Source organism: Plectropomus leopardus, chromosome 8, assembly GCF_008729295.1.
Source record: "Plectropomus leopardus isolate mb chromosome 8, YSFRI_Pleo_2.0, whole genome shotgun sequence".
Lineage (NCBI taxonomy): Eukaryota > Metazoa > Chordata > Actinopteri > Perciformes > Serranidae > Plectropomus > Plectropomus leopardus.
The window spans coordinates 1461793-1531515 of NC_056470.1; the positions used below are offsets into that span (position 1 = coordinate 1461793).

The 69723-nt window shown below is 38.1% G+C and overlaps 3 protein-coding genes across 4 annotated transcripts in view; 1 reads left to right on the forward strand and 2 right to left on the reverse strand.

Annotated features, from left to right (window-relative positions):
* The first annotated feature begins 27622 nt into the window (after positions 1–27622).
* plagl2 (pleiomorphic adenoma gene-like 2) lies at positions 27623–32364 on the forward strand. The gene is made up of 3 exons (XM_042491811.1): positions 27623–27771; positions 27866–28366; positions 29989–32364. The coding sequence occupies exons 2-3, from the start codon at positions 28026–28028 to the stop codon at positions 31472–31474; spliced, it is 1827 nt and encodes a 608-aa protein (XP_042347745.1). The 5' UTR covers positions 27623–27771; positions 27866–28025; the 3' UTR covers positions 31475–32364.
* Positions 32365–44100: 11736 nt separating this feature from the next.
* Positions 44101–55547, reverse strand: LOC121946835 (protein-L-isoaspartate O-methyltransferase domain-containing protein 2). Its single transcript, XM_042491618.1, has 7 exons — positions 55444–55547; positions 51256–51416; positions 50940–51090; positions 48063–48165; positions 47794–47965; positions 47397–47520; positions 44101–47007 (listed from the first exon to the last, which is right to left on the reverse strand). The coding sequence occupies exons 2-7, from the start codon at positions 51409–51411 to the stop codon at positions 46451–46453; spliced, it is 1263 nt and encodes a 420-aa protein (XP_042347552.1). The 5' UTR covers positions 51412–51416; positions 55444–55547; the 3' UTR covers positions 44101–46450.
* Positions 55548–64291: 8744 nt separating this feature from the next.
* The window catches only part of myt1b (myelin transcription factor 1b), a 148883-nt gene continuing 143451 nt past the window's right edge, over positions 64292–69723 (reverse strand). For both annotated transcript variants that reach the window (XM_042492164.1, XM_042492166.1), the window contains 5 exons: positions 68904–69125; positions 67086–67177; positions 66719–66822; positions 65386–65529; positions 64292–65203 (listed from right to left, as the gene is read on the reverse strand). In XM_042492164.1, coding sequence (XP_042348098.1) covers positions 65060–65203; positions 65386–65529; positions 66719–66822; positions 67086–67177; positions 68904–69125 — 706 coding nt within the window. In that variant the 3' untranslated portion in view covers positions 64292–65059. The remainder of the gene's footprint in view (positions 65204–65385; positions 65530–66718; positions 66823–67085; positions 67178–68903; positions 69126–69723) is intronic.

Genomic DNA, 69723 nt, shown 5'->3' on the forward strand with positions numbered 1-69723 from the left:
GTGCGCGCGCGTTAGTGTGTGTACAGATCGCAATATCGCCCAAAATTTCAACATCCCGCCTTTGTACAAGTATGACTTATGAGCAGATTAATGCCTTTAAATCTTAGCAAATTGGAATGAATTTTTAATTTTATTTTTTTCAAAAACAATTGAGAGAAAGGAACAAGCAGCTTAACGAGACATGGCCCAAAAATAAGCAAAAATTTGTAAAGAAATAAAAAAAAAAAAAAATAAAATAATAATAATAATAATAATAATAATAATAATAATAATAAAAAAAGGAAAATTACCTGAAAACTAAGTTTTCAAAAAGGCTAAAAACCATGAGTATAACCTACAAAAAGTGCTACAAAATAAGTATTTATTTTATTTTTCATTTTTTATGTAACATAATTTTAAATATTAAATTATTTTCATTATATCATTTTTTAAAAAAAATTTCCAAATATTTGGGATTTTTAATAATTTGTAGGTAATTTTCTTCATCGTCTTCATCTTTCTCTATTTTCTTGCAATTTGTGGGACATATCTAGCTTGTAAAAGATGTCATGGTATTGATAATCTAGAAGGAAAGTTAAACTTTTGTCTAACCCTCCCCACCCTACCCTGGCTGGCTTAGAAGCTGTCATGTTTAATTTAATTTAAAAAATAAAATACAATAAAATAGATAATAATAATAATAATAATAATAATAATACTAATGATGATAATAATAATAATAATAATAATAATAATAATAATGAATTGAAACAATAATAATAATAATAAATAATAATAGTGATGATGTTGATAACAATAATAATAATAATAAATAATAATAGTATGATAATAATAATAATAATAATAATAATAATAATAACAATAATAATAATAATAATGATGATGATGATGATGATGATGATGATGATAATGGTAATAATTAAAAAATACCAAAATAAGTAAGACAAATAGATGAACTATTACAAAAAAATCCTCGTCATCTTACCCAGATAATAAATGCACTACTTGTACACATATACTGTATATGTGTATACACATACATACACATACTATACCTACACATATCCATGTAAACAAGCAGATACATCAGTACATGTATGCATGTATCACTCCTACCGCCAATGGAAAAAAAAAACAACAACTCAGAAACAACTTAGTATAGTGAATCAAAGAATAATGACCCACCTTCATTAAGATACATTTCACCTGACCTTTTCCACTGACATAGCCAAAGTTTATTCCTTATTCCTTGCTTGGTTATGAATCTCTGTTTTACATTCACATTAACTTCAACCAAAGTTCTATTCCCACTGGACTAGTATTATGTGGTGACCTCCGGTAATTTGTAATAATTGTGAAGGATGTTTGTAGTTTTAATATTCATTATTTGTAAAGTAAAAATTCCAGGAAAAAAAATTACCTATCATATTTCAACAAACACAGGGACCGTGAGCTGATATTCGTGCCTTGTGAATTGGCATTTCTTTTATTTACTGGTGATTTTTTTTTTCCTATTTTTCCTGTGGGCCTTTTTATCTGGGGAATAATGTAAATTTGAGTAAAATACAAACATCACTTATCCCGTGTGAATGCGCTTCAAGAAAAACAGATGTGGGGGTCAATTTCTAAATGACATGATGTCGTCAGGTAATACTAGTCCATGTGAATGGAACTTAAGATGATTTAAGTGGATTTATTGTTTGAGTCCTTATTTTTACCTGTTCAGATGCTGAATATTTACACATTAATGCCAGTTTCATAGAAACCCTTTTTTATTAACCATATTTGGCACCTGGACTGCACAGATTAACAAGGCAAGAATGTTAAGTAGATGATTATAATTCAGTTGGGTAGTGCTGCTGTGAAGTTGATCACCTGCTGTTATGAAGATGGCCGCTTGATCTCCCTTCACTCTCAGCTAGATGGCAGCATGGCCACCAAGAACCCAATCAATAACTTTTACTGATTTATCAATTGTTCTGCTGAAATGGTTCTCCTGTGGTTTTTGGGGGAATCCTGAGGGGCTGAGTTTTGTCCAGAGCAGGTCGGACAGGGAGTGGTGTTAGTCGGCACGAAGGGGGCCGAGGATGGGTGTGCGAGGAGTAAGGAGCTGCGGTGCGGATGCTGGGCAATCTGTTAACTATTTTACCCTCCGACTGAAACCTAAACCTTTCTCAGAGAGAGACAGAGCCTCTAACAGAGCTCCTCACATTCCCCCCACACTCACACACACACACACACACACACACACACACACACACACGCTCATGCACACACTGTCACGACGTAGGCACAGTTAAAGTGTTGGAGAGGTAGTGAGGTGGAAGACCACCCTCTGGCATCCCAGTCATTCAAATGGGTGTGTGTTTTTATCTCTGGGGGCTGGAAGAAAGGAGGAGGAAAGTGCTGTGTTAAAATGTGTTAATGAATAACTCCTGAGCTCAACACTCGCTCTGCACAGACTCCTCGTCAAGTCTTCCTTTACTCCCTACGAACAAAACGCCACTCTTTCTTTCTTTCTTTCTTTCTTTCTTCAGATGTGTTACACCTTTCTCATAGCTTGTATTGTACCTGCATATTGACCTTTAGAAAACTGTAGATCAGACTGATAATATTGGAGAATATAAAGTGTCTTTCTATGTTAGTGGTACTAGTTGTTATTATTATTATTATTTACCAACTTGTAACTGGATAAAAATGTGGATTTTACTCCTCTGCAGTTTCACTGGATGATTCTTTTCCTTAATAATCCCTTTGGAAAATGGAAGGTAACTCCATCATAGTATCAAGGTAATGCCACTTGATGGCCTGAAAGCATCACCATCCAGTGCCGGACCTAGTACAATAGTGCCCTAGGCTGGCTGCCCCTGCTTATGTCCCCCCCCACACACCCAAAAAAAAAAAAATCAATACTTTTGTCATTATTATTTATACTTTGATTTTTGCCATCCATGTCAGGTTCAGCTGTGCTGGAATAGTAGCACTTTTCATAAATAGTCAAATCAAATTGTAAGGGATCAAACAGTTATCAGAAGCTTTTATAGTCATCATGTTCATTATTTTAGGATTTTGCTGTCAAAGACTGGCAGAAGTCAACAGACCTTAGACATCAGCATTCACTTTGCAACCATTTTTTTGCCTTTGTGTTGAACTGTATGTATCTGCGCTTTCATCTTTCTATCATTGTGGTATCAGCTGATCTTTGTCTCATCCGAAGTCTGCGGGTTGATATGTGTACTTTTTGAGGCACATCACACTGCAGATTTGCTTATGGTGGTGAAACCTGATTTCACTGGTCTTCCATGTTCTGGTTGTTCAGTCATTTTTTTAACATTGTATAAAGCAGTTCAGTTTGACTTCAACATGTCTAGTTTATGCAACAACCTTTAGTCTCCTAAAATTACGGAAGTATGTATAAATTGTAGTATAGGGCTGGCCAAATTCCATAACAACAGATTTACCCTATCAAGTATTGTGTGTGTATCCAAAGTCAGATATATGTTCCAGCTCTCCATAGAGCTCAATTGTGAAAACCACTGCACTACTGTGCCACAAAACACAAGATCAGATATTTACAAGAGTTTCTTAACTCAAAATCTGATGTTGACAAAAATGGTGTGATTTAGCTGAAACTAGATTCTGCTATTCCATCGCTTTAACTGCGAGTGGCTTTCAATACAAATTCCTGAGTGTTCTCTTTTCCCCAAATTTCAAATCACACTGTCTGGAACTCATTGGGATCATTTTTCATGTAAGGTAACATGAGGCCAGTTCTGCTGTGGCAGCCCGCTGAGAAGTCCTGAACGTAGCAGGAGGCGGAAACACAGGATTCTTTGACATAGAAAGTGGATTTAATGTGTATCCAACCTGATAAGGTCAGTGTCGAGGTGAATCGGATCCGTGCAGCCTTAGTTTAAACAAGCTGTTTATCTATGATTTGACTGAAAATGAAACTGCAACTAATTGTGCAACATTTCAGTCTTTTTTAACACTTAGGGACTGTTCAACGCATTTTACATGCCTTTCATTTTTCATTTTTTGATAATTTTGGCTGTGTTCATGCATGTCACATACATTTTGGCAAGACTGTGTATTTTTGTTTAATCTTGGAATTTCCAGCTCAGCTCCCACAATAAGTCTAAAATACACCGGGGAAGCAAAATTGTTACATTTATACTGCTCAGTGCAAAAGCAAATGTGCCATTGAAACACATCCAAACTGCAGTTTTTGATCCCACAGCCATCAAAGCATAAAAACATGCATTGTATTATTTCTGGCTGTCATTCTGGGCTTTTGCCTTGGAATTTGTAATTTTTACCATTTTCCACCTGATGATGTCGATTTTACTATATTTTGTATATGGAGAAAATACATACTATTTCCACAAGGTGCACTGTAACAGTCAGTGTTGCTGCAAATCACTGACATACCCCACACTGTGATCATCAAAGAAAATCTACTTTGCATGTACTATAGTGAAAATAAATCGTTTGAAATAAATAAATTGTTTAAATGTTTAAATTAATTGTTTAAATAAATTGGGTTTTTTTTCTTCTTTCATGTAAAAACATAGAGACATCATGACAAAAACCTGGCATTTCAAGGGTTAAAATTCTAAATAATTAGTGAATATTTGATATTTATGATTAGGACTGATGTTGGTTAAAGAATAAACTGAAAGTAGAAAATAATATTCATGTATGATATTTTTAAAGCTTCATTTTGCAAAGTGCATTTTGTGCAGAGATGATACGAGTGTGTATTAAAGCGGGCCCTAAGGGTTAAACAAAAATGCCAAACTTGTGTGGATTTGCTGCATTACTTTGTCATAAACAGTGTTGGGCTCATTACTCAAAAAATATAATTCATATTTTATTACTTGTTACCAATTTCAAAAGCAGTATTATTACTTTACTTCCTGTCAACTGTAATTTATATGTATTACTTTGCTGTTACACCCCATAAAATTAATTATGGCATCCTTTTTCCTCAAAATTCACACTTGGCAGAGCTAAGGCTAAGGCTAAATTACTTGATTTCTTTTTTTTTTTAATTTTTTTTACCATGGGGGTTGTCTGTTGCATGTGCAAATGTGGTTGTTTAGCCAGTGCAGAGCCATCCTCCACAGTCGAGGGGCTCACTTTTGGTGGGGTGTATTTCCAAGAGCTTTACGTTGTTGTGCACGGTCGTATGGGTATTTCAAGAGATAGTGTTTTTTGCAGTAGAAAGAGTCTCGTACCTCTTTTCCACCAAAAGTAGCGCAAGTATGCAGGTTTTCTAAATGTGGGAACATCCAGTAAAAATAAGCTGTATATTCTGTTGCCATTGCCATTAGGCCAGAGCCGTGTAGTCTGCAGCAGATGAGTTTGCCTTTCTGTTTTTGTATTTTTGACAGGTGTGTTACATTTGGTCAGTAAACAGTAAAGCAGCAGGGAGACCAGTGAAAATTTGACAGTCATTATTTCTGTATCTCTTACTTATTTAAAGTGTTTTTTAAACTCAATGCAGATTAATTTGAAAGGATTGTTGAGCACTGCTTGGGTGGAGACTGACGGTATTTTGTGGTGGCGCGCAATTGCGTCTTGCTAGTAAAGGGGCTTAAATTAGGGGGTTCACCCAGTGTTGTATTTCTGTCACTGCAGACCGGAGCTTTTTGGAGTCACAGCAGATAAATATCCATGACGATTGAGGAGTGATTTAACCAGGGAGTGAATGCTGATTGTGATATCTTACGAGCTAGGATAAAAATGTGTTAGAGGGTGATCACGCCAAGACACATAGCTAAAAAACATTGCCAGCAAAAATATTATTTCCCTATGGTCCAGCACGCCTGTCATGTGCTCCTCTGTTGCTGCTGTGCGCCGCATTTTTCTGGCAGTTTTGGGGCGTTAAATTTCAAAAATGTATTTTAAAACAGTTAAAATATTTTCAACTTTTCAGCTCGTCAGTGTCACTCTTGGTCATGTGCAAGCAGTATGCGAACGCAACCCTGCTCCAGGTGCTCAGAGCTGTTTTTCCAGATGCACTTCCAAGGTGTTTTTGGAGAGGTGGCGCCTGGCGTGATGCGTTTTGGTGTGATTTCCCCTTTAGTTGTTCAGACAAGACAAGCAATTTTAATTTGTAACCCTCTTATGTGGGAAATTGCTGGATCTAAACTATTTTCTGCCATTTCATAGCAGAAACGATTAATCTAGAAAATAATTGACGGATTATTTGATAATGAAAACTTCACCAATTTTGTATTGTGCACCTACTGTTGGCCAAACTGTAGTTTTGTGACTTCCCCCTCCAGTGTGTCCCAGACTGGGCGGCCCACCTCTGATCTGTTACCCAATAGGTTCTGTTCTGCCTCAACACAAAGACTCATCTGTGAGCTCTGACACTGGAGAGAGGAGACTCGCTCCATGCCATTACAGAGCAATAACAGCTTAAGCTGATATGGATGAAGCTTGTTTTAATATGACTGAGTCACGCGTTGGTGTGTAAAGTCTTTTTTTTTTTTTTTTTTTGCAGTAAATGGGAAGTTTGTGTCAGTCACACTGCTGCTCTGAACTGAAATACCCCCACATGTACATGAGTGGCTGCTGTTTTGAACATCTGTGCTATCTGACTCTCTTTCTCTCTGTCCTGGTCAGCTGCTTGCTTTCTCTTCTCTTTTCATCTCCTTCTTGTTATGTTGTTATGTTCTCTCCCTCTCTCTCTCTCCTTCCCTCCTGCTTGCTTGTCACACGGCTGTCATCTGCCTGACGGTGCCTGCAGCCTCCGATTCTCAGAACGTGATCAAGTTTCAAAAAAATTCAAGGAATGCAAGCTGCCCACTGCCCATTTTTCAAGGCCCTGTTTATGCAAGAATGTTATTTTTACAAGTCTCTACCTTTAACCCCCCCCCCCCCCCCCTTCCTGCTAACCCACACACACACTACTTTCCTCCTTTTCCCTTCCATTACCCTGAACATTGTTTAAAAATACACACGGAGAACGGATAAAGAGGGAGCGGGGCTTGGGTGTGGGGGCATACGGCAAACAAGAAACAAAACAGAGGAAAATTAGCAGCAGAAATGTGAGGGCTAAGGAGAGAAAAAAAATGTGGAAAAGGCTGTGGGATCTATTGAAACCTGTAGATTTCTGTAAACAAAAGCCCGTTTAACAATGCCTGTTGTTTTAAGCTGAGCTGACGTTGCCAAACTTAGAGATTGTTTGTTGCTGACCCCATCTGAATCAGAGAGAGCCAGTGGCAGCCCAGGGAAACAAAAGTGTCAGAGTCCCAGCGGCTGGATGGACTGGCTCAGACCACAGGCTGCATGGGTTTCAATCAGAGCAACGAAATCATCATTCTGTGTGTGTGCGTGTGTGTGTGTGTGTGTGTGTGTGTGTGTGTGTGTGTGTGTGTGTGCGTGTGCATCAGTCTTTCATAGAGATTTATTGTCTTTATAAATGGGAAACAATAAGCAAGTATCGCATAGCCCTGTCCCATAGAAATATGTGAAATGGACATGAAGTCTCAGACATGATCAGACGCAATCACAAGATATTTAACCCTTTGAAACATCAGCAATTATTGTTTTTTTTATTTTTTTCAAAGACATAGGGAAAAAGGCAATGAAGACCTTTAAAAGAAATGTCCTTCAAATTAGGAGAAATTACTAAAAAAAAAAAAAAAAGACAACAAAATACCTGAAAATTTGTTTCTAAAAAAATTATTTGTATATATTATATAATTATTACAAGTATATATTTAAATTAATGTAACAGAAAAAATATACATATATATTGTTAGCACTTTTATGGGGCAGTTTCTTGTATGTTTTTAACTTTTCTTTTTTGCTAATTTTTGGGGCACATTTTGTTTACTTGCTCACCGCCTCCTTCTCATGTTTTTGAAAGAAATCAAACCAATTTGCTCAGGTTTTAAAGGGTTTACACAATGTGTGGTGGTGGGAAAGAATCTGTTCAAATGATTTGTTGGCATTGCAAAAAAAGCTAATGTAATGTCAATGAGGGTCTTTTGTCATTATGGTCACATAAATTAAGAAAAAAGAAAAATTCTGTGCATGATGGATGGAAGGTGAGGTGGACAGGTCAAACAAACATGGACTTTCAACTTGGAAACTGCTGTTTGTGTCCCATGTGAACCCAAATTTCAGTGTAGTTACGTGACTTTACAAACTTTATGTAACTATGCAAAGTACTTTACATAACAACACAAAGTATGCAAGTTTACATCCTTTACATCCCTTATATATTTATTTTTTAGGCTTTTCTCATGCAGTGTTCACACGCTTTATGTAAGCAACACACAAAAATTTGCACTCATCCTACATAATTATGAGCAAGTAATTTGTGTTTAATCCAAGTCATTGGGAAGACTGAAATAGCGTGAATGATGCACTGATGGGAGTGAAAAAAGGAAGCTGTGTTGTAGAGGTTGAGATTGGGGTGGTGGATAGATCACAACATGAATTTCTTTATCACTTTTCCCTAGAAGATTGGTGTTAAGAACCATGTGAACTCTGAGTGAGTTTTGAGTCATATCAAGGTAGCCTATGTCCTCACCGTGTTTCTTTTCCGAAACCTAACCTTTGTGACTTTACTTTAAGTACATAACTTTGCATTAAGTATGTTAAGTCGTGGGACGCTAATTTTGGGTATATCATACAAACCATTGTGTGTGCATTTACAAAGGATATCATACTAATTCTTGCAAGAGGATACGTAGTTTCTTTTAACCAAAACTATGACCTTTTTACTAAACCTAACTAAGTGATTTTTTTTCTAAACCTTACCAAACTAGGACCATTCATAACTGTGTATTGGCATTGCTTTCGTGTTGCCAGCACAGAATTTTAACACATTTCGTGCTCACCACCACATAATGCATTGCTAAGAGGTCATGCCCATTTCAGGTATTTCTGTGAGACTTTTCATGTTGCACATACTAGACTTGAGTAGTCATAAGGACATTTGGTTAGCATTCAGTACTCTTAATTGTTTTTGGAAACTATACAACTGCTGTCTTAATCTGAAGACCATTTTAGACATCCACTTCATTGTGTAAACCTTAATAAACACCCTGTCGTGGTTGAGACCAAAACACAGAGCTAAAAGAGAGGAAATGTTGGGCTTACGCTCTCTCTACTCCAAATTAATGTTAATGTCGCTCTGTGTGTGCTTCAGATGAAAAAAAATAGCCACTTTTTGCGAACATCTTAGCTGAATCAATAAATAAAGGTGTTAATGTCATTTTGTGATGTAATAAACCCTATAAAACCTAAGCAAATTGGCTGTATTTCTTAAAAAAAAAAAACGTGGGAAGAAGGCAATGAGCAACAAAAGCAAAGATTACCAAAAAGATAGCAAGAAAAAAAATATATATAAAAATACTTCCAGGAAAGACAAAAAAAAAAGAAAATTACCTGGAAAAATGCTTAGAAAATCTGTAACATAATTTTAAATGTGCAATTATGACAACTCTAACTATAGTTTTTCAATAGCTTTTTTCTTTGTTCCCTAGACATTTTCCCTGGCTTTTGAACAATAATTTTCTAAATCTAGTAATTTCTTGCAATTTGTAGAACACTTTTCACCAAGTTGCTTATTGCCTTTTTTGTTGTTGGAAGAAATCGCACCAATTTGTTCAGGGTTCAACAATTTAAATACATGTGAAAGGTGTCTGAAAGCAGCACAAGAAAAGTGATGTTGCTGCAGGTTTCAAAGGTTTAAGTTGATATACTCATATGTGCACATACACAGTATATACTACATTCACTTACAGTATATACCATACTATTATATAGTGTAGTATTAAAGTGTTAATGTGACACATGTAATTGTGCTGTCAGTTGTCTGGTGAGTAGATAAATCAGATGTTCTTAAGAACAGGTATTCTGACATTGCATATTAGTACAGTAAATATCATATGATTATGTAAGAGAGGAGGCCAGCGGTTGTAAAAGTAAGTGTTTGTTGTGTCCGCAAACGCTCTGCTCTTTAAACATGTCGGAGAGAGAGAGAGAGAGAGAGAGAGACAGAGAGGGGGGGGAGGGCGATTGGCGTGACGCCCACTGGCACAGTGCCCACATCTCCGGCTGCTGTGGAGCTCTGTGTCACAGCCAGGACTCCCTGCCAGAAGGGCTTTCCCCAGAATCACCTCTGCACACACACATACACACAGACTTCTTCATGCACGCACACACACAAAAAGCACATGCACACACATGCCTCACACTCAGTCATGCTGCCCATGTGTTTAGTGTCAACATTTTGATAAAGCTCTGCCAGGCAAATAGTATATCCTGCTAATGGTCTGACTTGGCAGGTTTTTTTTACTGCTTACCAATAAAGAGAATCAAGTGTGATTTAACCGGTGTTAATGTAAACATCATAAATATCCCCTGTTGTTTACATGGAGAGGCTGAAGGCTTATAGATTTTCTGAAGTACATTTACTTAATTTTGCACTTAAGCACATTTTTGAGGTACTTGTAGGTATTTATAATTTATTTTTACACACTTTTTACACATCCACATTCATCTGACAGTAACACAAATTTACAGATTCAGACTTTGCATAGTAAATATATATGATCAGTTCATAAAGTATAATGACCTGTTATAGTTTAAATGAGCAACTTAAATTGCAATAAATTAGTGGATTTACAAAATACTAGGCTAAAGAAAAAAAAAAAAAAAGACAAAAGCTACAGAAAAACTGTAATTTTAATTATCAAAATTGCATATGTGAAATGATGTTACAGAATTATTGTTATTTTTAATGCGCTCTTTCTGAATCTTGCTTGCTTTGTTTTTTTTTTTTTCTTTCTTTTTGTCCCCTTTTTTTCAATTTTTCTTCATTTTTGTTCTTCCTTCTAATTTTCAGACTATTTTTTTATTTTATTTTACGAATTGCTTGTAAATTTTGGGGTGATTTTATCTTTCACTGCTCTTTTCCTCCTTCTAATGTTTTTTTAAAAAATCAAGCAGATTTTTTCAGTTTTCAAAGGGTTTAACACAAAAATTAAAAGGACCTCAACCTCAGACAGCTTCTAATTTTTGTGGTAGGCATCTCAACATAAAGAATCTTAGGACTACCCCTTAATGTTAACCCTAAAAAAATAATAGTATACATAGAAACACTTCACATATGATGTGATTTGTATCTTGATGATAAAGTTATTCAGAAAATGTGATTTTAAAAACTGTAATGCTGGAGGGGAAAATGCGTTTGGTTGTGTGCGTGAGTGTGTTTATCTGTCTGTCTGCAGCTTTCTTGCAAACTAGTGGACCAATCAACCTAATACTTTGGATGCACAATCCTGATTGTATGGGCAAGGTTCCCTCGTGGTTGAGGTGATGCACAATCATTGAAAATCTTTTTTTGTTTGTTTGTTTGTTTGTTTTTTTACTGTTTTGTACCATCATTGAGAGCTGACTCTTCACTCCTCTTAATCGGCTGGCAAGGGGTCACAAGTGATCAGCAGAATTACGTGGCAATAGCAAAGAAAAAAAGACCATTTTGGCAATTAGCAGGGCTAAAAACAAGATGTACCTCATCTGTCTCAGGCCATATTTTGGCCTTCATCAGGCTCTCAAAAACTAACATCCATAAAAAGGTTTGATCTTTTTTGGACTGTGCTGCATATGCATATGTTTTGCTATTTTAATTGCATTCTTGACTGTACAGGAGCCAGGAGGGACAATTCAACCAAGCACAGTGGCTCCTTGTGCATTTTCTAGAATGTCTATGTCAGTGCAGCCACACGGCAGATCTGCACTCTATACTGAGTACACTTTTTTCATACCACTTTCTTCACTCTCCTCCTGTGAAAAAGGTATCCTTTAGTTTATTTTTCACATGTGAAAACTCTGTCCAGTAGCTGTGAGCCTTATTTAGGTTACTGATTTGTGTTCTATAGAACGCTAAATTCACACACTATGTGATACACTGAAAAAGGAAAAATGTCAAGACAATAGTCTTGGGCGGCATGTAATATTCATACCTTCATACCTTTAGGAAATTTCACCATGGGATATGTTATATGACGGCATCTGCGAGTGCGCTACTTACTGGCAGCTTTTCAGGCAAGAAAAGCAATGCACGCACACCTATTTTCCTTATTAAACAGAAATACAACTGTGTACCTTTTGAATTCAACTTTCTCTCAGTCACAGAAGACTGGCAATGCTCAATTGCCTCCTTAATTCATCATAAAACACACTTAATTCAAACTTGACAGAAACAAAATAAAACTCACTAACTGTCGCGGTTACTCTTGCTAGTAATCATGTTAGTAAGTCCACTGTTCCAACAATCACCAGCTTCAGTTTGCTCAAAACTTAGATGTGCTGTTGTTTGGCGCCAGCTGTTTACAGTCATATAATTTCTCCCCTCCACTACTAGGTGTTGCAATGTCTTTCAGCTCTGCTGTCTGTTCCACCAGTAGAGACCAGAGACTGGTGGTCCGTGCTGTGCACTGCATACAGTGAGTTTTTTGAATAATATACCTTCGGGATTTCTAAATAGCGTAGTATACCAGGATATCGAACAAGCCTAAAAGACAAGGTCATTTTTTTAATTTGTCCTGAAAATGTTGCAAGTGATTATACAAAATATAGATCTATGTTCATATATTTTAGGAGAACCACACCTGCAAAGAAGTTCATCGTACCTATCATTTTTCAGAGCATGCCCAGGCCTACGTGTTGATGATAGGAGGTTGGTTAGAGAGATTCTTCTAAGTACAACCGACTTCAGCTGTTTTCTTTGCAAATTAGTGTGGAGAGAAAGAGAGAGATGCCTTGTTGGTCTTTGTTTGTGGAGCCAGTTAATTTGCTAATTAGGCTCCACCAAACCCAATCATCGTTAAAGCTGGGATGTGTGCTACCCAGATGTCTCCTGTTGGTACCAGCCTGGGCTTGGTGAGAGAGACCAACAGAAAGAAAATGAGAACTAGAGAGCGAGGATGATATCGAGGATAATAAAGAGTCGTGGCGGTGATGATGATGATACTATTTAGCGTCTCTACTAACATGACATTACACTTTGATGTGGTGCATGTTTGTGGCCGATGTCTTGCAGGGTGTGCCAGCTTTTACATGCACATATACACGCTGAAAGACTTGAAACCAGACTGCTTATTTTGATAGGTGCCTCCCAAACGCGTGCCGTCTGTGGTGACCACAGCAGGGGCGGAGGGAGGGGAAACAACGAGAGAAAGAGAAGATGAGGCTCCTAATGAACGCAGGCTGATTTCTGGGTGTTTAAATTGGCATGTTGGGCAGACAGAAGTGAAAGAGTGAGGTATGGAGGGTGGAAGAGATGAAGGAGGTGCAAAAGCACTGGCAGGTAGGAGGAGTATGATGGGAGGAATAAACGAAGAGGAGGTCTCGACAAATGCGAGATGAAAGGGGAGAATGAAAAGCAATAGGATGTTTGTGCATGTACTTGAAGATAGTTGTCCCTTTGTAGTATTATTTTGATGTATTTTGGGCTTTTTATCAACAGCAGGAATCTGTGCTTGTAACTTTTTGTTTTTCCTCTCAGAAGAGGTTCTCCTCACTGAAAGTCACAGTGAAATTTTAATTCTCGGTGATGCTGCAGCAAATTGTTCCATTTTATAAAAGAGGGTAAAGTTGGACATATCTCTGGCAACAGCGTCTAAGATAAAAGGAATCGGCGGATTACAATGGGCCCCTAGCTAGTTGCTAGTGGACCTTCTTCCAACTGACCCATTCAGCCACATAGCAAACAAGTTAGCAAGTGGAAAACAGGTTGCATGTCAAATGGTACCATCATGGATAACTTTTCATCGTCATACATTTTGCACGCACTCCGCGCTTTCCTTGGTACTTTCGTCTTGTTTTGTTTTCTTCCCCTCCTCTTCTTCTTCTTTTGTTTTTCCCAGCTGTGGCTCAGAGGTTGAAGGTTGTTCTTAAATCATAGTGCTGACGGTTTGATTCCCGGGCTATCCTCAGGCAAGATACTGAACCCCAAATTGCTCCTTATGGCTGTTCCACCAGTGTATGAATGTGTATGTGAATGTGGCAAATGTGAATCATTTTCCAATATTGATAAATCTTTATGTAAAATATGTAATGCAGGCAGGATATTTTACAGTTGAACAGCTTTTATTATCAAAAATGACATAAGTGCACTGATTCTCAGTTACTCTAAATATATTTTTCTGCATTATGTTCTGTTAAAAACAAGCTTTTCATATGGTTCTTATTGAACATCTTATGAGCCGGTACTAAAGTATGGCCCAATAGTGGCCGATAAAATCAACTTACTGATATATTGGTTGGGCTGTACTCTACGGCTGATATCTTTAAAACTCAGCAACTAGCATCAAAACAATCTACATTAATGAATAGGGTTACAGCTTAGAGAGAAAATATGCATTTTTGATTTTAGTGTGAACTGTCTGTTTAAAGCTTCTGGAAGGGGAGTTTCCCTTGTAGTAGGTGACTGACATTTAAGAGTTAAATGTCAAGCTAGGTAGCTTCTTTAAGTCATTTCAATCTCTCATTGAGCGTGTTTTTCATCTGTCTTTCTGAGAAAATGATTTGTGTTACATTTTCTAACACAAATTGGGATCCAGCAATTGCAACTCAACTTGAAATCTTTATGATTTCAGCAAAGTTAAATGATTTATTTATAAGCATTTAAAAAACTACAGTTCCCATGAATTAGATTCATGAACATTCTCTTCATCTTCTGTGCATAAATGTTTGGTTCGACTGAGATTTGCTGGCCTGTGCATTCATCTGGAAAGTATGAACAAGGACTTGTTCATGCATCTGTGTGTGTGTGTGTGTGTGTGTGTGTGTGTGTGTGTGTGTGTGTGTGTGTGTGTGTGTGTGTGTGTGTGTCTGAGAGTGTGTGGCCCACGGCCTCACTAACAAACACATTCCCAGTGTCAAACAGGCAGCGTGGACTCAGTGTCACCCCCGACAACCTGGCTGACCCCTGCATCCTCCTCACCAGCTCAACACACATGCACACACACACGCACGCACACACACACACGCACACACACACACACACACACACACACACACACACACACACACACAGTTGTTCCATAGGTAATGCTAGTTGATGCTTCTCTAACATACCTGTAGTGTCACTTGTTCTGCTGCCGTCACCTGCTTTTGTATTGTCCTCTGTTTTGTGTCTCACACAAACAAGTGTGTCGGAGACGGTCTCACAGTATTAACTAGTGATACCATGGCCTTTGGTTACATTATCAATGTGTCCCTGTGTTGTGGTGCAGATGGATGATTGATGCTTATTGGCTGTGACGATACAATCTCAGGAGATTATCTGTTCAGATAAGAAGCGATTTCAGTTTGCCCTGCGGCATTTAGTTTATGTCCTTCATTCTTTTAATCTTAAAGGCACAAGGTGTAGTATTTAGTGGAATTATAATGGCAGAAATAGTATAAAATTGAAAACTGTGTTTTCTGTGATGTGTTTATGTGTGTGACTCACTTGGAGATTTAAAAAGCAGGTTTTTGTATAGTGGCTTATACAAACAAGAACAGCGGATGTAAATGTCCACAAAGACAGTAAAGAGAGAGAGACGTTAAATAATAATAAAAATAATTGAAATTGAGATATCATGCCTTTGTCATTGTTTAGAATGTACTGCCAATGCATATATCCAGCTAGCAGGGAACGTTCCCACAACATTGGCTAATGTTACCTACAAGTTGCAATAATGTTTTAAAGTAAATGTTTTAAGGATGTTTATCATTTCAAAGGATGATCTGATAGGGCTAAATGCTAACCAAGACGCAACGTTTTACCTACAACATTCTGAGGATGTTTTAGTGATGCTGTAAGGTGACAGATCATGGAATGTTCTTTATAAAACATTCCCACAATGTTACTTGATATCAAAGGAAGAATGTTTTCAAATTACCATATAGAACATGTTAGTGAGGATTGAGATTACAGACCATTTTTTTCTGAAAATGTAATGTGATATGTCAACAACAAGAAAAAAAAACATTTTCTGATGTTTATAGAGAATGTTAAATGAACTTTAAGAAGAAGAACACTTTGGAAATTAAAAGAAAACCTGCCACTGAAAACGTTACCAAACATTGCATTGGTTATATTGTTTCATTCTCCGAATGTTTTTAGAACCAAATATTGCCAGCTGGGTATTATATGTCAAACTAGAGGTGGACGCTCATGTGTTAAACGTCATGACTCTTTTGATGGCAGTATGCAGCGATGCAGTGTATAATCACACACTGGAGCGGAATGATGCCGCTGCCGGTTGGTTCTGTGTAAAAACACAGGGGCGATGTAAAGGGGGGACTTCGTTGCGGCCCTATAGTGCCACCTCTGTGCATAAGTGGCTTTTGGTTAAGTGTTCACTGAGTTGTGAGGTTCCTGCACTTTCTATTACGGAATACTGCTGAGTGCTTTTCATTGGATTTTCTGTTACTTGCTTTTTGTCAATGACGTCTTTTTTGTTATATAATATTGCAAATTCAGCTGCTGTTTCTGCTCACGTCAATGTTAGTCGTGTGTTAGTTGTGTACTGGACATACAAGTGCCCAGCCCACATGCAATTTGTCAGGCTTCCCAAAAATACTTTGTGTAGTAAAACATTTGTCAGAAGAGAACATAATTGCTTACACAAAAAAAGTTTGTTTCAAACAGGACATAAGTGACGTCACTCTTAGAATGGCAATATTGGTTGGTTGGTTTAGTCAGTTAAGGAATCAAATACCGACAAAGGCCTGCTTTGTTTTTTTTGTTGTTGTTTTTTCAGTTATTATTACTAAATAACTGATATGCATTAATTCAAACTAGTAGAATTAATATTTTGAGTTTCACAACAACCCCTGTTTTAATGTGTTTATCTGTACATATTAGGCAATTCATTGTTCTTTTAAACAGGCTGGTTGTCCTTTATATACAGCTTCATTTGAAGAGGTGCATTTATAAGAAGGAACAAAACATTTAAGCCTCCCAAGGTTAAAAACACCCCACAGAGGCCAGTTATTTTTATGCTACCATGCTGACGATACCATCTCTTTTTTTTTTTTTTTACCCGATATCCCAAGAATGCTTTGAGGGAATTTCTTCAAATTTAGCACAAACGTTCAAGTGTAATGAACTGTGTAACAGTTTACATGTTCACAAAGAGCCCTCGTATTCTTTTTATTATTTTTTTTTAAACACGAAATATACATTACATTTAACTCTTCGAAACCTGAAAAAATTGTCTTGATTTCTTTTAGAAATATGGAAAGAAGGCAATGAGCAATGAAAGAAGGAATTACCCAAAAATGAGCAAGAAATTAGTAAAAAGCACAAAAATACCTGAAATCTAGTTTTTAAAAAACAAACAAAATAAACAATACTTAGAAAATGTGCTTAAAAAATCATAAGAATTCGATTCCATAATTTTGAATGTGTCATTATAATAATTATAGATAAAGTTTTACCTTAGTTTTTTCTTTTTTCTCCTCATTTTCTCCAGGTTTTTAGTAAAAAAAAAAAATAATTTTCTAAATCTCCAAATTTTATACAATATGTGAAGCATCTATTATTTAGTTGCCTTTTTTTCCCAGTGTTTCTGGAAGAAATCAAAGCAATATGCTCAGGTTGACATGCGTGTGAAAGGCACCAGAAAGTAGCACAGGGAAAGTGATGTGGCTCCATGTTTCATTTAAGGGTTAAATGAGTGCAAAACAAGTTAGTTGGGTCAGTTGAGGAAAACGTACGTATCTTTTCACGGCCGCATAACAGCAGGGTGAAGTCAGGAGAAGCAGGCAGTTCAGCAGTGAAGGTGTTCCTCGGTGACAGTTAGATGAGCCCTGCCTTCTTCCCCCCAGCCAGACCACAGCCTGGGCTATCTTTAGCTGGGACACCAGGGCACTGTGTGGGGGTTTATGGCCACATCCCGGCTCAGTGTGGCCGGGACTAACTGTCGGGATGGGTGAGGGTTTGGCAGATCTGGTGCGGGGGGGTTGACTCTTCCTCTTGACCTCCACCCCTCTGTTTCTTCTTCCTCCATGTGTAGAACTTCAGCATGGCTGACAAGCACGAGAGGAACTGAAACCTCGGGGAGGAGGAGGGGAGGAGGGATGAGAGAGAGAGTGAACGCTGTTGAAATAGTGTTTTATGAGATATAGAAAACTCTGCCTTCTTGTCTGCTGCCACTCCAGGTTTACTGACAATTGTAAATGCAAAGAAGCAAAATAACAAGCTTCTGAAGCAGTTCTACCTTTCCATATTTTGACGTGACTCATAACAACATGTTAGGACATGTTAATTCGAGTATGCATGCATGTATTATGCATGAATGTAGTGTGTTGTGCATATTTGTGGAATGCATGGTTTCATGTCCATTAATCATGTCAACAGCTTGTTAGGAATATTTTCTTTTTTGGAATAAGGCTAAAAGCTGGACACTTTGTGCATGTAAACCTATTTATTGTCTTTGTACTGGCATTGTTTTCGTGTTGACAGCATGTCATTTTTACTCATTTTGTGCCTACCACCATGTAATACCTTGCTAGGAGTTTGTGTATCTATTTCACACATCATCAGCTGTCAGTCTGTAAAATTAAACTATGGTATAAAAGTGTAAGTGAAAAGCCTTTTGAAGCTAGAAACAGAATATTTGACATGTTTGGTTGATATCTAAACAAAAAGATAAATCACTTTTTTTCATCACATCATAATTTTTCCTTAATAATTGTCCTCTTGTTTTAGCCTTTTTTTCTAAATGCTTTGCATCCAACACAAACAGACCTAATTTCTTGTCTTTAATATTCATACTGCGTTAGGCTGAGTAGTTGTGTTATCTTCATTCACATGTTCTCTGTGCTGCCACAATGCAGTCTGCCCCCGATTTGATTAATGCGCCAAAAAAGGTGTCTTTTTAAAGTAGAGTTTTTAAGATTAGCCAGAAATGTTTTCTGACATCACTGAGGTGAGCTGATGTCGGCCATGCTGCCTTCATCCTCTCTGGCTTCCAGTCCTGGTCAAAGTGGTTAGTAAAGCATGACCTGCCCCCCCTCCATCCCCCCCGGCCCCTCCACCACCACCACCCCCTCATCGCTCTCTGCAGTCACTTGACTGCTGCAAAGACCCCTGACTCCGACGTTGCAAGTGACTCCAGTTTTTCCCTCCCTTTTCTGTCATCCTTTATCCCTCTCTCGTTCACCTCGCTTTCTGCCCCCACCTCACTCTGCCCCCCGTCCCTCTCAGCCCAACTCTGCCGGCTCTTTATCTGTGACTTGGTTTGCCGAAGCTTTCTCCCACACTCTCAATCTTAGCGAGCTGCTTCTATCACATCGTAATTTCCTTTTGAAAACTCCATTCTTTGGCACACTCCCTCCGCAGGTTCGTTTGAATTCTGCACGTTTATTTCAAAGAGTTCGTGGCGATGTTTAATAACTTTTTAAAAAATCATGATAATGTTGTCCTTAATCACATTGCATTGTGCATTTTTTTTAAAAGGTCAAAAAATAAAATGAGTCTGTTGTGGACTATTATAATTTATTATTATTATTATTATTATTATTATTATTATTATTGATGTATATATGATTTATTTACTGTTATTTTTATCACGTTTTCTTACTTTTTTGTCATTTTTTTATTACTTTTAGTTTTATTTAACCAAGAAAAAACTCTCCTCTCTCTCTCTCTCTCTCTCTAGCAAAGATAGCAAAAACAAAACAAAGCAATACATATTATATAAACTAGAATCATATTATATAAAATCTGAAAAAAGAAGATGGCATACTAAAAACAACATAAATGGCACCTTAAAATAACCCAAGAGCTATCTAAAACTATGAAAATAATTAATTATAAAAATATGCCACCTTAAAATATAAGATTTATACTCCATATAAAAGTTTTAAAAATGAGAAATAATCACTAGCAGTCATTTTGCCCTCTAAGAACATGTGCAGTTATGTATAAACTTTTCCAATTCAAGTCACATCTTTAAAAAGTGTTAAAACACACAAACACATACACACTTCACCGCGCCCCCCTCCCCCCTCCAGCGCCGGCTGTTGTCACCTAAGCTCCGACCAGTGAACTCACTTTCTATATTTAGTTTGTTTGTACTGTAAAGTTTAGTCAAGCTGCCTCTGTAGCCACAGCGTCCTGCTATGTGGATCTCGGTTCTGCAGAGGCGACCGGCCTGCTCTGGTCTGGCCCGGTTTGGCCCGGCCTCGTGCCATCTGCACCACAAAGAATCGGACAAACCCTGAAAGCTCTCCTCACATGGTTGCTCAGTATGGCTGCGGCAGGCAGCAAAGGGGTTAATACCAGTCACTCAGCATGCAGGAGCCGTGGCAGGCAGGCAGGCAGTGCAGAGGCTGACCTCTGACCCCTCAGGAAAGGAATGTGGAAGCTCTTTCATCCAGGACAGAAACCAAAGACACCCGGGCGGTTGGAAAGTGGCGGTTCAATTCTGCCTTCGACGTTTTTGATTAGCAGAAGTAAGCAGAGGTTTCCATGTGAATGTGCTGTGGAGTGTGTGTGTGTGTGTGTGTCAGAGCGGCATCTGCCATTTTGGAATGAAGTTCCATCCTGCAGCAGCATATTTCTTACTCTGATCACTGCGGTGACGGTGGAGGGTGATAAGTGGTTGGAAATGGTTGCAGTTGTGCAGGCGGAAAAGCCTGATTATAAAGCACTCTGACCTGTAACCTCACAGCACCTGGATAGCATGTTTGTACAAACAAGACGGTCACTAATATTCAAGGATGCAATTAATGTCTTTTTTAAACCATGGATTAAGCCTCCCGTTATGTGTGGGTCTATTTAGACCATTATGAATTTGAAAATCACTGGAAAATATTTCAAAGCATTTTGTTTTTCATAATGCAACGGCTTCTGCTGGACTTAATTAGTGTAATCAACTTTTAAAATGAAATTGGTTTATATCACAGAGGTACTAATCAGGTCAAATTGACACAGCAGTGAAACTGGGGTCAGAAGTGGCAAATTTAGACCATTTGTTTTTTTTTGCAAATGTGAGACATAAGTTCTTATCCCAAAGAAGGAAAATGTTAAAAAATGTAGAACAAATTTAAAAAAAAAAAACAAAAACCAAAACTGTGTTTTTTATATAGAGGTAAATCCAGTTTTCAGTTTAAAAAAAAAGTATATAGGCCTATTTAAAAAGAAACAAACAAAAAAACCTGCCATGATCTGTGAGAGGTGAATAACACCATTGTACTTAATATTGATTGAATTGTTAGTAATAGTGTTAGTAATGCGTTACAAACAATGTTTATTTGATTTACCGGGAGGGTTATTCAGTGTAATTATCAATTATCAAAATTGTTGCTGAATAATCTTTTTCATTGACTGATCGATTGATCCACTTATTGTTTCACCACTACTGACATCACCTTTTCCATAATCAGAATATACCTAGTTAGTCAGTTGGATTATAACTTTAAATGAAAAAATTCAGAGTGAAAGTCCACGGTAATTTTTTTTATTTTTATTGATTTAACCCTTTAACGCCTGGCTCAATGTCACTTTTCTTCTGCTGCATTCAGACGCTTTTTACTAGCATTTAAAGCTCTGAAACCTGAGAAAACTGGTTTGATATCTTTTAAAAAAACACAGAAAAAAACGTATGAACAACTTGGCAAGAAATGTCCAGCAAACTGCAAAACATTCTTGTGTGGTGACAAGGTAATAATGTGAAATTTAGCTGGGGGGATTATTAGATATTATCAAAAGAATAAGGCAAAATGTCCATAAAACTATATTTATATTTTTAAGTTATTTTTAGGTAATATTTTTGTAACTTTTCACCAATCTCTTGCTAATTTTTGGGAAATTTCTCTCCACGTTGCCTGTCACCCTCCTCCTATGTTGTTCATAGAAATCAAGCCAATTTGCTCAGTTTTCAAAGGGTTAAGTCCAGTATGGACCTGTATCTTTAGTCCACAATAAAGTGGATGGGGGAAAATCAATACTGCACTGTATTGCAATATTTTATGTGGCAATATTGCATCGATACATGGATGGCTAGTATCAATTGTTATTATTAAAGAAATCAATAATATTGCAAATACAAATTAGAGTTTTGGTAGCATACTAGAAAATCACTTATTTTCATACAGCAGACACATTTTACTGCAATAAAAATGTGAAGTGAGAAACTTAATCTTTAAAACTTTATCACATTGCGTACAACAGCTGTTGACATATTTTTCTTTTGGGATTTAATTTCTAATTGAAAAAAGCTAATAAATAGCAGTATATGTAATGCAATACTCAGCATATTGCAAGAAGTAAATATTTTATTGTAACTAAAGAATCTTAGTAATATTAATATTTAGACTCTCATCCCTATAAAGTAGCAGTACTAGTCCTTGTTTTTTCATCAGGTATCGACACAGTCTGAATCTATCTACATGTTATGGTTCGTCTTAGTCTTTTATGCAATCTAGAGAGTCAGCGTTGGTGTTGTTTGACCAGGGAGGGCCAGTAAAGTAGAAGCCTGTAATCTAATTGGATATGCTGCTACTTTGATTATGGTGAATAAATAGAGTGCTCCAGAGAGACAAACCTCCTATTGCACACACGGGTTGCTTTTTTGACATTAGGACCCTGTCGAGTTGTAGAAACATGAGAAAGGTTGTTGATTAATTGGCTGACAGAAAATCACTGACGACACTGGTTGACTGAGAAAAAGCAAGGGATGTACTTGGTGATGTATAAGAGTCAGCGAAGTGTATATATTTGTTGCTTCAAATGATGGTAGGGTGCATGTGTCCAATTTAACTGAGCACTAAGTTACTAATTATATTAATGTATATCCTAATGTTTATCCTTCCTTCCTCCATACAGGCTACACAACAGTAGAAAAAAAGGGTTAAGTTGAGAGACAGTTTAAATGACACTGCATTGGTATGTATGTTGATCAGCTTTTAGAATTTCCACTGAAATATTCTAGTGGAGTCAGAAGCTGAGAAGGCTGTTAATGTTACTCTGAAGAGCTAGGCTAACAATAGCAGGGCTACAATAGCTGTATTTTTCTACCTCATGATAAGTTTTCGCTCCTCCCTCACTTTATATTATAAACAAACCGAATTACTAAGATGCCAAAATTGTAAATTTTCAATTATAGTGAGAGCTAAGGAGCACCACTCGATTGCAGTAATTGCACTAAAATTGTGGTTGCAAATTCAGGTTGTATTCAGGGTGAAGAAAAAACACCAACAAAAAAGTCCAGATAAATCCAGTTGATGCCTTTTGCACTGAGGAGTATGGGTATTTTTCACAGATGATATTATGGCATGTCGCAGTAGGAAAAGCACAGGTGTGAATTATCAAATTAATGTTGGCTGAATTCTTTTCCCTGCTGCAGTTTCAGGGTCCTGGTGTTGTGTGTGCTGGTTCACTGTCACACTGTCATAACTTACTGTGGCACTTGAATAGAACAGAGCCACCGTTCATGTTATTTTTAGTAACACCTGTGATGTTCATACTGTGAAGTCAAAATGCCTGCTGTAAAAAGGTCACTCTGTAAAACAAAACCTTTTTAGTAAACATGGATATTTCATTTTTGCTTAACAAATTGATGGTATTATATGTCCCAGTGCAAAACCTGCTTTGGATTTGCATGGAGCATTTCAGTAATCAACAATACCCTCAAACATGAAACATGAGGCATAAAAAACACATTGAAAAGACTATGTATTAAGCAGAGCATTACTGCTTCAGGTGGTATTGTTGGTCAGATTGAATGATTAGAAGTTGGGTAATGAACAGTGAAATATGTAGGGTAGGGATGGGAATCACCAGAGGCTCCACAATATGATATTATTACAATACTTTAGCGATGATATGATATTGTCACAATACTTTTATCACAATATAATATTAACACAATATTTAGTCACAATATAATATTATCCCAAGACTTTAGTCACAATACGATATTATTGCATCACTTAGTCATGATACAATATTGCAATACTTAAGTAACAATATGATGTTATCACAAATACTTTAATGACAATACGATATTATCACAATACTTAAGTCATTAGTCAATATTATTGCAACACTTTAGTCATTATACAATATAATCATAATACCTTTGTCACAATACGATAGTATCGCAATACTTTAGTACCAATGCGATATTATTGCAATACTTTAGTCACAATATGGTATTATTGCAACACTTTAGTACCAAGACAATATTATAGCAATACTTTTGTCACAATACGATATTATAGCAATAGTTAGTCATGATACGTTTTCACAATGCTTAAGTCATGATACAATATTATAATAAAACTTAAGTCACAATATGATATTGAATTTTTAATTTTTTTGTGATATTTTGATATTTGCATTAGCATATACGATTTATAGCATTTTTCCATAGGAAATTAAAAACTTAACCACCATCTATTCAATCTTGTAAGACGAAGATTTCAGTATGTTCATCTCACTTCATTTTTATGGCAGCAAAATGTATCTATTAAACTGAAAGAATTAATTAATTAATAGTTTACGTAATCAAAAAAATCATAAATTGGCTTCTGTGTATCAATGTAACAGTGCCACACAAAATATTGCAATACTATACTGTATCGATCCCCCTACCTCAAATGTAGAGTAACTAAAACATTTTTTTTTAGAGTTTTATGTTATGTATTCATAATGCAAGCATAACACAATTGTTGTATAGGTCAGTCATTTAAGCTTGTTCAAACCTGAGGGCATCCATGTGTGAAGTTAGCGCTCCACTTGGCCTGTCATGGTGTGCCCTTTGTGTTCAAGCTCTATTTGGTTTATTTCTATAACTTGATGGTGGACTTTCTGCATTGTTCTGTATCTGCCTGTCTGTGTGCGCGCCTTTGTGAGTGTGTTTGAGCATGCCGGCTTGTGGGGGGAGAGGGTGTGTACATGATGTTGCATTCGGTGTGACCAGAACTCTGTGTGTTGCATGTGCTGTTGTGTGCGGAGGAGAGAGACAGGGAGACACGGCATGGTTCAGGCCAGGAATGTGCGATGTGGGTAGGCCGTACAATAGAGCCGGGCTCCCTGAGGGTGGTCAATGGGACGGGTGTCACCCCCCTGCACCCTCCCTGCTGGGTGATGACCACCACACAACGCTACAGCTGTCAGGTCCTCTTAACCACCACTGTAAACACACATACATTATTAGAACCAACACACATGTATGTGCACACTGAGACATACGTGAGCACACAGGCACGCAAAGTGCAGACGAAATTACATGAACACACAGCTCTCATACATGTGTTAGCCACATGCGCCAACCTGTGGATACATGTTTGTGCATTCTATGTAAACATGTAAATATAAGCATCTGCAAAAGCACTCAAGAGCAGATTCCAACATATTTGCAGTCTTTCCTAACTCATCGACCTCTCACACAGAAAGGATGCCAGTACATGTGGAGTTGTGTATGCATGTGCAGATTCGGTGCATGTGTGTGTTTGTGTGGGTGTGTGGGTGTGTGTGCATTCTGTCACATATGCCCCCATGTGTTTACGATACTTATATGCACTCTGGGTTCACGTGACCGGCGCTCGGAGCACGGCTAACACTGTGATCAGTGCTGTGTCCGCTCAACCTTGGACTTAGCTGGTGTGTTAGCAAGCAGGGGTCACAGAGGTCACTGAGGGTAAATAAGGGAATGCAGAAATGACAGGGAGAGAGTTCAGCGGTCTCTCGGAGCACACAAGTTAATATAGTTTGTGGTTTATTTTAATAAACAACTGCAGGTCGGTAGCTGTTTTTGGTGCAGTTTTTCACCTCAAAATTTGCCACTGTTTTTGCTGTTGTCAGGAATTTGTTGAATTCATGTTAATAGGTGGTGCTGGTTCTAGGAAATTTGTGGCATAAACACTGCCCACCCACCCCCATTCTCCCCCAACCACCGCAGCCCTCCCTCTACCTCGGGGGCTGTGTGTGTGTTTGTGTGTTTCCCCAAGGATTACAGGAGCCTTATCCAGTTTCATAACAAGCACATACATGTACACACATAAAAACACACTAAGCTGGCTCCATGCACCGTTCTGTCATCTGAAGACAAACATTAGGGATGAGGTTATGTTATTTCATCTAGACATCACATTTGGTCACACAAATAAATGTGCCGGAGGTGTGAATGGGAGTCATCTAGAGAAATCTTTTTTGTTTTGGGGGGGGGGGGGGGGCTCTACCTTTGCGGTTTTCAGTCAGACTTGTCGTTCAGCTCCCCCTAGTGAGCTCAGAGGAAACTGAAAATCTGCAAGCAACATTCAAATAATTCAAGTCAAGCCTGTATAATTCAGCTTTGTGAGGTTTCATTTTCATTTCAGATTTCAGAGGTGTTGTCTGCATTAATGCATTTTCTTGCAATTTGGCAAGTAACACTGGAGCAATGACTGTATGTGTATCAGTTAGTCATGCAGTGTTACCTTGAATTTGTAAAGAAAACTTTGTTTTTCTTGCATGCCACCAGGAAAAAAATGTGAGCATATTGATGAATTTATTGATTGGGGTCCATGTTTAACAGCTAAACTATAATAACACAACCATTCACAAACTAACCCAACTCCTGGGGTATAATACAAGTCTTATTTATCCAGACATTTACTTAATACACTATAAAATCTGGCAACTTGGTCTTACTTAAAATAATCTTGGAATCAATTGCCTTAAAAGTGGAAAGTAAATACAACTATAAATCTTAATTTATGTTTACTTTTTATCTAAATGTTAAGTTTACTTCGCATTTTTTTGATTTCCTAGATTTTTTAAAGTAAAATCAACCTACGTATGCAATTTGTCTAAAATGTTTGCAAAGTATTGAGTATACGACTGGATAAATGAGCTTCTTATAATAGTGCGTGAATTGTGTTTGTAAATGGATGTTTAGATATAGGTGTGCTGTTGTTAAATCCAATCAGTCAATCAATATGTACGCAGTTTTCTGTGGAGGCATACAAGAAAAATGATTTCTTCATGGATTACAGGTTGCACGGTATGACAAACTGCAGTGTTTCCCACAGAATAAGAATCCATGTGTGGTGGTAGTTGATAATGGGGTTGGTGGGTGGGTTCTGCAAATTTGACCCTTTTATTTAGATCTTAAATGTGTGTGTGTGCCTTTTTTTATCATCGTGTGTCCCTTCTCTATTTTACTTCAGCAGCAGTTTGAGTTGGGGGGTGGATAATTGCTATGTAAATGTGATCAGAGCTGAAAACATGAGATTCATGGACGAGCGGAGCAGCTGCTGCAGAGGCATTGAATGCAGACTAGTAGACCCAGCCCAATGAGCAATTAAGATTAGATTCACTGCTGCTCCATCTGTACCCAGAGTACGCTCTGTGCTCAGAAAATGTGGAGCAATACATAACTGAACAGTATACATATTCCAATTGCGCTCCAAAGGAACTGTCCAGGTCAGTTTGTGACGGGTTACCACAGAGAAATAAATATGGGAAAATGGCAAATTGATATACAAATAGTCATTTTGAATGTGAAACTTTGCTTTATAATAAAAGGACTCTGGAGTCAATTTTTGTCAACTCACCCTCATGTTTGTCTTGTTTGTTCTCTCCTTGCAGGACAGTAAAAATGCAGAGCAGTGTTTCCCACTCACCGCCAACCATAGCTGTTGGGACTGGGTGAGGAGGAGAGAACAAGAGAGTGAAGAAGAGGAGCAACCGAACTACAGAAAGAGAAGGAAAGTGCTGAGACAGAAGTAGGACAAGTAGTATTTGAAGAGGTAAACAGCTGGCTTTATAAGAAAAATGTGTTTAATGTTGCCACAAACTTGGAAACAGTTAGTTCTAAAGCATGTACTTTCTATCTCACCTCAGATTTTGGCTTACCTTGATGTTTCCGCTGGATCGTTGGCCCTTCCTGTGAGCTCTCGTGTGCCTTCTTTTTCGTCAAGCCTCCTCACACCTTCCCACGTTGAGCCTGCAAGGCAGGGGAGCCACAAGTGACTTTTCATGGCAGCGGCACTCTAGGGCTGCCATGGCAGCTGCTGCCGCCGATGCCTCACACCGTATTACCGCACTGACGCCGGAGGAAGAGGGACGACGGACTGCCGCCAAGCTGTTTGGGAGCGCCGCCCCGCTGCCACGGACAGAGAGAGAGAGAGAGCGAGAGAGGGGGAAAGAGAGAGAGAGGGAGAGGGAAGAGGAAGGAGAAGAGGTAGGGAAAGCGAGTGGGAACGAGTGTTTGGTGTGCGGGGCCCTGTTCGCCTCACAGGAGAAACTCCGGCTCCACGCCTTGAGTCATACAGGAGAGAAACCCTTCCACTGCTCACAGCCGCACTGTCCTAAGGCCTTCAGCTCCAAATACAAACTCTTCAGGTAATCATGTTGGTCAGATCACAAACTTTGAAAAACTGCATGAGTCATTGCTTATTTAGCGTTCTCAGAATCTCTGATCAGCAACTTAATAAATTCAATCAAATTCAATATGTGTGAACCTGAAAGTCATCACTTGATCTTCAGGAAACAAACAAACACCAGAATCAAGTCTATCTCACCCCAGCCCAAGAATGATCACCTGAGTCTGCAGTTGTCGATGTCCATTTTGGCCACACACGCAGCCCCACTCCACAGGCTCAGTTTTTCCAGATGCACTTCCAAGGTGGTTTTGGAGCAGTCGCGCCTAGCACAAACCATCTCGCTGTGATCGCTCCTTAACGTACCGTCACAGCGTCACACATGTGCTGCCCGCGATTGCAGCTGTCTCGTTCATACAGACATTGCGTATCATTCACTAATATCTCCCTAAGTATTTTCTTAAATTGTTCTTAAATAAGTTCTTCAGAAAACTTGCTCGCACAAATTGTTCTCAGATTGATGAATGCCAATCTCCTCGTAAACTGAAAGCGCGTGCCAGTTGTCCCTAGTTAGCAGAAGTAAAAACCTGCTAATGGCCTTAAAAGGGCATGAGACTGAAGGGCCGTGAGCATACACAGACTTAAGTCACAAAGAGCTATCTAAAGGGAAAGTCGAAAAATATATAGACAGAGCACCGGAATCAAAAGGCAAAAAGAACTTTAGTAGTTCTGAAATGGAGGTACTGCTGCAGGAAGTGAACCGCAGACGAGCAGGGATATTTTGTCGCGTTAATTCTGGATATAAAATCACACACTAAAAAGATGCATGGTATGCAATTACATGCTCTGTGAGTGCTGTATCTGGAGGAGGGCGCAGTACAGATAAGGTTAAAAAGAAGTGGTTTGATTTGAAATCTGACAACAAATTACCTTGAAAAAATTTTAAAATTTTTTAAGGATTCTCTAACATAATTTTACATGTGGAATTATGATAATTATAGTTTTCCCTATTTTTTTCTCTAGACATTTTATTCTAGCTTTTTAAAAATTATTTTCAAAACCCACTAATTTCTTGCACTTCTTGGAATATTTCTTATCAAGTTGCTCATTGTCTTTTATCGCTTATAGAAGAAAAATCACATCGATCTGCTTTGGGTTCAAAGGTTTAAATACTTGTGAGAGGCATCTAAAAACCAGCACAAGAAAAAGTATATTACTCCAGGTTTCAAAGGGTTGATTAAGGGATTTTCCCCTTGTGTCTTACATTTTGCCCAAATTATGGCTTTTTAACCAGTAAAAGAACTGGAAACGCCCTAAAAGCACTTGCGCCATGCACTGTGGACCCTGTGCTACAGCTTGTTTAACGAGGGCCCTCCGTCTAAAACTCATCAACATACTGGGATGTTTGGAGTCTGGTGAATTACAGGAAGTGGTTCTGAGACTCATTTTGGGTCATGGCTGCAAACCACTGTGACTCATTTATGTATATATGGACACAAGGGGTTTGACTGAAAGGAATTCATCCCTCGCTTTAGCGCGCACATGCCTGACAGACTGCTGAGTAAATGTGACAATGAGACAAAGAATGTGTATCTTCTCCTGAAACAACCCAACTATTTACAGATCCTCTTGTTCCTTTTGCAGGCATATGGCCACACACTCTCCACAGAAGACCCATCAGTGCTCGTATTGTGAGAAAATGTTCCACCGCAAAGACCACCTGAAGAACCACCTGCAGACGCATGACCCCAACAAAGAGGCCTTCAAGTGCGAGGAGTGTGGGAAGCACTACAACACCAAGCTGGGATACAAGCGCCATGTGGCCATGCACTCTGCTACGGCAGGAGATCTCACCTGTAAAGTGTGCATGCAGAGCTACGAGAGCACGCCCGTGCTCTTGGAGCACCTAAAGAGCCACTCCGGGAAGTCTTCAGGTGGCGCCAAGGAGAAAAAACACCCATGCGACCACTGTGATCGTCGTTTCTACACGCGGAAGGATGTGAGACGGCACATGGTGGTCCACACGGGTCGAAAGGACTTCCTATGCCAGTATTGTGCCCAGCGCTTCGGCAGGAAGGACCACCTGACCCGCCACGTGAAGAAGAGCCACTCGCAGGAGCTGCTGAAGATCAAGACGGAGCCTCCTGACATGTTAGGTCTTTTAGCCTCTGGGTCACCACCATGCTCTGTGAAGGAGGAGCTCAGCCCCATGATGTGCGGCATGGGTCCCAATAAAGACCCCATGACGGGCAAACCGTTCCCCAGTGGTGCCCCTTTTCCAATGGGCATGTACAACCCCCACCATCTCCAGGCCATGTCTAATTCTGGGGTGGGTCACCCACACCCATCCCTGATGCCCAGCCCCCTGTCTGCAGCTATGGGCATGGGCTGTCACATGGAGTCGCCTGGACCTCTTCACCCACACTCCCACCACCACCACCATCATCACCACCATCACCACCACCACCATTCCCCTCCGCTGCCCCCACACCACCAGCCTCCGGCTCCCCAGCAGCAGCACCAGCCCCAGCCAGCCCCCAAATACCAGCTGGGATCTACCTCATACCTGCTGGACAAGCCCTTGAAAGTGGAGATGGAGAGCTTCCTCATGGATCTGCAGAGTGGCTCGCCAGGCCCGGTTCCCTCTGTAGAGCCGCATGCTGCTGCCTCACCCCCCAAGGACGGACTGGAGCCCACCTCGGGCCTCGTGGACGAGCTTTGCGGGGATCACCTCCTGTCCAAGAGCCCTGCGGTGATCGCTGAGTCTCTGTGTGCTGCTAACATGGACTTCTCCCACCTGCTGGGCTTCCTGCCCCTCAACCTGCCTCCCTACAGCGCCCCCATGAGCACGGGAGGCCTGGTGATGGGCTACACCTCATCCGCGACCCCCTCCTCTTCTTCCTCCTCATCTTCCTCATCTCTGCACGCTGCCGAGCCCCATGCTGCAGCAGTCGCCGCGGCAGCAGCCGCCGTCGCCACGGCACCTCTTACCTCTTTGCAACCGCAACCTCAGGAGCAGCAGAGCTCCAGCGGGGGTCTGGGCCTCGGACCCCTGCACCCCCTCCCACCAGTGTTCAGCTCCAGCCTTAGCACCACCACGCTGCCTCGCTTCCACCAGGCCTTCCAGTGAGAGAGCCAGGCCTCGGCCCCGCCATCACAGCCCCGATCTGGGGCTGTAGTTCTTTACGCGGCCAGGTGACAAAGTCAGAAAATTAGAATAAATAAGTGAACACTTAGAAGCCTTAAATGAAAGTGCACAAAAGCTTTTGATTGAGCCTTACAAGAAAGTTAAACCCCTTTGAACAAAAAAAGGAAAAGGTAAAAAAGAAGTTGAAGCAGCTTTTATTTGGGCTTTTTTTAATCCCCCCCTTATCCTATAGTTATAACAATGTATTAACCCAACCTTTTTATTTCCAGTTACTTTTATCCCCCTTCCATCCCCTTATTTAGTAGTATAGAGGGCAGGATCAGTAGGCCAAAAGGCGTGGTACTGCATACTTTAAGTAATAATATAAAAAAAAAAAATCAAAGATAATTTTTTAGTGAAGATTATCTGTCTTGTTGTGACCCAGAAAAAAAATATAGTTTGAAGTGGATATTTTGTTTTACTTTATTTTTCTTTTCCAAATGTAAGAACATGGTAGAATGTGTCTCATCTTGAGTTTTTGAACCACCAACTATAATAACCTAAACGTCACGATCAGTATGGAGAAACCCTCCTCTCTCTCGCCCCCAGCGAAGGAACGAAGAGATAAAGACACTGAGTCAACGATTGAGCCTTAACTCTAAAAAGCTCCTCTAGATGACTAGAGACACAAAAGTCCCCCCTGCAAATAAAAAAAAGTGCTCTTAAAGATATAGTTCAGATTATTTGAAGTTGGATGGGGTACTTATCCATAGACAATATATTACATACAGTAGATGTAGGCCGGCACATCCCCAGTTTGGAGAAACAGGCATGAGTCTGACATGGAAGCTAAAAAAGGTACAGTTGTGGAGGGGGACAGCAAGAAAACATATTTTAGCCACCTAAAAAAATAATAATAATAATTTCAGTATAACTGAGCAAATTGGCTTGATTTCTTTCAAAAACGTGAGAAGAAGGCAATTAGCAAGAAAGAAAATTACCTGAAAATTAGCAACAAAAAAGTGAAAAAGAACAATGTAATGATCTGAAAAAGGTGCTTAAAAATGATGATTATTCTTTATCATTTTTTAAATATATAATTATGATTATTACACCCACAGACATTTTCCTAGCTTTGGAGAAAAATTTAATTCACTAATTTCTTTCAATCTGTTTAATACTTCTTTCTCTCATTGCCTTCCCCCCAATGTTTTTATTATTACCAATTTTCTAAGGGTTTAAAGGTTTAAATACTTGTGAAAGGCTTCTGAAAGCAGCAAAAGAAAAGTGACGTCGCTCCAGGTTTCAAAGGGTTAAATGTTTGCAATATTAAGAGTACTACTTTACTTTAATGTCAGACATTGATTTCAGACGGAAAAATTAAGCCATTATTTCGCTCTCTTTGAAACCAAAATCCATTGATAAAAAGTATAATTTAACATCTCTGAACACAGGAGCTGCTGCTCTACTGCTACCTCCATCAGTCAAGTTTTTCTGTGTTATTTTGTGAGTTTAGCATTTAAAGGATTAATTTGAAGTCACACAGTTACACAAACTAACTGATCAAAGCAGTGGGAGACCTGCAATTCTTGTGTTTAGCGAGCTAAAATTACTGTTTTTCTTAATGGAGTCTGGTGGGTTTTCACAAGAGCATAGACGGGGAACTGAAGCTGTTAATGGTTTCCCTGTCAAAATGGGTCGTCTCATGGAAACGTAAAGCAGTGAAAATACTTTAAATATAGAGTACACTTAAACTGATATTTTTTTTTTAGGTTGGACCTTTTTGGGTGGCTAAAATATGTTTTGTTGCTGACCCCTATCCATAGCTGTACATTACTTAGCTTCTTAATTATTTTCTTTTAACTGTAACTAATTTACTCCTAGAGTCAGGTCAGTTGGAATGAAAATAGCTCACTAAAAAAACACACATTTTAAAAGAAAAGGAGAAAAAAAAACATAGAAATGTGAGTGAAAATGTGTGAAAATTATGTCATATCACGCTGGCTTTTTTTTTACTGCGCCCCCAAGAGAAGCACTTTTTTTTTTTTTTAAAGGCACTTGCCCTTTAGAATCTCCTCGGAAAATCTTCGTCTTCTTCCTCGTGACTTCTCGAGGTTTCCGCTGCCTGAAAACAGAGACTTTCTCCTCACTCTCCTTCCTTCACCTTCCTTCTAACAGTTATCTTTAAAAGCTCCCACCATAATTGCATAACGAGAATTGCAGCTGTTACTCTGCTGCTCAACATATACCTAAAATATCTTTTTGGAACAAACACATCTTTTAGGCAGTCTTTTAAAAAAAAAGATGCATCATCATGGTAATGATGAACCCTGACATATGTGAATGGCAACAAAAAACAAAACAAAAGAACTTCAGTGACAGATGAGTAAAAATGTGTTAAAGAATGTTATTGCAGTGTACGAAATATCTCAAAAATGAATATTATTATTGCTTTTATCTCAGTAAGGTGTATTTTAGGTAGACGTATTAAAACTGATGTTTTTTGATGTCTGGCAGGTTTACATTTGTGTGTATCTTGCTTTTTTTTTTGATCAAACAAATGGATGAAGTATTAGCTTTTTCCCTTAAGCTTTCTCTGTCATATCCAATCTTTACCTTTACATGTACTTGAGTTAGTATAGCGGAATCAAAACTGTGGATGGGAAGTGTCTATAGATGGCTGTTAGTGGCTTAATAATCAATTAGGATTTGAACTAGATAGATTGTTGGGATGCTGACACGGATGGCCGATGAGTCGATGACTTCGATGACTTAACCCCTGTGCTGTGGGTGGAAACCTCACCGCGAGCTCAGCGGACGTCTCGGGAGTTTAGATCCTTTCTAACCATTCACCACCAGCCTATAAAAAAAAACCTGAGCCCAAAGTTAACCTAAGCTTCAAAGTGTAATAGGTGCTCTTTATCTAACGCCGTCTGTGGCGTGACACCTTGCACAACCACGATGTCACACGGTGCCCGCGTCGCGTGTGATTTTGTGCGGAAATGTCATTCCATGCAGTCGAGAGTTGCCGATGGCAGTCGTCACACCACAGGCGGGCCCCGATCACCATTTGAGTAAAAACAAAGAAAAAAAACAGGAAAAACATAGCACATAGAAATGAAACGTTAAAAAAAAAACATATTGCTGCTTTTAGCTACGGTTGCTGATGGACGACAACTGTAGACCACTAGAACATTTCAATTTTTTTTTATTTTTTTTTATTTTTTTGCAAGATGGACAGCAAGCTGAAAACATGCACAAACCGAACCAACAAAGTGTTCATCATCCCCCGGGCCCCATCCCCTCTGTACTTCTCCTCCTCCTCCTCCTCCTCTCTCAGCTGCTTTGTAGAGTCAAAGGTAAAGGGTCTGAAAATATCCGCAAGAACGCAGTCACCCCATTCCCAGGCTTTGACATTCAAAGCACAGGGGGGGACGCATGACTGACTGCACAACTTGGGGTATTTGCTCATAGTCATATATTTGTTTTGTTTGTTGTCCTATGATATATTATTTTCTGTTTGTATAAAACAGGACCTCGAAAAACAACACAACACATCACCTCATTTTTATTTGTTTTATTTTTATTTTTTTTCTTACCAAAACCTGGGGAGAAGAAACTACATTTTTGCACAATTGCTTGTTACAAAATGCTACGAGTGTTACCTGATTTTTTTCGATACTGTAGGATACGAAACCCCCGGTGATGAGCAGCTGACGACCTCTGTGTTTTAGACGTGCTGTAAACTCACTAGTGAGCTTACTTTAAAAAATCTAGCAAACTGATTGCCTTGACAAAGCCAAGTAAATATAACTAATACTTTAAATTTATTGTCACTTCATATCTAATTGTTAATTTTAATTAAGTTAAGTTGTATTTACTTAATTTTGTGAGGTTGCTGCAACTTAAAAATGACAAGTTGAATTAACTTGTTCTTTCTAAGTGACAGCTACTTAAGTTTTGAAGTAAACCATGTTAGTCTTAACTGAACAGTTTCATGTATTTGTATCATGATGAAAAGGATTTTGCATGTAGAGGAGTTTGGATACCTGTAAATTTGTAAGTTCTGCTTTGTTGACATGTTACAGAATGTGTAGAAATGTGCTTGATTGTTTGCAACCAGCAGAATTACAATGAAATGAAGTAAATTTAACCAAATTTCAGATACTGAAGAAACATAACTTAGGACTTATAGCTATATTAACTTTACTTTTTCAATGCAATCGATTTCCTAGATTTTTTTTTTTTAAGATCAACTTCTCAGACTTTACAGTGCAGGTGAATATTCCCCTCGGGAGGTTGGAGCAGCTGAAAATTCAGAATCGGCAAGCACTGATGTAGGAAAAGCTTCCCCACAGTCTGACTGTTTAATTACAACCTTGTTGCTCAAATCATAGATTTTATAATTCAAGTTCTGAACTAATTTGAAACTTTATTTTATTAGTCTTCCCCCCTGGAAAGTCATTGTTTTAATAATGACTTTATTGATCCTAAAAAGATTTAGCTGTCAGCACCTTTCTGAGATTTCATGATATATTAAAAAAGAAAAAAATTCAAATTTGATCTTTATATGTGCTTAAAAAAAGGGTACTTTTTAAGAAAAAACCCTCTTGGCTTAAGCCAAATTTGTAGCAATCAAATTGAACATTTATATTTTTGCAACAAATATTAATTTAGCCCTTTAAAAAAAAGTTGAAGAAAGCTTTTGGCATGTATTAAGTTTGTCCTCCCTGGGTTTCTGTGAGCTAATCTGAATTCTAGCACTTTCAACCTTTAAAAAAAAAAGAGTATTTTTTTCTTTTAAAATTTCAGCTTATATGTTCATATGTTTTTAATTTTGTATTGATCCTGTATATGTATGTGCCATTAGTTTGATGTGTAGACTTTATCAACCTTTGTGTATTTCTCTTCTCCAAAAGAATAACAGTATTTTTGATAGACTTTTCACTAATATCCTTCTAAAATAAGAGCTCCCCTTGCCCCTTCTCCTTTGAAATTGTTTTGTTTTTGGGTAACCAGCTTTGCCTTCTCCCTCATAAATTTATCTAATCAAACACTACAGCCAAGAGCCTGAAAAGGAACAGCAACATATCTGTTATTCTGAGGCGGTGGGACCGTTGTCAGCAGTGTCAAAGCCACAACCTGACCACAACCTGCCAATGAAACGCTGTTGCAACAGAGACCCATCTGCACGCCACTTTTAGACCATGTAACGGGCAAAAAGTGAAGTTCGAAATGACCCCAAAACTTAGCACTTAAAGCTTAAAGCCATGGTCACAGAGCTGGTTGTTCCTGCAGAAGAAACAAATACATAATCAGAATTATGTATATGTAGTGTCACAGAGTTACAAGAATTGCAGTTTCTGTTTTTTATTGCAAAGTGGGTAATAAGCTATCAAATGTAGCTAATTAATGTTACTTAACTTTACGTTACATTACGTTAACTTTTAGATCATTTAAGACAGGAGTGAAAAAGTTGTGGTCAGGCCATATTTGCAGCTGTGATACACTGACGACAGATCTGACTCCTATTGAACCACCAGCTGATTTTTTTCTCAAAATTAATTAATTTCTGAGTTTTTCTGGGAAAACGGGCCCTCTATCTGGATTCACACACAATATGTATGGAAGTCCATTTCTGCAAAGGCATGAAAAAAAAGAAAAAAACACAAAAACTTAGACAAGATAACAATGGTCAATTTAAGTAACAAGCCAAGCAGAATTCAGCTGGACGAAGATATTTTAACTTTACTTAAGTTATTTTAAAATGGGAGACTATTTACACTTTTTACTTTTTACCTCCATTTAAAATTTGTTTCAAATTTCAGTTATAGTGATAAAATATTTGTTCAACCAAACACAACCCTTATCATGCTGTGAAAATCTGTTATTTGCAACCCTAACTACTATATATACTGGACATGTAAAGTTATCACTTGACTCAGTAAATCAAAATTTCATCTACATTGTGTTAATTAGGATAGTTATGACTTAAATGTTTTTATTAACTATCATAATTTTGACTTAGTATCTCATTACAATTTTACATCAGTTTTTTTTCTCTCTTTTTTGGCAGAAATGGGCATCCTTACTTTAAGCTGATACGGAACCACATTAATAAGACTCTTAGCACGTATATACTATATACTGACCTCTGACAGCGATGTTATATTGTTCCTCGGCCTGGCTGTAGCTCCATTACCTCGACCTGCACCTACTAGGGATGCACTTATCCTCACCTCTTCCTTTTTACTACTAGGTGCAGAACACAAACATTTTAAGGGAATTTGTTCATCAGTTTGAGAAACTGATTTGATTTTAATAATGCTCTTTCTTTCTTTCCCGCTTTTCTTTACTTTTTTTTTTTTGCTTTTAGTAAGAAACTGGGTACTGTCTGATGCAGGCAACATCCACATGTAGTTTTATATATTCTAGCTTAATGTAAGTCTTGCATTCCAACCTCTTTGTGTATCTTGTTTAGTGACATAGCCCAATTTATTTTTATCACTTGCTATTACAGCCACCTCTGGAATAAAAAGGGTGAAAAAAAGGTGAACGAAAATAGAATATTTGCATTCACTTACACTATTTTATATAGCATGGAGTTTATCAACTACAGGGAGAATTATATAAATGATGTGCTTCGGAGAAAGAAAAGAAGAAAATGAGAAGTTTTGCTTTTTTGTTACATATCTCACATGCAATCAGTTGCTGCAATGTAGAAGTGACAGATTTGTATATTGGTTGATCCAAAGAGATGATGAACACAACAACAGAACTATTGACTTATTGTACAGTACAGTGTATCTTTGAGTTGTCATGTGTTATGTTGAAATGATTAAAAGACAAACCAGCGGTTTCATACCTTCTTTGCATTCTATTTTTTGTTTCCTCTTCACTTTCTTAAGTAAAATGTAAAAATCTACTACAATATGCCAGTATATCAAATGTGTATAGATAGCCTAAGACCTTAAACACGAACATCAGTATCAAGGAGGAGGAGACTGTGGTCATAATGTGTGTGTGTGTGTGTGTGTGTGTGTGTGTGTGTGTGTGTGTGTGTGTGTGTGTTTGTCAAGTCAAGTCAAGTCAAGTCAAGTCAAGTCAAGCCAATTTTATTTATAAAGTTCATTATCACAAAACACAGTTCGCCTCAGAGGGCTTTACAGCATAAGACATCCCTCTGCCCTGAGACCCTCACATCGCCTAAGGAAAAACTCCCCCCAAAAAAACTGTAACAGGGGAAAAAAATGGAAGAAACCTCAGGAAGAGCGACTAAGGAGGGATCCCTCTTCCAGGATGGATTGTATGCATACTGTATGTGTGTATGTGTGTGTGTGTGTGTAGATATATATATATATACATATACACACACACATATATATATATAGAGAGAGAGAGCCCGACCGATATGTGCCCTTAAGAAAACCTTTTTTTTTTTACAATGGTTTCATTTATGTAGTTAGTCCAGCAGATTGCGCTCTGACTCCATTGTTTACACTATTCTCAGCACATGTAGCAGAGCTAGCTCACAGCAGAGTGGACGGCGTAGCAGGATATTTTCAAGGTAAGTCACGTTGAAATATTACCGTTAAGTTAATAAACAATGGCCTCATCATTCCTCAAAGAATAAGACGATCTCAGGTCCCAGGATGACGGGAGGAGAGGACTACTATCCTCGGGGCGGGGTTATATTTAAAAAGCAACACATTTAGCGACTTATTTAGATCATCAGGAAACAGGGAGGAAATATACTGTCATTTATTCCCATGCTTGCTGCTCTTAGTAACTGCGGCACACCGGTGTAAGCCAGCGTCAGCTCAGTGTCTCCCCCCTCCAGCGCCAGGTGTGTGTGTGACAGGATGAGAGGAAATGCTGCTCGTGCTTTGAGTTCAGGTGTAGTGAGTCTCCAGCTCGGTTATGTTGAAAGAATAAACTGATATCTGATGTTTGATTCCTTCCAACAACAAGCAGAACAACATGTAAATATGCAAAGATCACAACAAAGCCGGTAGGCCTACTATTCTGTAGCTGAGGTGCTTCCTGACATTTTGGGAATGTTCCACTCTGTAGTTCCATTATAACTCAAACAGAAAACTTCTCCACCCTTCTCTGTCCCCATTGAGAGGGTCTTAAGCACAACAGGGAATATCAATGAGGACAAGAGGAGCTCTCTGGCAGGTGTAAATGATGCATTTTTGATGATTTTTTTGAGTGACATACTATACTATGACATTTTTTATTCATTTTGAGAGCCATAGTATGCAATTACGTTTTTGATGATTATAGTATGAGGGTTCTGAGGGTTTTTTGTAAGCGACAAACTATACTATGAAGTCTATGATGATTTTTTTTAGCAACTTGCAATACTGTGATGTTTTTTCTTATTTCGGAACGCCTTGTTATTATGACATTTTTTATTGCCAAACAATACTTTGCTATAGTAAAACATTTTTGATGATTTTAAGCGACATACTATAGTATGATGCCAATGATGATTTTTGAGCAGCATACTATACTATGATTTTTTGATCATCTTTAAGCGCAATATTATACTATGATTTTTATGATGGTTTTTAGCAAGATACCATACTATGACATTTTTGCTAATCATTGAGCGGCAAAATATACTATGACGTTTTTGTTGAAATCATCAAACACCTCATACTATAGCATGGCACTCAAAAATCAACAAAAACGTCAATTAATAGTATGTCGTCAAAATAAATAATCAAAAATCTCATACTATAGTATGGCGCTCAAAAATAATCAAAAACGTTATAGTATAGCATGTCGAAGAAAAGGCAAAAAAAATCAAAATATAGCATGTCGAAAAAATGGCTGAAAACGACATAGTATAGCTTGTAGAGACACATTATAGTACAGCATGTTGAAAAAAAAAGATCAAAAACATCACAATATAGAATTTTCAAAAAAATGGCTGAAAACGACATAGTATAGTATGGTAAAAAATGTCAAAATATAACATGGCCAAAAAACAGCTGAAAACCACATGAAATACCATGTCGAGACACATCATAGTATAGTATGTTACTCAAAAATCATTAAAAACGTCATACTATAGTATGTCGCTAAAAAATCATCAAAATGTCATACTGTTGTATGGTGCTAAAAAAAATCATCAAAAACATCATAGTATAATATGTCGCTGAAAATGATCAAACACATCATAGTAAAGTATGTCACTCAAAAATCATCAAAAATGTTACATGGTGCTCAAAAATAATCAAAAATGTCATACTATAGTATGTCACTCAAAAATCAAAAATCATCAAAAATCATCATCTATGATATAGTGTTTTTTTTCATGATTTTGGACAATATACTATACTATGAAGTTTTTTCTTAATATTACATAATACTATAATTCTATAGTATGACATTTTTTTCATGATTGTTGGTGACATACTTTACGTTTATTCCATGATTTTGGAGGACACTGTATTTTATGAAGATGTTTTATAATTTTGGACTACTGTCTAAATTTGTGGGGTTTTTTTTACTATTTTGGACGACATACTACAGTATGACAATTTTTCATTATTGTGATGACATACTATACTGTGATGTTTTGTAATGATTTTGAACACCTAAAATACAATGATATTTTTTAATGATTTGACACAAAATACTACACTATGACATTCTTTCATTATTTTAGATGTCAGATTTTTTTGACCAACATACTACTCTATGACTTTTTTATACATTTGTTTTCTCTGTTAGTTTGAATGTCATTCTACATTATGGCTTTTTTAAATAATGTCATCAACGACATTTTTAACCATGTCTTTTTCATTGAAGTTTTGATGACACTATACTATGACTTTTTTGCTGGCATACTATATTGGCTTTTTGTGACCTTTTTGATAGCAAACTATACTTTGACCTTTTTATGATATTTTTGTTGACATACTATACTTTGACTTTTTTTATGACATACTTCGCTATGCCATTTTAAAATATTTTTAATGACATCTTACACTGCCTTTTTCTATTTCATTCCATTTTATATTTTAAATACTTTCTGGTGACATTTTCCTGATAGTTTGAATGTCATATTATACTAAAAAATGCATTTCCTGCGGAACATGCATGTGGATGCTGATAGCTAAAAATTAGTTTGAGATCATGTTTGAAAATGCAGAAATACATAGCTGAAAATGCAGAGACATATTACAAACTGAGGGAAATATCTGAAAAACTGGCAGAAATGAAAGCTGAACTGCTTTAAAGTGAAGAAGCTACAACTTGAACTGCAAGAGTGTGTCATAGCAAGAAGTTGATGTCAACTGAAAAGGTTAGGATAATAAATGTTTAATATTTTAGGCATAAATGTCCTTGAGGAGCATAACATTTTGACATTTGCAAGGTTTCTGAAGTCGAAACATACAGCTGAAGACAGAAGGAGAGAGTATCAGAAATAGACAGGAATACAGAGACAGTCAGAGAGGGAAAAAAAACGAGAGATAGGGACAGACAGAGAGGGGGAGACACTGACAGACAGAGAGAGACACAGTAAGAGACAGGGAGATAAACATAGAGAGACTAAGACAGAGACAGTCAGAGAGAGAGAGAGAAAGAGAGAGACATTGACAGGCAGAGAGACACACTGAGTGATTGGGAAGTAGTCGGAGAAAGAGACAGATAGAGAATGAGATAGAGAAGGAGACAGAGAGAGAGAGAGAGAGACAGACAAACACAACGACAGTGAATCTGTTAACTATAGGAGGCATCTGTGTGTTGAGGAACATGCACACACCAGCATGGCACCATGTTTGACACAGAGTAAGAAAGACAGAGAGACACAGAAAGACAGACAAAGAGATTTAGACAGAGACAGACAGAAAGACAGAGAGTAAGAGAGACAGAAAGACAGACAAAGAGAGAGAGAGAGGTAGAAAGACAGACAGAGACAGAGACAGTCACAGAGAGACAGAGAGACAAAGACACGCAGAGAGAGAGGGACAGACAGAGACAGGTAGAAAGACAGAGATGGAGACAGACAGTGGCAGCATTAATACTATGGAGGTCTGACCTGCTAATTAGAAGCACCTGTGTGTCTGACAGTGACAGGTCATGGTCACAGCTGATAAATACAGAGAAGGAGTGCTTAAAAAATGTTATACTGTCAAAATGAGTGGACAATGAGCACCACATCAGATTGATGTGTAAAATGTGTAAATAAAGTGAAAAATGACTGAGAAAATCCAGTTTCATAAAGTCCCTCCATCTGGGTTTTGCTCAAACTTGATGAGAGAAATCAACATTGCAGCAAACAGGAGCTGGACGGGATCTCTTGTTGCTCTGAGGCAGAAAACGCATACAAATACTAAGCCTATGGCTTAGATTGGCATATGAGGTGAAAGAAAACTCAAATGCCTACGTTCTGATGTATTAATTGCATATGAAGACCTTATACTGTGGGCAGCAGAAATCATCTGAAAAAAGCATAAAACTTAAATCACCAAAATTCAAAAACCGTGAAAGATACAAAAGAGCTGAATTATACCAGAAGAGTTGAAGGCCTTTTGAGCTGTTTAAAGTTGAAATGGAGTGTATAGTTGAAAGTATGAGGAAGCAGTAGGCTTTCAAAGTGGAGTGGGTTAAAGAGAATTTGAAAAATGTTCCCATTCATTTCAATGAGAGAAAAAAAGTGAAAAAAGCTTAATATTTCAGAGTTTAAAGAGTTAAAATGAGAAAAGTCATAGCACAGATGACCTGAAGGAGCTGAACGTTCTGATAGTTGAATGGTTTAAATAGCACAAAGTATGCAGAAGGAGTCGCTGACCAAAAAACGTACGGAAGAAGAAATGAGAATATTAACGAAAAGATCAACTTTGTTATGATATCTTAAATGTCATACTATACTATGACTTTTTATGATTTTAGATGACTCACCATGCTATGACTTTTCATGACATTTTGAATGTCAAACTATTATATGATTCTTTACATTTTAAGGGCATATGTATAATTACTGTTTTAGGATATTTTTATGATATACTACACTATGATTTCTAATTATATTTTAATGACATGCTATAATATGATTTGTTTATTGTATTTTCAATGACATACTACACTATAACTTCGTCTGGCATTTTTAGTCACATAATATACTTTGATTTCTTTATGTAAGTATTTTTAATGACATACTATACACTGCACTTTTTTCTATTTTTGATGATGTACTATACTATGGAGTTTTTTATTTTGATGAAATACTATAGTATGACTTTTGGGGATTTTTTTTATAACATACTAGACATTATAACTATTTTTTTCATGACTTTTTAATGACAAACAATACCATGACATTTTTTCTTTTCTTCTTCTTGACAGCATACTATGAAAGGGCTTCTTTTAATTATATTTTTATGACATTCTATAGTGTGACTTTTTACCGCATTTTTAATGACATTATGCCATGACTTTTTAATGATATGATGTAAACATATTTTGTATGGAGTTTTTTTTGTTTATTTGTTTGTTTGTTTTAAATCTGGGTTAAAGTATTTTCTATTTTTAAACTCGTAAACCAGTGTAAACCAGTGTAAACAGCAGCCTTTTTCTCAGCTAACAACATCATTTCATTTGCAACTGGACTCTTTTGTATAATGGACTTTATTAACAGCAGTCAACATTACAGGTCATTTTTAAAAACAAGCAATTCATTCAAACCAAAAAACTTAATATTAAGTGCAAAAAAAAGAAAAGAAAGAAAAATTCATGATCATATACATTCAGCAGAGAATCACAAATGCACAACAACCAAACATGAATGGTACTCATGTCAAATAAAGGAATGATGTACATACAGTACTCAAAGGCAGATCCAGCAGCGGTAGAAATGGTAGATTGGCCCGACAGTGAAATGTGACACACTCCCAGCAAGAATCAGACGGGATATGAGTCACTCTGCCTGATAGCGACCCGCATTTTGGAAACAATTCCTCCCATTCAGAGTTGTATAGCTTACCAAAATAAACTGCACATATTCAAATCCTCTCTATTATTGTGATCACATCCATTATTTATCTATCAACTGTATTTACTGATGCAGGTGTGTTGTGCAAATATCACTTTGCTGTTTATCACAAACGTTCTTCAGATTCAAACTGCCTAACGGTAGAAATCTTAACCCTTTCATGATAACTAATGCATGAACGACCAATCTCATTTCAGTAGAAGTGGAGCGTTTTTTCAAGTTAAAAAAGAAAAAAGTAAACAGCAACACATTCTTTTTTCTCCAAATGAGCAACTTGCTGTTGATCTGCCGTTTCATCTCAAGAGTTTAGTCCATGCAACGGAAGTTTGGCACAGAGGGGGAGCAGAGAGTTTGGTACAAAAGCAAAAAGTACAAAGGAATAATGCTCCATCTAACTAGAAACTACAACAGAAAAATGTGATGAAAAGATACATCTACTTCTCAGAGTATCTTCATTTTTTTTTCTTCACAAAACATACAGTTTCATATGTACACACCACTTCAAGTCTCATAAAATTCAAAAATATTACAAGACCAAAAAAGAAAAAAAAAGATGACAGAAAACCTGCACGCTGTCAATCATCAAAAACATTAGTTATGTGTTTTATCATGCTGGTTTATTTATGTATATTGGAATATTAGTAAGTATGTGATCTTTTATGGTCATCCTCTTTTGGTAAAGAGAATATAATGGGATGCAGAGAAAAACACTGCCCTTTGGATAAACATGTAGGGATGTAAGTCAGTTTCATCTCCTGATGACAGGAGACAAATATAGCATCAAACAGTGGAATATATGCATAGAAAAGGGGAAAACTCAACCTTCTAGTAAATCAAGTAGTCTCCTAAAATGCTTGAAATGATGATCAACCCTTGGCCTCAGAAAAGCAGATAATTTAAAGGAGCAGTGTGTAAGATTTAGGGGGATTTAGTGGCATCTAGTAGTGAGGATGGCAGATTGCAACCAGCAACCAGAATCCGGATAGAATTCCTTTGATGGACATTGTTCAGGAGGTGCCGAATTATCAAAAAATGTCTACTGCTCTCCAATCTCTCTAATTTGGAATATTTAAATGGAATATGCTATTATATATTATATTATGTTACATTTAATTTATGCCAATATATCCCCATAAATCCTACACACTGGACCTCTAAGTGAAATCATTTAATGGACTGAGGGCTCAAGAAAAAGCTCTCTTTTATTTGGAAAATCAGTCAAAATAGTCACAACTGCCACGCCATCTTGGTCACTAGCTGTAGCTACAGTATCACTGAATATGATACAGTGAAAGAGAAAATATAACTCTCACATCATTGGATCTTTGAGTGCACATTTTCCTTCCTCACAATGTTGGGCCGACTCTGACTTCCTTTTTAAAACGATGCCATCCCCATGAGATGATAATACACACCACCTTATGCTGACAAACTGGCTGCCACACAATCCGCACAATCAGTGTACGATGTCGACCGTTGGGCATTAGTGGACAGAAAAGAGCTGGGACAGTCCTAAGCCTTCTTGGTCTCTTGGTAAGCTGCTCTCTCTGCGTGTTGCTACGGTGTCTGAACTCTTGCACTGTCTAGTCTGTGACTGTAGACTAAACAATGATGCTTCTCTTTCTCAGCACCACTGAGTTGCCTTTTACAAGCTGTGGATTCAGGCCACTGCTAAACTGTTGTTAGGCAAGGCTTTGACTGGCATGTTAGATATATGTTAGATATGTGTTATGCGCTATGGAGATGAACGGAGTAGGAGAAAGAGGGAGTCAGAAAGTGGGGATGAGGGAGAGATGACAGAGAGAGAGAGAGGGGTCCTCGGTGGGGCTGGGGGTCAGTAAGGTAGTAGCAAGTTGTCCTGCCTTGTGCAGGTGGTGTTGGGGTTGGGACAGAGACGTGAGGCTCTGCTGGGTCGGCGCTCTCGGCTCTGGGCTCTGACTCAGGACCTGGCTGCGGCTCCGGCGGCCTCATTTCTCTCTGTAGAACAGCAGGTACATCTTGAGAGGCTCAGGCAGCGGCAGGCCCAGTATCCTCTCTCTGAGGACGTTCACGGCCGGCTGGGGTCGCAGCAGCTCCCCAGTCTCCTTCTCCTCCTCCTCCTCCTGCTCCTCCTCCTCGTCTTCCTCCTCCACTGTTTCCTCCTCTTCCACCACCCCTCCCACGGCCCTCGCCACCCTCCTGCTCCCCCTCATCTGCCGCCTCCCCTCCCTCTCCCCCGCCTCCTCCTCGTCCTCAGCTCTTCCCCCCTGGTTGTTGTTGCTGTCCAGAGAGGCGGGTCCGATGCCGCTGCTGGCCACCACCTGGCGCGTGGCCAGGACGAGGGCGTTGCAGTGGCGCCGGTGCACGCGTCTGCGTTTGAAGCGAGGGCCGTACTTATGGAGGCCGGCCACAGCCAGACCCCTGCCTACGCTGAACGAGGAGCCTCGGCCGCGGGATTGGCTGTCTCCTCCGTCTGTGGTCACTCTGAGGGTGTGGCGGATGCAGATGCGAGCCAGTTCCTGTAACGTCCGTACCTCGTACTTGGCTGCAAAAGTTTTGAACCACGAAAAAAGAGGTTGGCGAGGAAAACAGACAGAAGAAGTGGTGGAGAATTACACACGTACTTTATGTATCAAAATTCAGATCCAGATTCCTTTTATTTGTTTCATTTTTATGCTTCACATAAAACAGAAATTGTGTTTCACACATCGACCACTTAGTAATTCAGTGCAAGACAATTAATTGACTGTAAAATAACAAGCTGATAAATAAGAACACTAATAAATAAACTAAAATTACATTAATATAGAATAAAATAAATAATTTTAATTCAAATATTTCAAAATTTAAGGAATTCTGAATTCTGAATCTGAATTCTAAAACCAACATTTACTTGCACTTTAAAGCTTAAAAAAAGGTCCAAATGAGACTCACGTAGTGGGGCAGTCTTGGGTTTGCCATTCGTGCTGTGTTTGGGCAGCACCAGAGGAGCGAAGGACACAGAAATGATCTTTTTGGTCTCCCAGCTGTTCGGTCCCGTACGAGTGATCTTGGTCAACTGCAGAAAATACAAAATGAAATCCCATTCTTTTTTTATTGTACATCCCCATTCCAAAAACCTTTGTGTGAAAGATTAATAAAAAACAAATGCAATGATTGATGTATATTCAATTGAATATAGTACAATGACAAGATATTTAGAAAAGTTTAAAAATTGAAATTATATTTGTCCTTGATCCTGCTACATTTATCTACTGCTCATAAATGGTAATTAGGGGGACTTAAAAAAGGTGATTTGAATGATCCTGAGTGTTTCTGGTATATCACCAACCTTTTCCTCCAGAGGCATCACCAGGATGCCCCCCATCTTGAGCAGGTTCTTCATGTAATCCTCATGCTCCTTCTGCACCCCGGCCCCGCAGTACACCCTGTCATACTGACGGCTCTCCGGGGGAATCTCCAGGCAGTTACCCACAACAAAAGACGGCTCACAGAATTCAAATCTGGAGAGAGACAGAGAGACACAGGAGCAATGAACACCAAAATACACAGGAGGAAAGACAAAACAATCAAACCTCACTGACACATTTGGACACCTACTTGTCAAAGCTGTCGCTGGTTTTGATGAAGGAATCGAGCTTCTGGTAGGCATACTCAATCACATCTGCGTGTAACTCTATTCCATGATTTACTCCAAATGGTCCTGAAACAAAACACCATGTAATGCCATTAGGCTCAACATCAAACTAGTGTAGTTATACACTCTCTGGATTTTGTACAACTATGGTTTTAAATGAAATATTAGGGGTGTAAATCATAAGTTTCATCACGGTACCATTTTATAAAGATCATTTGGACATTAGAATGTTTGCTGGTATCACAAAGTCTGCCACATCACAATTTTGACTCAATTCAATCCAGGAGACTGTGATCAATATCAGTCACTCAGTATGTTTACATGATGCTAGAAAAAGTGGAATTATTGTGTTAGTCTGACTGAAATCAAACTAAACCAAATATGTTGAAATCAGACTAACACATCCAGATAATGTGATTGGAAGTCAAGCTATTCTGACATGTAAACACCACAGTCGGACTTTAACTGGACTCCGAATTTTGCGCTTGCTCCTTGTCAATGCGCCAGCCTCCCTTAGTGGTTAGGGATAGGGACTGTTTGTTATTTATGAGAGGGAAAGGGTGCTGCAGGTCAGGCTTTTTTTCTTTTTCTTTTTTAATTGTAAGCACTGAAGAGGGACTTGTGTTTTCAATTTTTGCTTAGGTTAGGGACATACAAAAAATAAATAAAAAAAATCAACCCCCCACCACTCCCCCTCCTCTGATAAATAAAGTGCAGTCCCACAACACTGGCACCAAAGCTAAGCGATGTCCTGCTGTGAGTGGGGCCGCAGCAAAACATATTTTAGCCACCTAAAAAAATCAATTTCATTTTAGGTGTTTACTATATTTGAAAACTGTCTCCTCTTTAGTTTCCATAACAGCTGATGGAGGCAGCGGGAGAGCAGCAGCTCCATTCAGTGGAGTCTGCTGTTTTTCAAACCCCCGTCGCTTAGGGCTAAAGTGGTGAAAATATTGTAAATATAGATACACTTAAACTGATATCAATTTTTTTTAGGTGGCTTAAAAACTAATCAATGAAGGCAGAGTTTGCTCAGCCATTGATTATGTGTTAGTATTCTATCCTAAAGTGACTGTAAATAAACAGTTGTGACTGTGATAGGGTCTGTATCATGGACTGTATAAATAATACACGTTTACTGCGACTAGCTGAGAGGGAGCATATCTCCACCTGCCGTGCTGGAGTCAGACATAATTCTGTCAATAAATCATTTCTCCCCCGTGCTTGTCTACTGAGACAAGGACAGTAGTCCAATTTAATGACCTAACTGAGCTGTAACCGTAGCTCCACTACATGTAAACATACTGAATGTTGCAGAAGGAGGTGTGCTTGGACAGAAATGGTGACACAGATGTGCAAAAGGAATTTCAAAATAAAGGCTTATGTTAATGATGTCGATATATATATAGATGTTTTTACTTTTCATCGATGATACTGGATTGTTGGTCATTTATTTTATATCAATCCAGATCAATGTTTTGTTACACCCCTATTAATTATGAAATTAAACTGAGTGAGTCACGCATTTTCAAAGGTAAGTTTACTAAACGTACTACACAATAAAAGTGAGCCCTGAGTGATGGACAGTCACTGAGCCACTTAAACACTGGACACAGAAGCACTCCCACATGGCAATTGTTGCGCAGCCTCCTGACCATACATACCAGCAGCACATTTCTGTGCTGAGCAGTGATTCTGCTCCTCTGATGTTGAGCTCTGTCCCTGTCTTTCTGTCTTTCCCTATCTGTCTTTCCCTATCTCTCATTCCATGTCTCTCTTTCCGTGTCTCTCTTTCCGTGTCTCTCTTTCCGTGTCTCTCTTTCCGTGTCTCTCTTTCTGTGTCTCTCATTCCGTGTCTCTCTTTCCGTGTCTCTCTGTCCCTGTCTCTCCTCTCATGTCTCTCTGTGCCTGCTTGCTTGTGTGTCTCTGGCTTTGTGCCTGTGTCTATGTGTGTCTCTGTGTGCCTGCTTTTCGCTCTCCCTCTCTATTTAGACACAACTGACAAACACTGTGGAGACACTGGATGCACATTTTATTATTTATCATATTTAGGGGGCGCCGGATGGCTCAGTTGGTAGAGCATGCGCCCCATATACAAAGGCTATGTGTCCTCGCTGCAGCTGCCCCGGGTTCATGCCCAGGTGCATGTCATCACTTTCTCATCTCCGTTCCCTGTCATCTCTCCAGCTTTCCTATCTAATAAAGGCCATAAAAAGTCCAACAAAAAAATCTTAAATTTTTTTAAATCATATTTAGATCATGTTTATCATATCTAGTATATCCTTTATATCATTCATGATGATATGTGAGCATTTTAACTCTTTTATAACGTCTTATTGTAAGTGCTGTAACTGTAACATTGATATTTGTGTCTTCATTTTTTTTTTTTTTTATTTTATTACTGTAACTGTATGTTGTATTTCTATGTATTTTGATGTAAATATTCAGCTTTATGCCTTATGTTTACCATAGGTGTTATCGAATGTTATGTAACCTTGATATCTTCTCCTTTATTTCTTCTTTTCCTTTACTAAAAGGCCAACTGGGGACAGGAGTTGGATACCAGCAATAACTAGCTATGTTTATTTGCATTGTCCTTGTTTTAATTTTATCTAAACTCTACCCTATTATTATTATTACTATCATTATCATCATCATTATTATTATTATTATTATTATTATTTATTATTAAATTCATTATAATTATTACTATCATTATTATTATTACTATTAGCATCATTTTCTCTTTCAGTTTCTATTAGAAAGTACCTACAATCTCCAGGTGTTTACCTGCCAATAATAACACAGTATATGGTGAATAGTTGCAGTTGACCACATACCCAGTATGAGGCCCACCATGGTGCTGAGGTAGCCAGTCCCACTGCCGAGGTTGAGGAAAGAGAGGCCGGGGTGAAGATCCAAAGCCTCCATCACCTCAGAGTAGATACACGGAGCAGACAAGTGGATGTTCCCATGCCGCCAAGCCAAGTCCTAAAAAACGACAGCATATATTAGCTTTTCTTTCAGCCCCTGAAACGTGTCCTTAAAAACATGAGAAATATCTAGTGATTAATAATTAAAAAACATCTTTTCATCCATGCTGTGGATTTCTTTGGACCCTGTTTGGGTGACTTCACACACTCTCCTTTTGCTCACCTTATAAGCATTGTCCCGGTGCTCATCCAGGTAATAGTCGGCTCTGTCAATAGCTCGAAAAGCCCGCTCCACCAGGTCTGAGCGGATGTAGTAAGCCTCCTTCAGATTGTCAATCAAGTCGTCATTGTCCTCACCGGCACTGACAGCTCCACCCATGGTGACTGAAGCCAGAGAGAAACAGCTGCTTTACTATTCTGAATGACAATATGATGAGCGGGATTTGATCTTCATCACAATAAGTCCACAATAATCATCAAACCCTGAAATCCACAGAAACAGCCGTCTTTTTACAAAAAATAAAATTCAGGAAAAATAACATGAGCCAACATCAAATATTTAGAACAAGTGGCTTTTGTTGGCAGAATTTCTTGGTAATTTTGTGTTTCTCACTCTGCATGCAGATTCCACTGCCTTGATTCCAAGCGTGCAAAGATTGAACAACTTTTTGCATAAAATACACCGAACCTTCTCTGCATTGCCTTGTACTGAATTGAACCATGCTGCGAAATTTTGGTTGAATAGCCAGTTTTCATCGAACGTGCGCTTCCCATTTTGTCCAGTGTTCAGCTGGCTAGCAGACAGAGGATCAGCTGCTCAGAGCATCCCAGCCGAAAAGAAAATACATCGATGAGGGGGGCTTTGGTTTTGTCGGGTTTTTTTTGTATGTTTGTTTGTTTTAAATTGAAGTTACTAATTATTTTGACATTTTACAATGCAACATCTGAAAGAAAAATACTTCTATAAATTCTATTTCCCTTGTCGGACTTCTGACAGACTGATTTACGACATATAAAACGTTATTTTTAGAAAAACGCATTCTGAGGATCTGCAGGAAACCTAATCTGCACATTTTTATAATTTTCCTGTCATTTCAAAGACTAAACAAGAAATTACTAAACTGAGAAAGAGATCAAGCTGAAGCCAGGTCAGTTTTGCAAGTCACAAATTAGTCTCAAGTCTTTCTACCAAAGTCCTGAGTCAAGTACCAAGTCGACTGACAAATCCCAAGTCTTTAAGTTTAGGATTCCGAGTGCTATAAGTCATTATGTGCTCTTCAGCAAAAGTAATGCAATTTCAACAAGTACTAAAATATTACATTGACAAAAAACATCAAAGCATTTAAAATGTGTGTTTCATTGTTAAATTATGTTTGGTAAAAGTTACTAGGCTTTTAGGCTCCGCTCGCTAACACATCTCCATCTGTAATTTTCGACCTGTACATTTTGCATACTGCAATTGGTGGTTTTTTTTGATTGCCACATAGTGAACAATCAGTATCCGTTAGTATCAGTTTTTCCAGCCAGCGCTCTGTAACATAATGTTGGTTCTCTCCTGCAACTTGACTGGATGTGGTTAGATTGGTTCAAACAAAGGGGATCATCTAGGACAGGGGTCTTTAACGTTTAATGTGCCATGGACACTTTATCTCAAAGAGGGACAGATTGTATAAAACTGAGCTGAATTTGAGATGTAGTAATTCTTTGAATATTTTTGGTCTTCTTTTGTTTGCGCTTGCCTGTAGCTAGCTGCGAAGTCAGCAGCATTTGTAGCGTGGAGAGGTGAGTTAGCACCCCCCCTTTGCACTTTCACAAGTCCAACTTCAGTCATAAGTCATTGATGTTTAAGTCCAAGCTAAGTTGCAAGTCTTTTTGCAAGTCTTGTTAGTCCTTTTTGATTTTGTGATCATATTTGTGACTAAAGTCCAAGTCATGTCACTCGAGTCACAACCTCAACAACACACTAAAGAAAACAATCATTAGCGGCAGCCCTTTAATTCCTCCTTGAACCATCATATACATAACAAAACTATCATAATTAATTATAAATCTGTCCTGTTGCAATAACTTAAAAATGTGCACAACTTGGATAAACTCCATCAACCTCTGGTATGACAGCACAAAGTGGTGGTTACTAATTCAAAATACATCCAACACAAAGCTCTTTGAGACTGTGCACACAGATAAGCCTCACCCAGCCAAATGCTGAGGCCTAAATGAAGCTTTTGGCAGCAGAATACAGTTGTAGGTGTGAATGCTGCGGCTGCTGCAGCAGTGGTTCAGGGTGGTGTTAAAAACAACACCACGGGGCAAGCCAAAGGACAGGAGATCACAGGGTGCACCAGCTGCCAAATGCTGGTCATGGTCATGAGACTTTAAAGAACAAAGTGCATTTACATTTTACTGGACCTCCTGCTCTTTGATGCTGCTTGAGTTGAGATGAAGAGGATGTTCCCAGGCAAAACAGCATCAAAATGCACCAATTTCCAGGGATCCAGAGTGAAATGTTGCCTCACTGCACTGTGAAATCTGACTAGTTGATTTTACTTTATATATATATATGTGTGTGTGTGTGTGTGTGTGTGTGTGTGTATACTCTATATATAAGAAACTGAATTCCTTGGAAAATGTAAGCGAATATAATTATTAATCTGACTTTCTTTTTTATCAAATTGTACAGTTTCCTTAAGAAAAATGTTATATTTACTTAATTCTGTGACGTTGTTGCAACTTCAACATTACAAATTTAATTTACAAATTTAAAAACTGTAAAAAAAAAAAAAAAAAAAAAGGATATTGAAAAAAAATCAAATAAAAGTTTGAATAAAAGTTGTTTTTTTTAAATGTGTCAACTTGTTTCATGTTATGTTTTTAGTTTTTCCCAAATGAAAGTTTCGTCTGAACAAACTAAATTTCTCAAGTATTGTTAAATTAAAAAAATCTAAATTAAATCAGTGCACATTTTTACATATAACTAAGTCATGATTTCTATTTGAAATAATCTTTCCGTTTTGCTTTACCTCATATTTTTTAGCTTGACCTGAGCTACATAATAAGAAAGTAATATTTTCATTGATACAATGCTTTTTTTTTCCTTTCAGAAAAAACTAATGCCATTGTGTCAACAGTGTTACAAGTAATTAAGTTACTTTACTCCAAGTAAAAAAATTAAGTCGGTTAAAATTTTTTAAATACATGCACACATAGTACAATTCATAGTACAACATTTATCTTTTAACTTTTGCATCAAAACTGACAAATTCTCCATTTTGAGTGTTTGAGGTGGAAACTTAAAGTGCAGTCAACAACACCAAAAAGACATAGGGAAATGTCCTTTTTTAAATTGCCACAACTTCACCAAATTCAGTAAATACAGCTTAATATGAGTTATTTTTTATGCATATATGCTGAACTATCTCATGCTTTTATCCGAAGCTAAACTAGCTCAATTTTGTGCCTTTTTAAGCACTAAGGAAAATGTCCCAATACCCGACAAATGGCCTTAAGTCTGAGAAACATCTTAAACTCTGAGAAATGTCCTACAGTCCTAGAAACGTCCTAAAACCTAAGAAATGTCTAAAATCTGAGAAATGCCCTAATCCTACAAATATCCTAAAATCCCACAATCTTCCTAAATCCTAGAAATGTCTTAAAATTACAGAAATGTCCTAAGAATTTAGACGAAATTCGGGCAGGTGGAGCATTTTTTTGGGGGGGGGGGGTTATTGCCCCCCTGTGCCCATGCCTAGAACTGACCTAGTTTACTTTCCTTTTGCAAGACAGTCAGTTTCAAAGAATATTTTAAGTAATCAACTTTGCCAGATTTTACAGCGTTTGACCACGAACGCCTTCTTTGGGATGTTACCACAGATGGCCACAAGAGGGCGCTGTAAGCCGTTCTGTACCACACTAAGTGGTTTAGTAGGCTAGTGGGGTACACACTTCCTGCAAAAACACTGCCGTTAAAGCTTCGCAATTCAGGAGCTGTTTCAGTGAATTAGCCACCACGTCAAATATGTTGTTTAAAATAGTCTGTACGGAGAGTTAAAAGCCACGTCGCGACCTGTAACTCCATCAGGTTTCATTTCACCGCATATAACCACAGCCTGCACGTTGTTGCGGCTGCTGCTATTTGCGCCACTCAGGTGATCCAAATTCGACTAAACACTCAAATTCAAGCCCTTTTAGTCGAACGAGCGTGTGGTATAAACAACACAAACTGAATTTTGCATCTATAACAGACTGTCATGCAGTGGCAAGGTCAACACAAACACAAATAACCGCATTCTTCGCTGCACGGAGAGAAGAAAGACGGAGACAGACAACAGCTAACTGCTGCTGCTGCTGTCCAAACAACCCGCCGCCTCTCCCGCAGCCTCCATGTTGAACCTCGCTAGAGTTAATGTTGTACCTGGAGAAAACACCGACGACTCTGCTCTGTGTTAGCGGGTTTCCTTGTGTTCAGCCTTTTGTTGTTGGGGTATCCAGCCAGAAACACACCACTGCTGGATGTAAACATTCGGCCAGCTGACGCTCTGACGTCAGACGTAATATACGCAAAGTAACGGCCAGAGGAGAGTGGCCTACATTCTGCACTCAGAGCGGGGAGACAGAGCCGGGTGCACGCGCGGGCGCGCACACGCATGCATACACACACACACACACACACACACACACAGGGACGTGTTTTAGCCCTGTTAACGCCTGAGTGACGGTACTAACAGCAAAATATATCTTTCGTCAGGCGCTTTTGTAGAGTTTGTTTTTTATTTATTTCTTTTAATGGAGTTTTTTTTTTCATTTTATTATTAATTAATTAATAATTACCAATAATATTTATAGTTTATTATTGCTTTTTAAATTTTTTGACTATGTTCAAAATTCTTTTAAAAAAAACATTTTAAACTATGTTTAAAAAATGACAAATAAATCTACCTTGTACCATGTACTTTGTTATTATGGAGTTGTTTTTACCACGTGACTCAGCCAATCACAGCTAAGTCTTTCTAAGCTCTTGTCTGTGCTCTGATTAGCTTGAGAAAATAACAGGTCTTTAATTAATTTAACTAAATCAGCTGTGGTATCCACTCACTGTGTCCTTCTAATGGGCCCTCACTGGGTCAGTAGGCCAGTTACACCAATGGCTTACCAAAGCCCAGGGACACTCAACCTGCTTTGCCCAGGGGCCACAAAATGACAGGAGGCCACTGTGCCAGTTGCAGCGGCCCCAAATAGGTGTGGTGTAAGCAGGGGTGTTATTAGGATTGGAGGACATTCAGGTTCCTCCCCTGGCACTGTTTTGATTAACCCCTAGCGCCCGCTTTAATATCACACACGCTCGTATCACTCTGTGCACAAAATGCGCTTTTCAAAATCAGGCTATAAAAAATATTATACATTGATATGATTTTCTACTTTCATTGAGTTTATTTTCTTAACCAACATCAACCCTAATCATAAAAATCATATATTTATTAGTTTTAACCCTTAAAATGCCTTTTTTTGATCACAATGCCACCTTATTTTTGGATGAAAAGAAACACCAAAAACAAAAGAATTATTTTCAATAAGTAGATTTTTTTATTTTTATTTTATAAATATATATATTCTTTATGACTTTCTGCTCATTCTGATATGTCGCACAAGCATTCGTGTCCCCAGATTATTGCACAAAATGATTTCTACAAATGTGATCAGTTGCACTAAAATTTGAGGATGAAAATATGGCAAATTAACACGTAGCATTTCTGTTTGAAAGACTTAGCACAAAATGAGCATGTTAATGATTATGTCGCTGGGTCGGTGGAAGATATTTCAACTTAAATATTTGGATTCTGTGTGAAAGAAACAGGAAATGCACATACTTTTGTGAGAAAAGGAACTATGAATTTGAGAATTTCCCACAGTGTTTTAAGAATAATGGTTGTTATTGTGCCAAAGCACTGAGACAAAAAATGTAAACAGCTGCAGGGACACATCAAGTTGTGATAAAAAACTGATTGTTAATGTTTGTGTACATGTTGGTTCACTAATGGTCCACCAGATGTCAGTGCTGTTCAACATACAAACTACATGTAACTGCATATTAACAGCACTCTGAAGTCCCCCATTTTGTTCAGCAGCCAGGAAGGCAGTGTGTGTGTGTGTGTGTGTGTGTGTGTGTGTGTGTGTGTGTGTGTGTGTGTGTGTGTGTGTGTGTGCGAGTGCTTGGCCATGCAGACTGTGTGTCAATAAATTATACACAGTACGCTTCACTTATTCACATGAAGATACTATTGCAATGCAAGAAATATGATCTGTTACACACACACACACACACACACACACACACACACACACACACACACACACACACAGGAGGACCTTGATAATGCATAATGACATCATGCATTTCATTGCCCGCTAACCTTTAACCCGCTTTTTTTTTTAAACTTTCATTAACTTTTATTATTATTTCATTTTGATGCCTTCATAGTCGTAGCCAGAGACATTATGTTCTTGGATTGTCTCAATCTCGTGAAAGCAATATCTCAAGAAAACCTTGAGGGAACTTCCTTTAAAGTTGGCAAAAACATCCACTTGGACCCAACAATGAAGTGATTCAATTGTTGTGGGCAAAGGTAAAGGTCAGTACGACCTTGTGCCCGTTTCATTCACATGAAGGTGATATCTAATTGGCACAAACTTGGACTCGGGGATAAACTGATTAGAGTTTTTGGGATCAAAGGTTAAAGGTCAAGGGCACTTTGACTATATCGTCTCATTCTGGTGAACATGATATCTCTAGAACATTTTGAGGGAATTCCCTAACATTTAGCACAAATGTTCACTTGGAAGTAAGGATAAAGTCATTAAAATTTGGTGGTCAATGGTCAAAGTCTCAGAGACCTTGCGCTCATCTCATTGTCTTGAACACAATATCTCAAGAAGGCCATGGAGGAGTTTCCTCAAATTTGGCAAAAAATGTCCACTTGAACCCAACAATTAAATGATTAGATTTTGTTGGTCAAAGGTCAAGGTCACTATGTCCATGTACCTGTCTTATTCTCATGATGGCGATATCTCATTCTCTGAAATCTGGCACAAATGTGCACTTGGACTCAAAGATGAACTGATTAGAATTTGGTGGTAAAGATTTTATTGTTTAAAAATCTTCAGTTTTAGTTTGGTTAATATTAGTTTCAGTATAAGTTTTTTTTTTTTTTTTTTAAAAATTAGAATATGGGAGTTAGTTTTCAGGGGCAAGATTTCATAAGTTCAGAATAAACACAACACCTTGTAAAGGCCTAGGTTTCAATAAACATACGCATTACTGAACAGGCCTACCAGGCACAGATACAGGGGCCCAAAGTGTCACGAGGCAACCGAGGCCCCTTCACTTGAAAATGTTAAACATCAAATTAACTCATATCAACCACGAGGACACTCAAAATGACCACAAAGGGACACTTACCAGCAAAATTATTTCAAAGAGACAAAACAACCACACAATCTGTATGTCTTGCTCTTATGTAGGACAGGTGGTGGGGCCCTTTGCATATCTGTATCCAAGGGCCCATATTCCCATAATCCGTCCATGGCACCAATGCCTCCTCACGTGAGTTGCGTGGACAAATTTGACTATATTGACAAAAACTAAAACTAAAGACATTTCTCGTATATTTTAATTTTTTAGTTATTTTTGTATGTACACTATATTGTGTTTTTCTCTTTCTTCTAAAGTCTAGTTTTTATTTTTATTTTAGTTAACAAAATCTTTTAATTTAGTTGTAGCTTAGTTGACTATAATAACCTTGGCACACAGAAAAATTGGACAGAGTCATTCTTGTCTATGATTCTTTATTTGTGTTTTTCATAGAGAACATTTAAAATGGTTCATACCCCCACAATAACTGACATCACTTCTCTGGTTTATAACACTGACACAGGAACAGGGGAACATGTACACAAGTACACAAACACACAGTCACAAATTCAGCCCATCTACAGTGTTTTACTTCCCGAACAAATAAAAAAACAAAAAACAAAAACAAAGCAAAAACATCATGAGACCCCGAGGACACACAGCCAAGGCCTGTCCCACTTTACAAAACGGTGCAGTAGTAAAGGAACAACCACATCTACAAAAGTAACAAAAATGACCATACAATCTATCATTGTGGAAGTGCTTGTCATTTTGGAAGTTTTGTACTTTTTTAAAAGGATATCAATATCAATGCCTAGAAAATCACCAGTAAAAATAGCTCATCTCTGTAAAAATGTGCTAGCAGGACAACCCTTGGCTGTGGAGGTTTTTTTTTTCTTTGTCACAAACTTTTTTCTTTTTTTTTCTTTTTTTTGCGCCATTTTAAACTCGTCTTCAATACAACAACAATAACACGGTTTCTTCTTAATACAAATATGTACAGAGACTTCCACTTGTTTCAAAATAACGCCCTGCACACTGATGCATTATCTAGGGATGATGATGATGATGATGATGATGATGATGATGATAATGTTCTTCAGATTTCTTCACAGAAACTGTCCATGCAGTCTGATACCTGAATCGACAGAATGAGATCACAGTTTCTTTCGCCTAACAAAAAGCTTGTTGTTTTTGTATCTCGGTCACGAAAAAATGGCCTCTACCTGCATGTAAAAGACACGTTTAATTGTATTTCCCTATACATAGCACCCTCCTCCGCCCCTGAAAGTACTGGATCCAGACCAAAAGGTTTCCAACACTATTTGAACCAGGTTTGCCGAGTGTAAACATACCATATCTTGAAATGAGTGGAGTGAGAAAGGCACACATGATAAGACCATACGGCTTCGTAACCACAGCAGTGGGGTGGGGCGGGGCGGGGCGGGGCGGGGCGGGGCTTTAGGCGAGGGGCGGGGGTTTTGGTTTTGCTCAGCTTGACGAAAAGTGCCACTCAACCGGACATCTCTAACTTCGGAGTCATTTTCACCGTTGCGTGCGCGTCCTTCTCGAGCACACGTCTATACCTAAGATGAAAACAGGTTGCACAGGTGTGCCCCCCCTCCCCGACTCGAAACCCTTTGAAACTTGAGCAAATTGACTTGATTTCTTTCAAAAACATGGGAAAAAAGGCAATGAGCAAAACAAGACGAAATGACCCAAAAATGAAGAAAAAAAAATTAGTAACAAGCACAAGATTACCCAAAAATGTGCAAAAATAAATAAATAAATAAATACACAAATAAAACTAATAAGCAAATTTATAAAATAAAATAAAACACATGGAAATTACCTGGAAAAGTGCTTAAAAATATAATAACTTTGTGACATAATTTTAAATATGTAATTTATTATTCTTAGTAGCTTTTTTCTCAAGACATTTTTTTCCTAGCTTTTTAAAAATAATTATTAATGTACTCATTTCTTGCAATTTTTCATACATTTCTTCCCAAGTTCTTTAAGGAAACTGCACCAATTGGCTCTGGCTTCAAAGGTTTAAATACTTGTGAAAGGCGTCTGAAAGCGGCATAAGAAAAGTTATGTCACTCCAGGTCTCAAGGGGTTAAACACACACAGCTGAATTTTGGTCTGGGCTGATTTCCCTGAAAGTGTCATCATGTTAAATTCATTTTCATCCCAGGTGCTTTAGGGAAACTGGGCCCTGACCAGTTTTTTTTTTTAAATTTCTTTGCTATTTGGAATAATAAACCTCCATCACTCAGTACTTTTCTGTAAATAAGAAAACATACAGTGCGTGGGCACAGAAGCAACCGTAGGCTGCCTTTGCTTTCTCAGCTGACATTTTTTGAGAACACTATGCTTTCATGGCCTCAGTGTTATTAATTTACATACCTCAGTAGACAATTTCATCAAGCAGTTTAAAAGGGGTCATGCCATATCAAATAAGTTAGGAGAATATTCACAGTCTTAACACTCTCGGGTAGTATTTTTCGTGCATTTTTTAAGAGAGGAAGAATATACTACTTTGTTAACCAAATGCATCAAAAATGATCTTTCCTGAGGAAAGGTTACACAAGACATGAGGAAGAGGGGGGCGAGGTGGGGTGGGTTTAAAAGTCATAAAAAGCTTCGACATTCCTTTGAGTGATGGACACATATTTATGCAACAAACGCCTCCTCCCAAAACAAGGGGGAGATTGTGTAGCCTGGCAAATCAATTTCCCACTCCCACACACTCATCTCATTTCACAGGAGGCCTTGATCCAGCCGCTGCCATCGCCTCTAGCCTCAGCTGACTGGCTGACCTATGGCATTGCTCTGTTCTGCTTTAGCAGCTCTCCCCGGTCACCTGAGAACCAAACTCTGCTTCCTGTCAATCTCTTTTGGTTTTTTTTGTTCAGAAAAGAAAGTACAGCTTCCTTTTTTTTAAAATACATTTTCGAGCTTTGACTGCACTGTAAAAGCCGACAAGATGATTTTAATTTTAAAAAATCTAGGAAACTGATTGCCTTGAAAAATTCAAGTGAACATAACTATACATCTTAATTAATGTTTACTTATATCTAATTGTTCAGTGTCTTTAAAATTTGCTTGATTTTGTGAAGCAATTTAAAAATGACAAGTTCAATTAAATCAATGTTTTAGCAACTTCAGCAAAGTACACTGAAAAAAATGAGACTTTAGATAAAAGTTTTTTTTAAAAAAGCATCAACTTGTTACATCTAATGCTTTTAGTTTTTCACAAATGAAAAGTTCAGTTTGAACAATGTGCATTTTTCAGTCTTTCTAAGTTTTAGCAACTTAAGTAAATCAAGTTTACTGTGCTGTATATCTGTATGCTGCTGGTTGCAAACTAGTCAATTATATTTTCATATTCCTGGTGTAATCCTCTTTGTGATGATCAAGTTAAGTCAGACTAACTTGTTTTCTGAAGTTTCTAACACTTAGAAAAAACAAGGTCATTTTACTTGATATTTTTAAGTTGCAACAACTTCACAAAATTAAGTAAATACAACTAAATTTCAAGTTGAAACTTAGATTTAAATTTAACATTAAAATAAGATTTGATGTTATATTTACTTTCCTTTTTTATGGCAATCAGTTTCCAAGATTATTTCAAGTAAGATCAACTCGTCAGATTTCACAGCGTGCACGGGCTGAACCCCCTGAATCAAACACACATCTCTATCTAAGTTGTTTTCTACAGGAACAAATGGGTGTGACAACGCTTCATAATGCACCCCCCACAGCGGAGGCGAACACTTTGCTATTGCTCGTGATCTATTGGGGTTCTTACAAGTCGAGACTCAAATGCTGGCATTTTCAACGGTTATTCAGAAAGTGCACAAAGGAGTTTCATTCTACATTGGCTAAGAGCACATTGACAACATGCCTTTGACATCAGAGTTACACAAGGGTATCATACTGTACACCACAGTAGCTGCAACAACTCACTCAAAGGCAGGTTAAAAACTAAAGTCTCCTACTTGCTTGTTTCAACATCAGAGAGAATGGGCTCGCAGCGAGCAGGCCTGACTAGTAACAATACAATAACTGCACAATGTTGCCAAACACTATGTGCAGAACATTATTCAGAGGCATCAACTTCTTTTTTTTTTTTTTAACTATACATGAACTCACATGACACGTAGGAACAAAGAGCCAACCATCTAGTTTCAAATTGACAGTTCAGATTCAGTAGTACAACATACAGTAGATGTTTTGTTTTTTTTGACATTTTGGATCAGACAAATACAGGAAATGGGGGGAAAAAAAGGAAAACACGTCCAAAGTACTGTATCATCAGCAATGCCTACTTTGCCTTGAGTTGGAGTGAATGGTATGTTTAAAGCCACAGTTGAGCAGGTCTTAGTGATAAGGTGTAACTGCCTCCTATTGGTAACGCCCCCTCGCATCTCTTCTAGACAGCTAGTGATCCTTTTGTTAAGGTAATACAAGAGAAGAAGAAGAGCAAGTTAACAATTACACTGGAAAAATATATGTATGTTTATATTCATATATATAGCATCTTTAAAATCTATTTATACAGAATGTATATATAGTGTACTAATGGCCATCTTGGCAGAGAAATAAAGGCATCTGAAACAATCACCACTCTCTTGATGCCGTGGTCGTCCCGGGACCAGACATTGTTACATTGCAGAAAATGCGAAGAATCAGGAAAGAAAGTGAGTTTTTTTTTTTTTTTTTTTTTCTTTACGTAGTGGCACTTTGTGCATCAAAAAATTAAAATCTAGAGTAAGGCTACAAGGGTGCGTATGTTTATCTGATAGAAGTTTGTCAAAGGAGGCCATCCTACAGTATCCTCGACGGTTGGATATGTTGTTGTGTGTGTCTGCGTGTGTGTGTTTTAGACCCATACATCCAGCCTGAAACACTGCTGGGATACAGCTCTATATATGTACCACTGTGCTGATGAAAATAATAAATAAGAATCCCAAAGCGGTACGCATCTATGGTACATCACAGAGTTTTTGGGTGAGCCAGTTCTGGCCGCTACAAAGCGCTTGGGAGAGGTAACATTTTTGAACTTGTTTTTTTTTTGTTTTTCCTGGTTTTCTTTGACCTGACAAAAGCAAACAGAGACCAGATAGCAACAGAACAGTGATTGCTTTTGTTGGGTTCCTTTTTTTTTTACAATCAGCTGCTGGTATGTTCTAGGTTTAAGCCTAAGTAATCAAACAGTATTTGTATTGATTTTTTGTCTTTATTTAAATATTAGTAGTGGATCTTTAAGACTACTCAGACTTAACCGTCACATCACACAAATAAATAACAAAATAAATATACAGCCATATCAGTCAATTTCTTTCATATTAAATAAATAATAAATACATACTTTTCTTTTTTTTCTCAGCAGTGGGTTTCTGAATGTAGCAGTTAACAGAAAAATGAACATAAAAAAAGAGTAAAACAACCCCAAAAGACTTTTTTTGTAAAATTATCAAAAGATTTTGTCAGTTATAAAACATCTGCACTTAAAAAGGTTTTTTAGAAAACAAAATATGCCTCGTCAGTCATCTATATAGATTCTTAAAATATTGACGCAAGACATCTGCAAATCACTTTTGACCATTCTTGTCAGTAAGGAGTGTGTGTGTTTTAAAAAAACAAAGTCAATAAATAGATTGCTTCAAATAAATAAACCTCAATAACATAAATGGCAATAAGTTACAATTTAAAAGTTCACAAGTTTAAATAATTCATATAGAACAATAATTATTGTACCACAAAACTATTCATTGAAATGAAGTGCAATTCCTATGTCGATAAATACTATTGATATGACTAACTGAACTGGAAATGTGTGCACACTATTACTATTATCATTTCAGTTTAAAAAAAATGATCTGCTGCTTATGAAATCATGATATCAGCTGTCCCGTGAAAAATAAACACCCTCCGCTGTTCATGGATCCATCTCATGACCTTGCTTGAAGATTTTTTTTTTTCCCCTAAACTGAATCAACATTGCGCTGTTGACATCTTCCCCGCAGTAATACTGTAAAGCAAACACAAACGCAGTGTCGTGCCATGCTTCATATTGCCGGGGTATGTGTGTGTGGTCATGAGAGCTTCACACTCGCCACAGTGTACGCTACAGGACAGCGGCGTCCTCCTCTTCACGTTGCTGAGCTCCTGTAAGCAATCCAACGCTCCTCAAGTTGACGAAGTGTGAAAAACTGATCAGTGAAACCCTCCGAAAACAGTTAAGGACACAAAAGAGACAACAGGTAAACATACAGCATATTAAAACCCCCCGGATACAGTTTCGGGTAACATTATTCTTCTTCTCCATCCATTCTGACTGAAGGATCTGTTTCCTGCTCCGAATCCCAGCAGCAGCATGGTTGTAGATTTTGGTCCGCGTCACTTTTCTTCTCACAGAGTGCTCCCTGGGTTGATTTTTTTTTGTTTCTTTTAAGTTGCCGTTTATTTAAATAACCTGAATTCCCTTTTTGTTGTTTGAATCATATTTCAATATATTGTAGAGTATTTCAACATCTCTCCTTCATCTCCACCTCCGTCACGCTCCTGCGCTTCAGGACAGTTTGCATTCTGCGTGTGTGTGTGTTGAGCCTCAGACTTTGATGCCCTTCACAGCTTTGTTGATGCTCTCCAGCAGAGCTTTGTTCTCGGGGCTCTGGAAGCAGTCCTTGTTGGTGTACATGTCGGTCAGGGTGCTCACATAGCTGTCGAAGTTCTGCTCTGTGATTGGCTCCTGCTGTGGTACAAACGACAACCAATCTCAGCTGAGAACAGCAGGGGGGGAACGGGACGGCTATGTGCTGGTCAACACACCAGATACACCTCCATCAAATACACTGAATCAATCAAAGAGGCGTGTGTGAGCAAATCTAGCCCCTGTGTGTGTGTGTGTGTGTGTGTGTGCGGACAACAACTCACCATGTGTGGCAGGCGTATATTAGCCAGGCTGCGGATCAGAGCGCGGCTGAGACCGGACAGCTCCATGAACAGTGCCTCGTTCTGCTCCTCGATCATCTTGTTCTCATGCTCGATGCTCTTGAGGTTCATCTCCATGGATGAGATCTGCAACACACAGCAACACAATTTATACAATGGCACTACTCGAGACATCCTAGCTAGCAGAAAACATTACCACAACATTGGCAAACCTTTCCTACAAGTTGAAATGTAAGAAAGTTGAAATGTAAGAATGTTCTGGGAACTAAAAGAAAAGTTGCCGCTGAAAATGTTATTTAAACATTGCATTGTACCATTCTCAGAATGGTTTCACAAAATCCAACTCTATTATAACTCAAAAGGTTCACAAGTAAAACACTTGTCTTGTACTCGACATTTTTCCCCCACATACACAACATGCTAACATTGTTAGCACAAGCTTATGACATTTTACATTGCATAAATTAGCCTAGCGGCTTGCAGACCTTTCCTCTGCTCATATGAGGCCAGGAACAACAGCAATATATAACAAAGGTAACGTTACAAAATTCAGCTTCATTATAACTCACAAAATTTCAACTATAAAACAAATGTCTTATCTTAGACGTTTTTCTCACATACACAACATGCTAACATTATTCAACCCACTCGCCCACCGTCTTTCTTTACAGCAACAGTCGCTTTAACTTTTAAATTTATCTGTTTATAATATTTTTAGATTTTCTGCTCTAGTTGAACAATTCGGGGTAGTGACGTTTTAGTTGTGCCACCTCAGTGTAGTTCGTTTATAGCCCAACATTAGCTTTTTGCTTCTGGCGATTTCATTTACGCTTCAAAACACAGAAAAGTGTTGTTCATCTGTAAAGATTATCATGCTAAACAAAACGCATAAGTCTCATAAACTTGTGTTCGTCACAGAGCTTATTTGTGGTGATAATCAAAAATCCCGGAACGTTTTTGACGAGAAAACCAGTGCGATGCTAACTTCAGGGTTGGCCTACAAAAAAACATCATCCCCTCACCACTCTCTTCAACTTTTCATTTGTAAAAGAGAAGTTCTGTTATTTTTTTCTTTTAAAGACTTCATAGGTTAGTCATACTTTCTTTATGATATTTCAGGAACAAAACAAATGTTGAAGTCTTACTGCTTTGTCTTTGTCAACAATATAAATTATCCTTAACAGGCCCAAGTGACTGAATTCAAAACTTGAAGTCTCATAATTTTGACAAAACACATCAGCATCTCTGTCCTCTAGAAATTCATCGAATTTAATGATTTACAGGTTAAAATAAAACAAAAAATAGAAACACCCACTTGAGTCTGCAGGTTGACCATGTCAGCCTCCATTTCATTGTTGGATTCATTGAGGTCGTTAATCTCTTTGTTGAGCTGCTTGATGTCCTCATCGTTGTCCAAAACTACAGAAGAAGCCAGGAGCATTAGAATACACAGAATAGAGTCTGCTCTCTATATGCTTCACTTATCATAAATGCATTAAAAACTATTTGGAATAAATAATATATGTATACATGTATATATATGTATATATGCCATGTGCCTGGATTTGGTTCCATTCATAACAAAATGTTTTTGTATTGTCTGGTCAAAGTTCACATTTTTAGTTTTAACTTTTGACATAATTTCATCTGTGTAGTTAGGAGCCATTTTTACAGCATCTCACCATCACTGGCTCTGAACTTGGTGCTCAGGTAGTCCTCTGAGGGGAACTTGGCCTTCTTCTTGGCATACAAGGCTCTGGGGCATCCTGAGAGGCTGGAGACACCAGAGACACACAGAGGGTCACTGCACTATTCTTTATATCTCACATACATGTGTGTGTATCACATTTAACATTACACCTAACACATTTAGCACACTGTAACCATGTGTCCATGCAGACAGCTGGTAATGTCAGGACGAAATATAACATTTTTGTTAAAAAAAAAAAAAGATGTTTTGATATATATTTAATATATGTTATGCTTGTCATCCTCTTCCAACCAGAAATGTCTCAAAGTTAGGAGAAAGGATGCCATAATTATTCCATTTTCTTGTGACTTAAAGACATAGATCAACATTTTGGGAAATATTTACTTTTATTAATTAACACACTGTTAATGCTAAAAAATTGCTTGTCTGGCTCTGTCTGCAGTTCCAACCATTCACTTAGCAACAACTATAAAATTCAGACATGTTTGAACTTTTTTGCTTTTTCAGCACACAAACATGAATTACTCAAATGAGTTATGTGCTCTGACTATTTTTTTGAAAGGATGCAGAGACTTTATGGAGTCCTGCCTTAGGTTAAAACCACAGCTTGTCATTTTTGACATTTACATTTTACATAAAAAGTGAGCTTTTGAAGTGGTGGAGTACTTTTCAAATTTGGTCGATGACAATAAAGCCAGGTTAGCTGTTTTCAGTGCCTAATGTACAGACTTGAGCACAGTATTAATACTCTCATCATATAACTCCCAGCCACAATAAAAAAAATTCAAATGTTGAAGTACTTCTTTAAACAAATATGTTTAAAAGTAAAACTTAAACATGGCAGCATCTCAATTGGAGACAGTAAACTGGCTCATAACTAACGCTTATGGTTAAAGGAAAATTTCATCGACAAAATAATCATTTGTATATTAATTATTAACCTTACGCTGATTTTGTGAAGAACACTGTTTTTCTTGCAGGCCTTCACGGTGAATGAAGAATCAAAAAACAGAGAAAAATCTTGATGAATTGAAGTCATATGGGGTCCACTTTTAACAACAGTAAAACGATATCAAAACATATAACTCAAAACATAACTCACACATAATTCATGCAGTATAATTAAAGTCTCATTTATCCAGTCGTATGCTCCATTTACTTCCGAAACAGACGACCATCTTTGACAGGGAAACTGAACTAAAAGTGAACTTTTATATGTTTTCTTCAGAGCCATACTCCATTGACAAAAACACTAATTTTACCTCTGAACACAGGAGCAGCTGGTCTACCACTACCTCGATCAGTAGTTTGTTTGTGTTATTGAGTGACTTTTTTTGAATCTGAACCAACCCTTTAAAAAACAAAGTCACACAATAACAGAAACTAAACCAGCAGCAACTTCCAGCAAAGTAAATTTACTGTTTTGGTCAATAGAGTCTGGCTTCGAAGAGAGCATAGGTTTAACTTTAAGTTTAGTTTTAAATAGGGACGTTTAAGTGAAAATGCATGTGTTTGGGAATTACTGAGCATACAGCAGGATGAATGAGACTTTGATTATACTGCACAAATTGTGTGAGAGTTTGTAAGTTGATGTTTTCATATAGTTTAGCTGAGGATAAACAGGGACCCCTATGACTTCAATTTATCAAGAATTCTCACCGTTTTGGGGTTCTCCTTTCACCGGACAGGTATGCTAGTTTTTTTTTTAGCATTTGATAAACAAATAATCATTTTGTGGGTGAAGTATCCCTTTAAAAAAAAAAAAAAAAAACATCTACGTGCATCTTACCTGCGGTGTGTGAGGAAACTGCCGTTGGCATGTCCGGAGCCGTCACAACCTGGGGTGGGACAGGTAGGCCCCTCTGTCTTAAAGGCCTTCCAATTGAAGGGTGTGCCATTCAGGAGTCCTTCCTTCTGTCTACGTGCCGCCAGTGGACACCCGTAGGCGCTACGGTGTGTGGCGTACTTCCCACTAATGTGACCCAAACTGTCGCAGCCGGGCACAGGGCATCTGCAGGGAGCAAAGGAAAGGAGGGAAACAAGAAAAAAAAAAAGGCCACAGGGGAAGAAATGAAGAGAGGGAAAAGGCACATAGGTTAGACAAGGAGAATTAAAACATAAAATGTAGAGAAAGTTGAAAATATTATTATTTGNAAAACAGTGTTCTTCACAAAATCAGCGTAAGGTTAATAATTAATATACAAATGATTATTTTGTCCATAAGCGTTAGTTATGAGCCAGTTTACTGTCTCCAATTGAGATGCTGCCATGTTTAAGTTTTACTTTTAAACATATTTGTTTAAAGAAGTACTTCAACATTTGAATTTTTTTTATTGTGGCTGGGAGTTATATGATGAGAGTATTAATACTGTGCTCAAGTCTGTACATTAGGCACTGAAAACAGCTAACCTGGCTTTATTGTCATCGACCAAATTTGAAAAGTACTCCACCACTTCAAAAGCTCACTTTTTATGTAAAATGTAAATGTCAAAAATGACAAGCTGTGGTTTTAACCTAAGGCAGGACTCCATAAAGTCTCTGCATCCTTTCAAAAAAATAGTCAGAGCACATAACTCATTTGAGTAATTCATGTTTGTGATCGTCATGGC

Coding starts and splice junctions, on each gene's coding strand:
- LOC121946835 (XM_042491618.1), bottom strand. CDS start 51,411: ATGGGTGGAGCTGTCAGTGCCGGTGAGGACAATGACGACTTGATTGAC. Junction 48,166..50,939: donor CATGGTGGGCCTCATACTGG/GTATGTGGTCAA, acceptor GTTTTGTTTCAG/GACCATTTGGAGTAAATCAT. Junction 47,008..47,396: donor ACCCAAGACTGCCCCACTAC/GTGAGTCTCATT, acceptor AAACTTTTGCAG/CCAAGTACGAGGTACGGACG.
- plagl2 (XM_042491811.1), top strand. CDS start 28,026: ATGGCAGCTGCTGCCGCCGATGCCTCACACCGTATTACCGCACTGACG. Junction 28,367..29,988: donor TCCAAATACAAACTCTTCAG/GTAATCATGTTG, acceptor TTCCTTTTGCAG/GCATATGGCCACACACTCTC.